Source organism: Ochotona curzoniae, unplaced genomic scaffold, assembly GCF_017591425.1.
Source record: "Ochotona curzoniae isolate NIBS_2020 unplaced genomic scaffold, NIBS_Ocur_1.0 contig_43, whole genome shotgun sequence".
In the NCBI taxonomy this organism is placed as follows: Eukaryota; Metazoa; Chordata; class Mammalia; order Lagomorpha; family Ochotonidae; genus Ochotona; species Ochotona curzoniae.
This window is the reverse complement of record NW_024466218.1, coordinates 17,212,705-17,284,793: the sequence shown is the minus strand read 5'-3', so window position 1 is coordinate 17,284,793 and position 72,089 is coordinate 17,212,705.

Here is a 72,089-nt window from a genome sequence, read left to right as displayed (position 1 = left end):
AAGGAAAGCAAAGCAAGGAACACAAACAAGGAAAAACACAGAACATAAAAAAAAAAAATAAGCTAAAACAGCCCCTAAGAAATTGCAAATATTTTAACTTATCTTTTCTTCTCAATTACAGTTTATTTTAAAGCCAAAGAAAACCTCAAAATACATAGCACTGCTCAAACATTATATGTCTTTGATATTGACAACAGAATAAGAAGGTTAAAATTTTCGTATACTTCTAATTGTTTTAAAAAAAAATCAAGTTTAATAAATGAGGTTGAAATTTCTGAGGGAACAAGGGTAAAAAAATAGAAAACTTACTTGACAATTTTTATTGACTTTTCCCCTAGAAGGACTAAAATCCAGACTATATCACAACATATTTATTACAATTCGTATTTTTTTTTTTTTTTTGCTACAAGAAGCTATAAGAAATTCTAGGAAACATTGGGATGTTCAGAAACCACTGATTAATACAATTATGTATACAGAGAGAGCTGTGGGGTTACAAACCTGCAGTTGCTTCAGATTACTGAAATGACAGGGTAAACTGATAGTGGAATTAATTTTTCCCAGTTGTGGTAAACTTTTGGTCTCTGGACAGGTAAACGTGTTAAATGTTCTTAAAATCAGAAGAAAAGCCTCAACAATAATTGGGAAACAATAGCCAAATGAGTTAAAACTACAAATCATAAATTGCCCTCCGATGGGCTATTTGTACAATGAATTTCCTTTGGTTCCAGCCACAGATACCCTGTCTCTACCCATAGAATTCACATTGAGAGAAAGCTTTAAAATTAGTTTCAAACTCATCTGAACAGGCTGCTTTTGAAAATGTTTTGGAATAGCCTCAGAGAAACGCCTGCTTAGTTGAATGAGTCACTTTTAGTGGGATGTCACAGGACATTGCCGACTGCTTTTTGTCAGTTCTGTGGAATACAGTCTGTGTGAAAGGCCGCAGAGGGCCGATCAAGCAGCTTGAGGAACTCACTAGGTTAGCAAAGCTTGGAACCTTGCCGGACCTCTGCTTGAGAAAACATCCGTGCATCATGAAAGAAGAAACGTCATTGTCTCTCTCCACTCAGGCCACTCGTGTCGAGCTTCTTCAGCTCCTCTTCTTTTCCACGTCTAAATTAACCTCAGCTCCGTCAGCAGCACTGGAGAAGTAAAGGCATGTACTTTTAAAAAGCCACCTTTGGAAAAATGAGAAAACTTCTAAAGTTGGTGATAAAGTGGAATTAAAAGCTAAGTTGATTTTTGTGCAATATAACTTTTTGAAGACCGTTCACAGAGATTCTCAATTGCAGAAAAGATACAGCTCTAAAGGAAAGGGCTGATTCCTCTCTCTCTCTCTCATTTTTACTCTCTATCCACTTAACATGGAGGAAGATAAGTCATTTATACAACTTATTTATTTAAATACTTAGCTATGTATTCATTTGTGGGATGTATCAATTCATTATCCAACACATGCCACACTGCTCCATGTTGGGCAGGCAGTGCGGGTGGTAGAGAAGACGGAAGAAGCTCCTGGGATACAAGATAAGGGACATTCTAAGGTCAGTGGAAACAGAGACGGTGTCACAGCTGAGGAAGTAACCAAGTAACATTAATCAGAATTTGAGCTAGGAAGCGTGTTTTTTTCTATCAGTATGTTGAATAAAGCAGAGTATTGAGTCGAAAGAAGAAATACTGATTCTAGAGGGCAAAATTGAACATGTTAGCTGGCACTTTTCCATTCCTCCTCCAGGGTGCCATGACTGTTAAAGTGGAATTGAAATGCATCACTCCCAGTCTGGGGCCCATTTTGATCTGACAAAGCAGAGCTACCCACTGTGTTCAATGTACTGCCATTATTTCTCTGCCTTCATTCTTGGTTACAACTGCTTTCCAATTAATATCTTGGGTGCATTATAAGTTTGCTCTGGATGCTCTTCCTTAAAGAAAAAAAAAAATAAGCTTAAGCTGAACTCAGCAGTGAACAATCATTTTCTGATAACTTTATAGATTTCTCCTTTTATAAGTTTGCCAAGATGTACTCTGTTTTATAGATGGCCCTATCTCTAAAGACCCCAAATCACATAGAGTAATTCTGTTTATTTATTTGCTCATTTTTTTAAGCCCATCCTTTGTGGCTGATTTTCTAGAACATTCTGTTTGCTTTTCTGGATCCTGGCTCCACCTCTTTTTGCCTCCTCTGCCCTCAAAGAGGCTGATCTATTGGAAATCTGTGAATAGAACCCCTGCTCTATAGCTTTCTCCTTGGTGTGACCAATGGGAAGCACCAGCAAGAGATTCAGTTTTACTACTTGAGTTTCCTTCCGTTGGGTCCTAACTTAGGTTGACCTTTTGCATGGCTGCTGGCCATTGCTCTGGACTGCATGGTTAGGCGAAGGAAGTGCCTCTGGTGAGGGGGTGGATATTCATATCTCCTCTTTCCTCCAGGCCTCAGAGGCCAGTTCCTGCTTTTAAGCCTCATCTCCATGAGAGGGTTAACTAACCTCAAGATACTGCTCTTATCCTTAGGGTTTCCCTTACCTGTGATTAAAGTATCATTTCAGATCCAAGGCATTGAGCTATGCAGTGATACAAACTGTATCAGGTCTACTGTTTGCTAACTGCAGTCTTCTGAGGTTAGGCCCGTTGAAATACCCTCCAGTATTATTGTGAAAGTGAAAGAATAGGAAACTGAATTGTACATTCCTGGCTTGAAATTTCCTGGAAATCGCATGCTGGAAGCAGAAGCCTTGTTATTTAAACAGAGGGACCTGACTGAAATCCTGTTTCCCGCATTGGCTTACCTTGTGACTTTGGTCTTGCTACCTAATCATTCTGAATAATTTTTGTAGCTAAAAATGAATAAGTTACTTTTCAGTTTTCCTATCAATTGAGTTGATAGGTGCAGTGTTATCAATTGATACGGCAGACAAAGCACTTTCCTCCGGAGTGAGTAATCCAGTCACTCAGGTGTTAATGAGGCCAAGGATACAGGTTGTATCACTGCGTAGCTCAATGGCTTGGATCTGAAATGCCTTTCTAAACTGTCAAAACTAAATAGGTGTGAATTTACTGATTCGATTAATGATGATTGTCTAATATAAAAATAGCACGTTCTTCGCTGTGGGGAGTTAGCGTCAAGTGTAGCGTTATTTCTCAAGAAGTGTGAGTGCTGTGAGGAAGGGACAAAATAGAAATCACCAACTGCAGTTGTAGTCACTGTTTTGGATATTCAAGTATTCTTATTCAAGAGGCTAAATGCCAGATAAAGACCACAAATACGAGCCGTCAGAGGGTGCGTATGCGCCAACAAATTAGAAAGCAAAGTAGTTGGAGGAACCAGTGATTCCTTTTAGTATGAACTGGTTGTCTTGTAAGTGCAACCACAGATGAATGTGAAACTTCTGGAAAACCCACACTGGGAAAGCAAAGATAGTATTTCACACAGAGCCGCCTGTCTTTCATAGAATCCTTCTTTCTCTCTATTCCCAGAGTTCAGTATTCCTTTCATACAAAGTTGGAATTTGTCATTCATTTTTTTTTCATTTTTAAAAATAATTAGACTTTTCACTAATTTGTTATTTAATTGAGCTAGAAAGTACACCCAATGTTCAGTTATACTCAGATACAAAGATTTCCCTAATCTCTTTAAGTGAATATTTGAAACACATACCTCAGTATCAATATATTTTTCTTCTATTTGTGCATGATAGGTTTGACCATAGCTAGTTAACACTTTCCAGCCTTTTGAATTGTATGTGTTATTGAGAATCAGTTTATATAAGGAAATGAAAGTGAAGACACTTTAGGTTAAGCCACTGATATTGAAGGATTTGGAGCATATGAACTGGAGTGAAAGCTGTCATCTTCTATGGGTTCCCACTCTTCTTAGGGATCGGAATAAGCTTGCCGGACCCAGTTTACTGTCGTTGGCAACTATTGTGCATATGCTTGGGTTTGAGAGTTTTAACATTAAAGGCACATCAAATCACTCACAAATAATTTAGCTCATCAGTCAGCTGTGTATTCCAATGTATTTGTAACAATACAGATGCTTTCCTGCATATTACATATCCACTGCACTGTTACCAAAGAAAAAATACAGGATTTCTGAATCTTCTAAAGACAGGCTAGTTGGGAACGCAAGCAGATACACACACAGATACACACAAACATGTACATAAACATAGACACAAACATACAAACAAAATTACATGAAGCAGAAGCACATGTTCATCATCGTATTTCTCAAATGTATCTAAAGTGTTATGTGAGTTGATGGAAAGTCATATGCAAGGATTATATGGGATATCAGAGATGCAAAAGGCAGTTGCCTCTAGGATTTAGCTATATATTCCATGAGGATATTTGATCATCAAGCAATGCAACAGAGGCAAGATATGTAAGTCAGCTTTCTGACCAGTTGAATTGAGAGAATTTACTGATACATTAGCCTTTTACTTATTTTACTTTCACCCTCCCTCAGCCCTCCCTCCAATAAAGCATCTGCATCTGTGCCTCTCTCAGGAATCAATGTTCAACTGTCAATAAAGAATGCCTTGAACCCTAATATGTCATGTTTGCAATGGTTGCTCTTGTTTCAATAACTGCTTTAGAAGACGGTCCTTATTAACGAAAGTTACAACTATGCTTGGGTGTTCTCGTATGTTTATGTGCCGCTCAAGGAGTACACTGCTAATCTGCAGAAAGGATGTCTTAGAACTTTATTTTAGTTATCTTCCAGTTGAATACCCTTTTTTTTTTAACATTTAAGCCCTGGCAGATGAAATGGCTACAGCATCGTCATTACAGCTGCTTTTCTTACAGAGTTGAAGGTTTCTGCCATTCCTTGAGTCAGAGTCACAGATGTTAATTACCGTGCCATTGATGTTTGTCACAGCAATCTCAGGATATGCTAACAGTTTTATCTTACAGTCTAGAATCTCAGGATAGGACAGATCCTTTCGGACAGCTCAGACGTTGCCTAGTTGTGAATAGGGGAGTCTGATTGGATCCTAGGTCTCTGTGATACCTGGAAGTGCCAGTGAGAGTTCTATGCCAAATCTGCCTTCTTGGGATCATTGATTAAAATGCAAATATACCTGAGAATTATAGACTTCGAAGCCAATATCCCAGTTACTAATCCTGCTTTAGGGAGGATTAGCTGAAAATTCAGCATAAGAATTTAACTTCAAAATAGTGCTCCAGGGCTGGTTTTGATGTTGCAGTGGCAGGGTATAAACTACTTATTCTTCACCTTAAGATATTCCTACCTGTTCTGGCCATTAACTTCATGGTGGTCTGATGGAGAACCAGACAGAAAATTCCTTGCCAGATGAGAGATAGCTCTGCCGTGACTAGACAAAGCGAGTCCATCTTTAATCCATCCTCTCCCATGAGAGCCTCATCCAGAAATGATTTTGTAATGATACACTTGAAAAAAAGCCCATTTTGTGATGAAAAGGACATTCTCCAGGCATTCTCATCAGTTTTTGGTCTCCATGATGATGATATATTTGTGCCTAATCCCTAATTACTAGGGAAGAACATAATATTAATTATTTTGCTCCAGTGTTAATCAGTGGGGTGTTTCCCTCCTGCATCCCTGTCTTTGCAAACTAACCTGTCAGGCTACAGTAATTGTTACATGAACAGGTTTGGGTAAAAATCTCCAAGGAGGACAAGTCTCTTGTTCCATTAGCAAGAACATATATAGATCATTTTCAGCACTAATCTAGGGCTAAAATCAATTATGTCTCTTGTATTTAAAAATTAAATTGACTCACCATGGGAGTAGGATGAAGGGAAAATACATTCCTTCTATTATGTGTAATTACAATTGTAAAACATTTTCCTTCGGAATGTAATTGCTGCCTGCAGAGGCTGAAGCGGGTGAACTCAAAGTGTTTAGTGGGAATGTTGGGCTTTCGTTCAGATTATTCTTTGGGCTTTTGTTTCCCACCCCTCTGCAGACCCCATTCTTCCACTTCATTGTAATATATTATAACACTGTGAGGTCCTCGATGGCTTCTCAACTTTCAAAGACTCTCCGGTGTAGTTTAGGGCCTAGGGGGGCAAAAATCAAAGTAGGAAAAAAGAGACCTAATCATGCCTGTAATTTATATGATGAAAATTTCAAACTTCCTACTATTTATGTAGTATTCATAGTTTGGCTGGATTTGAGTTAGGTACTGTGGAAGCTTAAACACAAATGCCATGTTCTCTACTGTCAAGTGCCTTAGTTTTGATGAACGACCCCAGCGTAAATTATATAAACAATAGCCAAAGTAGTTTTTGGTTTTATTTAAATTGCAGATATGATTACTTAGTCTTCATAGGCATTCCAATGTTTGGGGAGGTCAGTAAATTAGGATATCCTAGAATTCACGGTAGTTCTCTTCAAAGGATCATTTCTCAGATGTGTCTTACTTCCTGCCATGGAAAAACCATCATTTGTCATAACTGCAGTAATGCCATTTTAGAAGCATTAGGCTGCAGGCCCTAGTACAATGGCTCAGTGGAAAAAATCCTCACCTTGCAACTGCTGGGATCCAATATGGTCAGTAGTGTGTATCCCAGCTCTTTCACTTCCTTTCTGGCTCCCTGCTTGTGACCTGGGAAAGCAGGAAAAGATAGCCCAAAGCCTTGAGACCCTACAGATGTGTCAGAGACCTGAAAAAAACTCCTGGCTCCTGGCTTTGGATGTATTCAGCTCTAGCTGTTGAGGCCACTTGGGGGGTGCATCAGTGGATGCAAGATCTTTCTCTCTGTCTTTCCTTCTCTTTGTAAACTTGACTTTCCCATACAAATAAGTAAACTTAAAAAAAAAATTAGACTGCAAAAGACAGTAATCGGCTCTGCAGGGCATATGTATGATGTTGATACATAAAAGTCAGGTCAGATAGTAAAACGGGAGGCCTAAATAAATCAATGTTGAGCATAAGAACATCCTAAATATTACACAGCCCACATTTTTATTAAAAATGAATAAAAAATCATTCATTGTTTATCTGACTTCCAAATTTAACTGGAAGTTCTTTATTCATATTTGATAAGTCTTGAAAATCTATTTATGCAAGGAGAGCCAACAGTTATGAGAACATGATACAGCTGTATTACCTGAGAGCAGAGTTCTAACTTGATCACAGAAACAGAACGAGATATTGATTCAGAGCACAGATTTCTCTTCATTCACATAGGCACAGCATATGGACTTAAAGTACATTACTCATCTGTTTATTAACAATTGAATGTTCCAAGAAATGACACCGTCATTTTAATCTCCACCTCTAGAGAAATAAAACGTACCATACTGAAACTACTTAGTCTCAGTTTCAAAATCCAAGTAAATATAGTGATTGAGTCAATTTTTGTCAGTTTCCCACTTGTGGACTAATGAAGTATATAGGTCTGACATTAATGTCAGTTTAGACATGTGCCTGGATGCACCTGTGACATTATTATGCTGAAGAAACTTCTCATAGAAATGGTAACAGGTAGAAAACATATGGATACACAATAAATTCATGTGTAATAAAACTTTTTGTTCTGGTGAATTATTACGAGTTGCAATTTTAAAATCTCATTTTGCATTATCAGTTGCTGTAATCATTTATGTTAAAATCTTGAGTCATTTTGAAGCTGACTTCAGGACCCAGCGTGATGGCTTAGTGACAAAACTACTTAACTTTGAAGCACCACTAGACTCCTATATTGGTACTGGCTTGAGGCGCAGCTGCTCCACTTTCCATTTAGCTCATGGCTTATGTTCTGGAAAGGCAGCAGAGAATGGTTCAAAGCTTTGCGATCCTGTATCCCTGTGGGAGGCCTGGAAGAAGCTCCTGGCTCCTGGCATCATAGTCACTTCCTAAAAAAAAGACATAATCAGCATGGTAGAAATGAAACAGTGGTATAAATGGCAGTAGTATATTGATGACAATAATGACTATATAGTTAATATGAATGAAATAGATTAAACAAATCTCATGATGATAATTTATTTGTAAGTGGAATAACCATGTTATTCGCCCTCCTTGTAATTTGAGTGGTATTAGCCTTATCTCAAGAAGTTAGTTCTGGTTAATCTTGGAAAATTCATCACTCTTTGAGCGTTTTGGGGGAATGCCTAGGCCAGCCAGTTTATTACAGGATCCTAGCTACAGAGTCATTAATTTTTTTAAAGATTCATTTCATTTTATTGCAAAGTCAGATGTATAGCGATGAGGAGACACAGAGAGGAAGATCTTGTGTCCCTTGATTCACTCCCCAAGTGGCCACAGTGGCTGGAGCTGAGCTAATAGGAAGCCAGGAGACTCTTCCGGGTCTCCCACACTGGTGCAGATTTCCAAGGCTTTGGGCCATCCTCAACTGCTTTCCCAGACCACAAGCAGGGAGTTAGTTGGGAAGCAGGGCTGCTGGGATTAGAACCTGCAGCCATATGGGATCCTGGCCTGTGCAAGGTAAGGACTTTGGCTGCTTGGCCACCGTGCTGGACCCCAGAGTCAGTAATTTTAAGAGTAAACAACCAGCATGTCACCTAGAAACATGCATAATGGTTTTGATATTTGACTTCTTTACCTTTTATGTATCTGCTGAAAATGAATTAGAAAACAAATGGATGTGTTTACTTTCAGCAAGCACTTTGTGACAATGAGAATACTAACTAGAAGGCAGAGCTGGCATTCAGAAAACGGTAGAGACAGTGTTGGAATAAAAGAAAAATGGAAACAAACACCCAGTGCAATTGAATCTGCAACCATAATTCCTGGATTTCCTGGCAATATGAGTAAACAGTTGCCTTTCTTGTATAGACTAATTTGAGAGAGCCCTATAGCTGCGATAATAAAATAATTTTTAAAATGATGACTTTTACTTAATTAACTGCTATCACAGGTTTTCTTCAGTTTCATTCGGTTGATCCACTTGGGAGCTCAAAGTACAGATGTTACGATGTCAATTGTAGAGAATTCGGAAGCTCAGTGATACTTTAGTAAAACACCTGTGGTTAAGGTTTGAACTTAGGACTTCGGGAATTCTGTAAATATATTCTTTCCGCCGTAGTTTACAAAGTAGACTGAAGGAGTTATTAAATTCATGCAAGATACAAGACAACACTGCCTCTTCGGCACATTCGTCGGGCCAGTAAATGTGTGAGCTCCTTCTGAGCAGAAATGAGGGAGGGAGAGGTAAAATTAAAAGGTAAGAAAAGAATGGAAATTCAGGAATTCTATACAGCCCTCTGTGAGTGTCAAGTCTCTAGAGTAAACACTTCCTATGATTTTGTCCCTAATTTGTAGTTCCCCTCCCTATTTTTTTTAGTAACATGTGCAAGTCTTAGACTTCTGCAAAATGATCAAAAGGCCTTTCAGTTCGCCTTGTACCGTTCTGTCAGAAGAGTCTTAGATTAAACTCATTAACTCTAAAGTATTAAGGGCTTAATTAAAATGTAAATCCCACCCAAAATGATTTGCATTTCAATGCAGAAGAATGAAGAGGGTGCTACTTACCTTAAAGGAGTAGAGAATGACTTCCCTTAGAAGAAGCAGGAAGATTATTTGTAAAAAAAAAAAAAATGTACTGTCCTTTTGCAAATCACACAGTTCAACAACAACTGACTTCAAGACTCTTCCTAAAGTTTACCAAAAAATGAGGCCGCTAGATAACTGCCCTGGTTGGAAGGCCCAGGATGTAATTAGAGATTTAGGCATTGGACAGTTTCAAGGAATCCGGCACATTCAAGATTTTAGATTTCAGAAAAGCATAGGGATTTCAGAGGGCTGGGAACACTGGAAATGCCTTCTGATTTCAATGGTATTTTAAAAATCAATTCATATAAATAACTGTTACAATAAGATATGTATTCAATATGAAATATTTTGAACTTATTGAAGAATGTAGCAAATATCTAACTGAAAAAAATATTTATCCAAAACACTTCTTTTTTTTTTTTTTAATAAGGAGGGCTGAGAAGTGTGTTTCTGTGCTCTCGCCTCTCCTGACGTATAGCTGCCACATATCCTTTTATTTATTCTTGGTTTGAATTTTTAAAAATAATCCTTGCCACTTTTGTATAAGCAAAAATATACAGAAACATAATTTCAGATTTTTAAAAAAGATTTATTTTATTTTTATTGGAAAGTGAGGTATACAGAGAGGAGAAGAGACAGGGAGGATCTTCCATCCAATGATTCACGCCCCAAGTGCCACCAGAGGCAGAGCTGAGCCAATCTGAAGCCAAGAGCCAGGAGCCTCTTCTGGATCTCCAACACGGGTATACAGGGTCCCAAGGTTTTGAGCTGTCCTCAACTGCTTTCCCAGGCCACAAGCAGGGAGCTGGATGGGAAGTGGGGCCGCTGGGATTAGAACCAGCACCCATGTGGGATCCTGGTGAGTTCAAGCTGAGGACTTTAGCTGCTTGGCTTCCTAAAATTTGGGCTCCAAATTTTAAAATATTCAGATGTGAGGTAAAACATTATTTTCCATTTGGCTTTTTACCAAATGTATTACATGAACACAGATAATCCACATTTTATCTTCCTATTCTGTTATGAGAAATATTTTAATATTTGATAATAAGAATACAACATGATCTTAGGCTCAATGGTATTGAGCATACACTTTCTGTGTTACAAGTTTCTTCACATCCTTGTCAGTGCTCCCTGTACCTCTGATCATCCCATCTCATGATCACAGGAGATTGCCAACTTGCACTTCCCAATGAATAATGAGGCAGAGCATTGCATACGTTTATCGATACTTTATTTTCCTGTCATAATTGGCCTATTCATCAATTGTTTTACATTCATATCTTCCATGATGTACAAATTGTGATGCACACAAGAAAGAAATGAAGATATTACATTATCCTAAAAATGTCCTCTGTGATTAGAAAACTAGCATCTTTTTTTTAAAAAAATTTATTTTATTTTTATTGGAAGGTAGATATACAGAAAGGAGGAGAGACAGAGAGGAAGATCTTGCATCTGATGGTTTACTCGTGAAGCAGCTGCAACAGTCAGAGCTGCACTGCTCTGAATGCAGGAGCCGGGGCCTCTTCTGGGTCTCCCACTTGGGTGTAGGGTCCAAGGGCCGAGGGATGTCTTGGACTGCCTTCCCAGGCCACAAGCAGGGGACTGGATGGTAAGTGGGGCCGCTGGGATGAGAACCAGTGCCCATATGGAATCTCAATGCATGCAAGGCTAGGATTTTAGCCACTAGGCTACCACACCAGTCCAAGAAAACAAGCATCTTCATCACTAACAAATATTCATTCTTTTATAGAACTTTTTTTAATGATAGAGAATATTTAATGGATTGTCATTTCTTTCTTGTGTGGATCAAAATTTGTAAATCATGGCAGTCATGAATGACAGGTAATTCTATTTACAATACCTGATTGTCTTCAGGCTACAGGTAAGGGTCCACTTCTGTCCAATTGTTTAATTTTCTCTGATATTTCATTGCCTGATACTTACAGAGAATGTGTTGGGGCTAGAATGTGGATTATGTTAATATGGTATTATGTAATAAAAGATAACCAATTTTTCTCTTTTCACATTTTTATCAGAACATCTATTTTTCAAATATCTACTACCCACATAACTACATAGTATAGTATTATTAGAACAATATCTTGAGATTCTACCAGGAAGCATAGATTCACCTTATGTATTTATGTTTGTTTAATTTGAAAGGTAGACAGAGACTGAGAGAAAAATCTTTTATCCCTTGGTTTGTTCCCCAGACACCTGCTACAGTGAGGCTAGATTAGGCACAAGGTGGAGGCTGCACTTCATCCAGATCTTCCATATAGGTGTTAGGAATCAGGTTGTTGGACCATCATTTGCTGTATTCCAGGTACCCATTACAATGACATTAGATGGATAGCTGAAGCCTGACTTGACCCCAAGCACTGTAACATGGGATGTGTCACCAGGGGTGTTTTAACCCACTGTACCACAATACACATCCCAGTAGTACGGCCTTTATTTAATAAGATATAATGACTCCAGTTATATTTAACTGTAAATTGACTACTGCTATATGTGGATTTAAGGAAATTCAAAATGAAATGACTCTTCAAGACTATAGGATAGTTGTATGTACCTAACTAAAGGAAGAAAGTGATCTGTTCAAAGAAGAATGGGAGATGGTGATATCAGGGCAATGTGGATTAAGACCCCACCTTTGATGTGTGCTATATGAGTGCCTATTTGAGTTCCTGATGTTCCCTTCCTAGCTAATCCTCAGCCACTGTGTCTGGGCAGGCAGTGGAAGATGGTTCCCGTGCTGGTGCACCTGACATCCATGAGGGAGACCTGTACAGAGTTCCTGGCCCCTAAATCATAGTCGGCTGCTGTGGTCATTTGGGGAGTGAACAAGCAGACTGCAAACCACTCTTTTCCTTTTTCTGCATGTTTCTCTCTCTCCTTCTCTTTCTGCATGTCTGCTTTCCAAAATAATAATATTTTTAAAAGCAATTAATTGGAGAAAATGATAAACTATTTACTTCTCAATCTTATCTGGATACTAATTTAATACAATAGCTGATGTGTTGTGATTCTTTGGTTAATTAATTCTTCTGTTAATTAATCTTGTTAATCCAGGTGCGAAAACAGCTTAGGTCTTGGTACAGTAACGAAAGGCCTTGAAATTTCATACACATGGTGTCACAGAATTTTGGCAAGCCTGAAGTCCTCTGCCAGGCTTTGAGGTCAGTCCCTTAGGGGAAGCAGGGACAGATATAACCGCCCAGAAAGTATCACCCTTGTGCATTTCCCATGATGCTATTGGCGCTTGCCTCTTGGAGAGTGTGTCCTTCTGCTATTCTGTCATTCCTTGTGGCTCTATCTGCCTTAGGTCACAGGGTAATTCCTTGTTTGGATAGGTTTCTTAGTTCACTTCATCCTGTCTTCTAAATCTCAAACATTTTAGCTCCAGCTGCTGATTTATCTGTTTTGTGCTAAACTTTTAAAAAAATTAGTTGAATTTTTATCTGTCTGATTCACATTATCATGTTTGAACCTTATATGCCTAGCTAAATGTTAGTACTCTTGTCTTTTTATATACCTTTCCAAGGAAGTTTGCTCATGCATATAAGTCACTATTATATAAATGTGAAGAACAAAAGAGCCTAGATAAAACTTTATGATGAATCACTGACTTCAGTCTTTCCATAGAGTCATTATTACGGCCAGGCAGAAAGAACATTAAGGCACTGAGAACATTAGGAAGCGTGGCTCTCTGATCCAATCTAGGATTGATTATAATGAATTGTGACCTTCTTCCCTGTTTAATATGCTTGTCCACCTGGGATTTGGGAAGCCATGCTATTAGTCACTTTCCATTTGGCTGAAGATAATCTGAAGAGAGAGATGTGTGTGGGAAGGATGGGGGGAGATGGGATTGGGAGTGAATAGTTCATCTTGCCAGATCCTTCACAAAGGCACACACTGACTGCAACTAAACGATTGTCCACGGAAGAGCCAACTAAAGAGAGATCAGATTTTTCCCAATGACATAAATTATTAACATGGGAGTATTTATGCTTATGTGGGTGACACTCATTTAAAAGACAGTAGGAAAGCCCACATTTATGCCATCAAAGAATATTTAGAGCAATATTTACCCTGTTTACCTGTTAAAAGTATCTGTAGACTCTTAAAAACTACTACTACTAGCATCCTAACTGGAGACATTCTGATTTAATTAATCTGGTATATGGACTGAAAATCTCGACTTGTTAGTTGCTTCCCATGTATGCAGCCAAAGTTGTCAACTTTGATGTAGAAAGAGCCTAATTCTATTTCTAAACTTATCCCTACACATGATCACATCTATGCAGAAAAAGAATGACATCTACCTTTGATAGAGATATAAATTTTAGTGGTATAAATTTTAACAGGCTTCTTACATAGCCAAATGGCCTTCAAACTCTCAATCAGTTTCATCTAACATGTATATTTCAAGCAATATTATGTAGATTCATAGTCTAACCTGATTCAACTAACTGGATAATTATTCAGTTGCTCAGTTCACTAGGCTGAGTCTTAAACCATGTAGAAGAAAAGCTATATTTTTAAAGGATTGGTAATGTGTAATAATGAAAAAGAAATTGCTGGGGCTTATTATTTTAATTGATTAATATGACAAAATGATGACACCTGGATTTAAAAAAAAATACTTACAGCTTGTTCTCATATCCTGGAAATGATGTGACCTAGAAAAGTCCATGCGTTTGAATTGTGTAGTAATGAAAGACAATGGAGTGAAGACAACATTGTATAGCTCATTTACCTCCTCATGATGTCGTGAATGACAAAAATCATCAGAAATGAAGACTCCACATCATTTCCTGGTTAAAATATATGGATATCACCTCTATTGAATTCCTTTTCTCAGAAGCCAGTGATGATATTTAAGGCATTCTTCTCTTAATAAATGAGTCTTGTATAGATAATTTTCAGTTCACTAAAACTTCATTAATTTAGGAGACAACATGGCAGAACTGGACCCGAAAAATCTGGAGGTCTGAATTCCGGAAGCAGTTTGCATCGTTAAAATGACTTCAACTGGGCTACTGCATCAATTAAAGTCTAATTTTCCTATTTATGTAATTGAGATAAATAGAACTTGTCAGATTTGTCATGCTCTTGACCACAAAAGACAATTTACTAAAAATTCAATTCCTATCACCAAGTAAAAATCTAGTATTAATCTTAATGTCCATTAGCCTTTGACCAATTAAGTCCCATGTCTTTGTATCTTTCATCCATTTCATATCTATCACTCTTCTATTGTTTTGTCAAGTTTTGAAAATTAATTTCTCTTCTTCCTTATGTTATATTGTAGTTTTTTCACAGGTTGATACTGCTGTCCAAAATTCTAGTCCCATGATACATAATAAGGTATTTTTCCTCAGACAAGCATTTCTTAGGAGCTACTTAATTTGAAGTCGTCAGTAAAAAAACATGACACAAGCTACTGAAAAAATTATCAAGAAATTGAAGATAAAATTACATGGGCAACAGACTAAGCAATAAACCCTCCTGAGAAAAAGTCCTGTGCAACTATTATAACTTAGTGCTATCTTCATCATACAAGGATACTTCAAGATATTTGTGGGGAAATTAAACTAAAAGAGAAGTTTACTTTTTGCCAGTTTTTTAAATTACAAAATGTTCATAGAAGTGTGTATGATAGAAAAATGTCACTGGACATTTTAACACAATTGCTATTATTTATGTTCTTAAAAATCAAATCTATGTGAAGAACGAATTTCAAATATTTCAAGTTGACAACTTTAAGCACGTGATGAATCTTCCCTCCCTCCCTTCTCCTTCTTTTCTTCCCTTTTCTTCCTTCCTCACTTCCCTCTTTCCTTTTCTTCTTTGGATCTTTACAACAAACTTTCATTTTACCTGAGTCACAGACTTAATTTTCCACCAACTAAATCAGTTGATAAGTAGAGAAATGACATAATTTCACATGAGCACAGACAAGGATTATAAAGAACAATCAAATCTCTACATGTAAATTTTACTCATGTACATTATTTTTCTACACATATTCATCGCAAGTCCACGAAAGCATATGGTATTGGTCTTTTTGTGTCTAGTTTATTTCACTGAGTACAAACATCTCCAGCTGCATCCATTTTGGTGCAGGATACAGGGTTTCATTCATTTTATGGCTGTATAATACTCTATAGTTTGTATGGGCCATCTTATTTTTTTTAACCAGTAATCAATTGGTGGGCTGATGTGCTGATTACAAACCTTAGCCATTGTTAATTGAGCTTGTGTAAACATGGGAGTACAGATAACTTTTCATATATAGATTCCACTTCATGAACTCTGATTGATTAGCATTAAGTACTTGGATCACCATATTCATGAGAATTGTGTCTGGACTGAGCAAGTAAAAAATACGGCATTAATTGTTCACAATGGCTTCAGTATTCAAAATAGTAACACGTGTACATGTAAATAGGCAAATCAGCATTTTATTTATACTGTGTATGCCTCTGCATGTTATTCATTCCTTGATACTAGCTTCAACATAATGTTAAATATAATTTCCCTTTTTAAAAAAGAGTTGAGCACGGCGCGGTGGCGCAAGTGGTTAAGGTCCTCGCCTTGCACGCCTGGGATCCCATGTGGGCGCCGGTTCTATCCCGGCGGCCCCACTTCCCTTCCAGCTCCCTGCCTGTGGCCCGGGAAAGCAGTCGAGCAGTCCCAAAGCTTTGGGACCCTGCACCCGCGTGGGAGACCTGGAAGAGGCTCCTGGCTTCGGATCGGCATAGCATCGGCTGTTGCGCTCACTTGGGGAGTGAATCATCCGACAGAAGATCTTCGTCTCTGTCTCTCCTCTCTGTATATCCGCCTTTCCAATAAAAAAATAATAAAAATAAATCTTAAAAAAAAAAAGAGTTAGATTCTTAATGCAGTTTTATTTGCATTTGTGATGCTACTGGGCTTCCAAACAATCCTGCCAAATTAATTCCTGTGTTGGGGGAGTTTTTCACTTTTGCAACCAAAACTGCATCATGATACTATACTGTCCTCCAAGATAACTACAACATGGATGTATACCCTACGTCCAGTAATCATCATGTCTCTGTCCTAGAAATCAGTTGACTATTTTTGTACTAGAAATCAGTAGACTGGATCCAGTTTGTTGAAAATAAAATGAAGATACCGTTTATTACCTGAAAAAAAAGTTTTCTCCAGAATAACTCTGTGAATTATTTCATATGTAGTTGCGACAAGATAGATGCCAAACCAGGTTGTGACTCCCTATGTACATTTTAATATATTCCTTATCACATTATTTTATTAAATACATGTATTTTAATAATGATGAATTATTGTGATACCCTGAGCTTTGCTGATGCACTTTCCAAAAGAATTAATTATCATGAACTCTTCAAATATTGAATATGATCTTATTTCATGACACAGGAATATAAGGCACGTGTGTCATAGGCTACATATTGCTTATGCATGAAAGATATCCTCATTCTTTGTCATTAGCTTTCATTAATTGCCTACATATTTTTCGCATGGAAAATAGATGCTGTTCAGTTTATGATTAGATTATGTCCTAACAAACATGCTGTAGAATAAGAACTGTATACATTAAAACTGTATCAAAACACCTATCATCTTATACATCAGAGCCCGGTGACACGGCTGGGTGGCAATTGTGTACCTCACAGTTGCAGGTGCATTGCACTGGGAGGTGTGGTTGGCTGCTGCTTCCCAGCACCAACACAGAGGATCATATTGCATTACTGGTAACCTAGGGAAAATTGAAAATTCAAAATTTGAGATAAGTTGCTACTGAATGTGGATCACATCTTGGACACCACAGTGTCTATCTTTGTCTATCAGTTACGGTGGTTGATGCTTTAATACTGCAGCCCAAATGAGAAGTCTGTTAGTCATGTGGTCCAATCCCCTTATCTTTTAACAACAATTAGTTTAGTAGTAAGTTATAACCCAAAGCTGGAAAATGTGGAAGCCTACTAGGAAGTTAATGAACTATTTTCTTTTTCCTGATAAACAGAATAGGACAGAATCTCTCTCTTTCTCTAAATAACTTGTGCTCATGATTATGAAGCAGAACTGCTTCAACAACTCTGCTGTTGCTGTCATTTCCTGTGTTGCCTCATGATGCCAAGATGTGGTGCCTATTGCAAGTGGCATGATGGTGAAGACTCCTCCACTAGTGAGTGAGATTACGGCTTCGTGCAGAATTTGGTTTACTTGTCCTTCTATCTTCCACAACATGAGGCAGCAATAAGGAGCCCTTCACTAGAAAGCAGAGCTTTGCTCTTCACCTTACCTGCCTCCAGAGCTGAAAGAAAATAAATAAAACACCCAGGCTGGTGCCAGTGAATGGAGACACACGCAAAGGGATGCGGGTTCAGAGAAACAGCAAAGCAACAGTTATCGAATGACCTGGTTAGCCACAGAATATGGAGAACCTTATTGTACGTGAAATAAGCCACGTACAGAAATACGACTAGGCAAGTAGCTCCTGAATTCACTCATAAATAATAATCATCCTTCTTCTAATGTACACCATCCATGCCATGGCTGTACCTTACTTCTGGTAGTCGTTTCTCCTTCTCCTCCTCCTTCTTCCCGGGAGCTCCACAATGGGATGTGGAAGTCTTAAGTAGCAGCCCAACTTAGTGTGTCCCAACACCCTCCCCGGATGGAGTCCTCGTAAGAAGCATTTTTAAGTTTGTTCTCTTCTGTTCTTTGTGACATTGACACTGTTTCTTTCACTTATGTACCTTTTTAAAAAATGTGTTCTTATTTTATTGCTTTAAACAGATTTTGATAAGAACATTCTCCTCTTAATAGAAAATTTTTCATTTTCTTCTTACTCGGTAATCTTTCATCATTTCTTGAAAAAGGAAGATTTATTTATTGAATCAATTTCAAACTTCTTAAGATGAATGCTGAATCTAGAGTGACAATATAGTTTTTTTGATGCCATAAAAGAATCAAAATATATTTTAGCAAATTTGTAAAGTTTGTGACTTTCTTTCTTCTTTTTATTATTGTTGAAAATAAATTTAACTTACACTTTTAAAACTTATGTGGTAGCATGTAATGTCTCAATACACACACACATTATTAAGTTCAAAAGGAACACTGAAGGTATATACATATATATATTTGTTAGCATTATTAAGCACATTCTATATTCCCCGATAAACCAAGGTTTGTCATAAATAAATCTTGCTGTCATAGTTGGCTTTTCAGAACATGTTTTTTGCTGCCTTTCAGACTGTCTTGTGATACTGTTTTAAACTGAACTTGATACATTAGACTTTAGGAATGAGATGAATGTATTTACTGTGAGATTTCATTTTAACCTAGTGAGACACTAAACTGTACTCTACTGTGGGCATTGGTAAAGAGGCTCAACCTTTCCCTAGAGAATTTTATTGCTTCTCCTTCTGTCTTGGATCTTCCCTAAGAACTTTTTCTTAGACAAATTCTATGTCTTGTGGTCCAGTCAGTTTTAAGGAACAGTTTCTACAGTGGATAATTGTGAAGGTGTTGCTAAACATATGTGCTGGGAGAATTACTTAGTAATATCATGACTAAGTCTCACATAATTTCTTTTTGTTCTTGCATTACTCATCTGCTATGATATTAATCAGAGTTTCTACAGAGAGGGTCAATGGCATATGGGCTAATCCATGCCTGCGGTGCTGGCATTCCGTAGGGGTTCTGGCCGTGGTGGCCCTTTGGAGGTGTGAACCACGACAGAGTAGACTTCTCTGTTTTTCTCTGTATCTATCTCTATGTAGAACTGTGACTTTTAATTAAAAACATAAATATTAAAAAGACGTAATTTTCTGTCCATGTCCCTATTCTCTTCTTTGGATGTCAAATTCCAAAGCTACAGCCTTAAAGCCCCAGATCTTCTTGGCTATGCATTTCTGCTTTTATGTGAGACAGTATGCTAGATGGGGCTGTAGTGCGAGTGAATGAAATATTCTATGCCTGAGATAAGATGTTGGTAAATACTTTCCCCTAAGGAGTATATATTTGTTTTACATTGTTCTTTTCCACGATGGCAGCGTGAGTGATGCGGATTTTCACCGTGGGACTCTGGTGGGATTGACAGTGGGAAAGCCAGTGTACAGTTTCTGTAATATTCCCATCCCAGGCATCACTTATTCAGCCTTGCCCTCCATCAGTTTGCCTACACTGTCAGTAAGTTATCCTCCCAGCTTCTTGCTCCATCAGCTTCTGACTAGGTGAGCAAATCTCAGGCTTGATGCTTTGATTGCCCCACATCTCTCCAGTTTTCTTGGTGGCATTTTGCAAGTTCAGTTCTCTGAAGGTTTCAGATTAATCATTTCCTATATGTCCACCTGTGTCTTGTTAAAGGATGGCTGATCATCTCTACTCCGAATTAATGAAGCAGAAATCCCAAGTTACATGTATCATAGAAAGAGTTCTCGACATTTGGAAGATCTCCAAGGACCCAGACCTGCGTTTAGAGCTCAGCAGTGACCTGTAGTGTACCAGAGTAGGTCAGATGTTCTTTTAACTAGAAGACTTTGATGTTCACCAAATATCAAACCTAATGGCTCTTTCATTAGATCCATTGCATCTTCTGAATCAATGTTCAGTCCCAAAATCTTTTTGTTTGCTTCACTGATTTTATTAATATTATAACCCTCTTGGGATATGTGGCCTGGGGAACATTACCTAAGCAATAATATCCTATTCTAGATTGTTTTACATAAGTGAGGACCTGGGGATGTTGTTGCATGCTTAAGTCACAGAAGAATGAGTCCTCTGAAACTGTTTTGGCAGCTGTAAAGATGAGAAGGTGATCATCCAATGAAGAGCAAAGTTTCATACAGATAGCTTGACTTGAGCAATAGCACGACCAGAGCCCTATGACTGCTCCTCCTCCTCATTTTCCCACCCTCTTCAAAACTTTCCAGTGTCAATGTACTTGGTGCCAATAAAATATTTTCCAATATAAAATGAACCAAATGATGCATCTGTTTTGGCAAGTTAGGAAACGTAACATATCGTTAAATTTCTGAGAAGCTTGATATTTTTTGCAGATCTCAAACTTAGTTTTTGTCCAATCTACTTTGTTTAATTTTCTTGTCATAACACCATCAGCATCTTACAGATCGTTGTCTCCTGGAATATATTTTGAGGAGGAAGAAGCTCTTTATCTTCCTCTCTACTCCCCCCACCCCATCTCTGTTGTATGTCTATCTTTTGGTTTGCATACATCTCATTACTAGAGAAAAGTGATTCCATTCTCTCCCTCTTTCTACTCTCTCCACCCATATTCTCTGCCTTATTCTCAGTGACAAGAGAAGGCAGAACGTAAAGCACTCCGCAAAAATTTCAATATCATTGATTGACATTCAGATTCTGCTTAATGTTGTCTTTTCAACACCTTAGCATCTCTGCCCAGAGCCTGGCATCACTGAGCTTTTTTAAATCTTCTATATTTTTTTCATTATTTATTCTTCTCTCTCTCTTGCTTGCTCGCTTTCTCTCTTTAAAAGCAACCTTGTTGCATTCTTTAGCTTCAATGTCTTTGCTCACTTCTTGTCTGAAAGCTGGAGAGCATATGAGGTTTTGGTCTGGTTTCTGAAAATTGGGCCACTGATGAGGAAGCAGTTCCTGACAGTAGCTTGCAGCTCTGTCATTTTCTCTGACAACTTCGCCCACACTTGAGTGTCCTTTAGCAAAATGACTGGAATAAGTGGTGCATTTTTCTGGGACACTTTCTCCTATCTTGTGCATCAGCAGAAAATCACAGCAGTGGTCTCGATGGACAATGGTTAAAACCAAGACAGAAACTGCTATTATAAATGCGAAAAGTCAATTTGAATGTCAGCAGCTTTAGCAGAGGAGGCATTCTGAAAGGAGCTGTAGTCTGAGAAAAATGAAAATGCTGTGCTCTGTCTGGATTGTGAATAAAGCCTGACACTCAAGCCACATTAAAACATCTACAAGTAAGTGATTTTCATTGTGTGTGGCTCTGGGGATACCTGACTTCCCTAAGGGACCACATCCTTGTAGTGGGGAGCAGACACTGCCCTGAAATAAAGCTAATTGAGCACCAAGTTAATTACTAAAGCCAACATGGGAAGTGTCATTTGCTTTTAGTGATTGTTTGCTCTTGAAACTACTACACACATGAACCTGTTACTCATGGAAACCTTCAAATGGATTGATTTTAAACAATTTGATACTTGGGGAAAATTTTCTTTCTTTGTACCTATCCTCTCATGAATCAACATGTTTTTACTTTTTTACATAAGTGCACAATTATTGACATGCCAACAGAAGCTATTTAATAAAAGTGTGCATCTTGGAATAACTTGATAAAACTCAAAGTTTAATTATGCTAATAAGCTTTGTATATTTCCAAGGGGGAGATATAACATTATAGCAATAAAAAAAATGTTTGATCACAGATTGTCATAACTTAATTTCAATTTAATTTAGGCTTCACGTATTTTTATTGGAAAGGCGCATTTACAGAAAGAAGGCTCGATAGAAAGGTCTTCCATCTGCTGGTTCACTCCCCAAGTAGCAACAATAGCCAGAGCTGAGCTGATCCAAAGTCAGATGCCAGGAGCTTCTTCTGGGCCTCCCGCATGCATACAGAATCCTTAGACATTAAGCCATTCTCTACTGCTTTTGCAAGCTGAAAGTATGGAATTAAATGGGAAGTGAAACATCTAGGACCTGAACTGGTGCCCATATGGGATCCTGGCACATGCCAGGTGAAGATTTAGGCACTGAGCCATCATGCTGGACATAAGATACATAAACTTACTGTAAAAATGTGAACACTATGCCATTGTGTAAAGTAGCAAGCAAAATTCTTTTTAAATTACTCCATTTCCTATAAACCAATTTCTTTTCCCAGAAATAGCTTAAGAATTTGTTGTGTTGTCTTCCAAGTTTTATTTTTGCTTTAGATACTAAAAAGTTGCCAATTCGTTTCTCAGTATTAGTACACAATTGTACTTGTTTTCCTATGTCTTTGTCAAGCCCTATATCAGTTACTTACAATTTTTGAGAAAACTTACATGTAAAAATTTTTTTCACATGGCAAAGTCTAAATTATTTTATGATTATTTTACAATTAAACATTATGGAGAACACAAATATCCATAAAGAAATAGTTAATCAAATTATAGACATATCTGCGCTTTGCTGCGATTGGAAAACATACAACAATTTTATATGCAGCCAAAGAATGACTTCAAGGAAAAGATTTTTGTGACACAATGTAAAAGAAAAAGAGCCAAGTGTCGATTATTTTCCCTCAGGAAGAGCCAAGACATATATATACATATATGTATATATGTATATGTATGTATATATATATATATATAAATATGAAAAAGTCCAGGGAGTAAATATAGTATTTAAAGAAGCAATGCATTTAGATAATAAATACAGAATTTATTATTTTGGATAAACAATTCTGTAATTGAAAGTATATAAATTATTAAAATTCAATTTCAATTTTACTACTCTTCTATTTTATGTTTCAATGAACAAAAAGTTGTTTCTCACAATACTCGTGGTAGCATTTCTTCATGTGTAAATCAATTTTATTATAATGATGATTATTATTTTAGTAGTTTTAGAAACACTGCCCAACTGTAATAATTCATTTTATTGCAATATAACATGGCAAAATAATTTAGTTTATAGGTTTACTTCAATATTTGGTCTTCTGGTTGTTGGGTGCTCTGTATCAAATGATTTTACATTTACTTTTATACAAAAGTGTCTAAAATTTTGTGAAACACAAATCAAGAATCATGGTTCCAAAAAATATAGTCATTCGGTAAATACATTCACAATTCTGTCACCGCCTTGTCTCCACTTCAACTGCCCTTTGAGCCTGGATTTTGTTTCATTTGTACTCACTTAAACAAAGCTACTTAATCTTCACAGAAGTGCCTTAAAGTTCTACATTGAATGGCTGCATTTTGGAAAGCTGTCTAGGACCACAAGTGACCTACTGTTTGTATGAACATATTTCATTGCACATGTTGTCTATCTATTTGTTAAAATGCTGTAAATACATTTCCTTAACTTTTCCAGACATTCTTTTCAGGTTTAAAGTTAGAGATGATTACCTAGGGGTGTGCTGGTCAAAACCGCCTTGTAATACAGCAGCATGCTATTTACACACTGATTCCTGTCCTGGTAGATCCACTACTGAACATTTCCATGCTAATGGTCTAGGAGGAGCAGCAGAAGATAACCCACATGTTTGGGCACCTGCCACCCACATGGGATACCCGGAAGAAACCCCTGTCTTTTGGCTTCAGCTTTTCCCAGGTGTGGCCATTAAAGCCATCTAGGGACTCTCAGGTAAATAAAAAAAATACTTAAAAAAAGAATGATCACATAAAACAAAGAAATATATAAACATCCCATCTTATTCCATCTTTCTCTCTTTCTCTCTGTTTCTCTATCTAGATTTCCCCAAACAGTGACACAAAAAGATTTAATTTCAATCCTCAGGCCATATTTCCACAAAATTGAGTATGTAGACTTATTTCTTGTTTTCAATACTTATTTATTTTTATTGGAAAAGCAATTCATGGAGGGAAGCAGAGACAGAGAGAGTTTCTGTTCCCTGGTTCACTTCCCAAATGGGCACAATGGATGGAGCAGAGCCTATCTGACGTCAGAAGCCAGGAACTTCTGGGTCTACCACGTGGGTGATAGGGCCTAAGGCTTTGGGCCATCATCTACTGATTTTCAAAGCCACAAGCTGAAAGTTGGAGTATCCAGGACAGGAACTGTTGCCCATAGGGCGTCCTGGCACTTGGAGGTAGAGAATTAGAAAATTGAGCCAGGGCGCTGGGTCCATTATTTCTGAAAACACATTTGACAACTGTGTATTTTTTGGTTCCAATATGTACAAAATGTGATTTTTAAAAATCCAGTTAGAGCAAAAGCATACTGTTGGTTACTAATGGAAAAGCAAGGAAAACAGGCCAGGCATGATAGCTTCATGCTATCATCTCACCTTAGACGGCACTGGAATCCCATATGGATGCCAGCTCATGTCCTGGCTGCTGCACTTCCCATCCAGCTCCTTACTTGTGGCCTGGGAAAGCAGTCAAGGATGACCCAAAGTCTTGGAACCTGCACTCACATGGGAGACTCAGAACAATCTCCTCGCTCCTCGCCCCTGGTTTTGGACTGGCTCAGCTCAGCTCCGGCTCTTGTGGCCACCTGGGAATTGAACCAGTAGATGGAAGAGCTTTCTTCTCCCTTTAAGTCTGCCTTCCTAGTAAAAACAAATTTAAAATTTTTAAAAAGAGAGAGAGAACACAACATGCCTGTATTTCTGATTTCCCTTAAAAAATCCTGTTAGCACAAAAGTAAACTTCTGGTTGTAAATAGAAAAGAAAGAAAAATAAATGGCAGAAAAATGATCTATTTTTTTTTTTTATGCAAAGCCTTGGTGGAAGTAAAGGAGACACTAGAGATAAATTAGCTCTTAGAAGACTTTGCTGTGACTAGCTATTGTGACAGGGATGATAACTAAGGCAAAGCACAGTTAAAGTTACAGAGAAATCTGGGAATATTTAAACAAGAACCCAAATGGAATTTGCGGGACCAAATTTCTCTGTGACTTAATCTCCAGTGACAAAACCAAAACTATACCAAAAATATAGTGTTTTCATCACTAAGTGTTACTCTACAATAACTGCAAGTATTTGTGTGAATTCGTTGGAAAAATGTAGGACAATCATGAATGCCTCCAATGAGTGGAAGAAAATATGACACTTTATCTCCTGTTTCAGAAAGTTAAAAAGAAAAACCCTATTGACATTTTCTTACTCGTTTTAATATTTAAATTTATCTCTCTTTTTTACTGTGCTGTTTTATTGTTTTGTGTTTAGTAAGACACAAGTGTTTATAATGCTTTCCATAGGTTAAGCATACACATTACCTCTGTTAATCCTATTTTCCCCAGAAGATTTAAAATTCTTTAATGTCAAATTGTGTGGCCATGGTGGCTGTCAGAAATCTGACCCCTAGAGCTGGGGAGAGCCTCTTTCAAATCTAGTTCAAGTGGTGTTTTATGAGGGAGTAGAGAAAAATAAGACTGGAAAAATAGGCTGGAGCAAGTCTATGTGCCAATTGTATCTTCTTACCCTCTAACATGTAATTAGACCTGGCAGGCATATGGCAAATGCTTTTTCAATGCAGTCTCTGCACACAATGCTCAAAACCATTTCCAAATGGTGTTTGCTGGTCCCTCCTTGTTGGCCCACCAGCGGTCTGTGTTCGGTGAGTGTGCTGTGTAATTCTGACCCCTAGTGGCCGAAAAGGCTTCACCTCAGACTCGTTCCAATAAAGATGCCAACTTTATGCCAACAAAGATGCTAACTTTAATTTTTATTTCACACAAAAATACAACCTGAAGCCAAATCCCTCAAACTGCACCATGATACAGTGTAGCTTATACTCCATCTATCATGCAATTGACAGTCATGACATCAAAAGCTGCTTTTATCCCAAGTTGATAACATTGGGATGCAATCTTAAAAAAAAAAAAAATAGAATGGTGTGATTTTTATACTAACCAAGAGGCCATTCCAGACTATAGAAGACTAACAACAACAACAGAATAAAATAAAAACAGAAGCTACAGTATGATTTTAAAGTCTCATGTGTACCAAATATATTTCTCAAGATTTTCAAATTTGAATTCAAAGACTATTATTTCCTCCAGATTACATCTGACAGCTACATTTTACACCGTCAAGCCGTCTCCAAAATTCTAAATATTTTACATGGGCTTTGTTCATATCTATAATCCAGCACGTATTTATTAACATCTTTATGTAGTTAACAGGATAGATAAAAATTGTTGACCAAGAGATTTCAGAAGTGTGTCATTTTAAAAATGTTATGTTCACAAAAGCTTTATCTGGAGCATACACCATAATAGAAATTAGCATTTAGCATTATATAAGTCAAGTGCATTTTTACACACACACACACACACACACACACACACACACACACACACACACACACACAGAAATGTTTCCTTCATCCATCTTTTAAAATTTCCTGGGTGAGTTTATTGCAAAGTCAAATATACAGAGAGGAGGGGAGACAGAGAGAAAGATCTTCCATCCGATGACACACGGGTACAGGGTCCCAAGGCTTTGTGCCATCCTCGACTGCTTTTCCAGGCCACAAGCAGGGAGCTGGATGGGAAGCAGGGCTGCTGGGACTAGAACCGGCACCTATATGGGATCCCGGTGTGTTTAAGGCAAGGACTTCAGCCGCTAGACCACTGCACTGGGCCCAATCATTTCAGTTAACTCTTTCCTTTAGTCAGCAGCTGTACTTAATGTGGTTTCTTAAAAGTTGTGTATTATTATTTTTATTTGTCTCTTATGAGCAGGAAAGTTGCCTTGCAAATTTTTGCCTCTACAGTGTCAAACAAAAATGTGACATAGAAGACATTATGTAAATATTTTTCAGCTGCTTAAGTCTCTCAAAGTTTGAACTCCGGAATGGAAAGCCCCTGCCGTTACTGCCTGTTTACCTTGTCCAAAGTGACTGTGATTGTTCCGCCTGTGAGTAACTATTGTTCTTCCTACAATGTACGGCTATGTTTCTACTAACTCAGCAATAAAATTGTAAAGTGAGATAAAATGTTATGCGAAAGCTATTAATATTCAATATTGACCCCTTTCTTCATGTGTCTCTGAGATGCTCTAACATTACCTAAGAAAGCTTTCGCGCCAACCTCAGGTAAATGCAACTCCCCCGCCAAAGTGACACATTGATTCTGCAATCTGAGAAAAATTAATTCTTAGTAAATTGAAATAATCCCAGCTAACTCTACACCTGTAGTTTCCTTTTTGTGAGAAACAAAGGCAAATTCATGCTGGGTATCCTGGAGAAATCACAAATGGAGACAAACATAGACTGCCTCTTCCTTCAAAGAGGAGTCCCGCTAAACTTTATGAAAGATTTGGCCAAAAAGTGCTTGCGAAATGCTTTGGATTTTCTTTCACTATAATCTGAATATATGGATAAGCTATCATTGAAACTTCTGACATATTTGTTACATGGGTTAGAAGTTGATGGATGCAGCCCAGCGTGATAGCATAGCAGCTAAAGTGCTCACCTTGAACACACCAAGCTCCCATAAGGGTGCCGGTTCTAATCCCTGGAGCTGCGCTTCCCATGCAGTTGTGGTCTGGGAAAGCAGTCAAGGATGACCCAAAGCCTAGGGATCCTGTACCCACGTGGGAGACCTGGAAGGGGTTTTTGGTTCTTGGTTTCGAACTGGCTCAGCTCTGGCTGTTGCATCCACTTGGCGGTATACCATCAGATGAAAGATCTAATTCTCTGTCTCTTCTCATCTCTGGTACATCTGTCTTTCCAATAAAAAAAAAATAGGTATTAAGAAAAAAAGGGTTGATGGATGGCATATGTGAGGGAGCTTCAAAAGTTTCTTGGAAATTACAAGATGAACTTATTTTGTAGTGAAAAGCCCAACTCTGTTTTGTTGAGTAGTCACTTCATGGTAGTTTTTTACTTTCATTTTCTCCATTTTCCAATCAGCCTTCCCAGTGTTGAAAATTCACAGACGTGGCACTCTTTTAGCAACAATGCTCTCCACTGTACAAAACCTTGAGTACATATTTCCAATACTATGTGATCTTCAGGAGCATTCAATTATAGTCAACACATTCCTCTTCGAACACAGACTTCTTTATTATTTTCTGCCTCTTTGCTTAAGATTTATTTATTTTTGAAAAGTCAAGTTACAGAGAGAAGGACACGCACACACACACACACAAAGGAGAGAGGGAGAGAGAGAGAGAGAGAGAGAGAGAGAGAGAGAGAGAGAGAGAGCTCTTCCCTCTGCTGGTTCACTCTCCAAATGGCTGTGACAGTCAAAGTTGGGCTGATCTGAAGCTGATAGCCAGGAGCTTTTTCTGAGTTTCCCACGTGGGTGCAAAACCCCAAGGACTTGAGCCATCCTGCATTTTTTTCCCCAGTTATATTGGCAAAAGGTTGGATTGGAAGTGGAGCAGTCAGGATTCAAATAGATGCCCATATCAGATGGTGCTGCTGCAAAGGCAGTGTTAGCCCATGTTTTCTGGCTCTAAATTCTCAGTCTCTCTTTTCTGGGTATTCATCTACCATAGCAACATTTTTCTTACTTTGTTTCTTTTTCTATTTATGATCTCTTTTTCATCGCCTCATAAGTACATGATTCCAGTTGCCTTCAATACATGAATCACTCTGAATTCATTATCTGTAGTTCAGATAATTCAACAAGAATGAAGACATCTTTAAAAAGGAAAAACAAAAAAAAAATTTTGACTGTGTAATTCTGGAAGCACTACAACATTTAGTTGATGATTCCTGGCAGATAACGTATTTTAAGAAAATAAATTAGTCTTAAAAAATGTAATCTCAAGTCTTAGGACATTAAATTTATTTACACTATATTTAATTATAGATAGATAATAGATAATGGAATTAGGATGCAAATGAAAAAAATATTTATGAAGATTAATTCATAAGCCCCAAATTTACATGTTTTATTCTTTCAGTGGACATCTTTGTCCAGGACCTCTTTCTCATTGCCCTTTCAATACTGAGTATTGAAATATATTTGCGACATTTGGTAAATAAGTAATTAAAATTTCAAAGAAATAGAAAAAAAAATGAAAACAGATTGCAAAGTTGAAAGTTTTTCTCTTTAATTCTACAGTTAGAAGTGGCTATTCTCATGAGCTCATGTTAAAGATGGATCCAGCCTTGATAGCAAATCTGCTGGACATTACCCGTCCTTAACACTGGAAAAAGAAACATTTTGTTAATAGCTGCAAAATGCTGACTGTCTAGACCGGTTTATACTGTTATGATTCTTTGTTGAATGACTTCATTTGAGATAGAGCCCACTGGGGCAGAGCGAGTAGAGGGAACTACTAAACTGTGGTTTTACAGTTCTAGAATAGCAAACAAGTTTATATTCATTGCAGTGTGCATTGAAGTCCATTGAGAACAGGGAAATAAAATTGGAAAAGATAAGGTAAAAGGATGGCAGAAAAATCCTTCCCTTGCCTCAGGCAGTGAGCAGAGAAGGATACACATGCATTTCCCTTAAGTAAGTTGGTTGCTGGAGTGTTTCTGTTCCAGTGTTCTTTGACAGGATGTATTTCCTTGAAAACCAAGCCTACTTCATATGGTTGCCAAAAATGCCGTGTTAATTGATGATTTCTTTCTTCATTCTCTTCTGTGGGCATTTGGTTTTTGTTAACAGGGGAGAAATTAGCCCATTCTCTTCAACTTTGTACACTGATTGTATTTCTCAAGTGATGAATCTAAACATTTGCCTGGAACAAAATGTCCGCACTTCCTCCATGGGTGCATTTGTGACATTGCAACAAAGTCAAATTCTCATGAAAACCAAATTCAGAAACCTGGTGCAATAGCCTAATGGCTAAACTCTTTGCTTTGCATCTGCCGGGATCCCATGTGAGTGTCAGTTCCTGTCCTGGCTGCTCTCCTTCCATCGAGCTCCCTGCTTGTGACCTGGGAAAGGAAAAGAAAATGGCCCAAAGACTTGGTACCCTGCACTAGTGTGGGAGACTTAGAGGAAGTTCCTGGCTTCTGGTTTCTGATTGGCTCAGCTCTGGCTGTAGGGCCACTTGGGGAATGAATCAAAGGATGGAAGATTTTTCTCTATGCCTTTTCAACATAAATAAATAAATAAATAAATAAATAAATAAATAAATAAATAAATAAAATAATGTCTCTCTTTGTTTTTAAAGACAAGCCCAATTATGTGTAAAACTATAATAATACCTTAACATATGAGGTTATTTGTGCAGTCACTGCTGTCTCCCATGTTCTTCACTACCAGGAAATTGGATCAGAAGTGGAGTGGCTGCACCTGCTAGGTTAAGGGATGACCATCCTGCAAGTGACAGCAGTATTGAGTTACTGTAATCTTTTTTTTTATATATTTTTATTTTGAATTTTGAATTATGTGGTACCTTTTTGTATAAGCTGGAAACCCCCCCTAAACTTCCTACCCCTGTCATATTCTCTCTTATATAAGGAAGCCAACATGGAAAGTGTAACTCCAATAGTCCAATCCACACTGGTTTTTAATTGTTTGTTTGCTTTTTTGGCTGTATCCCATGTGTTTTGATGTTTTTATTTCAGTTTGGTTCCTTCCAAATAATCTCTTTTCTCTAGTCAAATTCATCACGTGCTCATGGATTATAGAATGGCATCATTTTTCCTAAGAGACTTCTGTGTTTCCTTTTTGTCACTCATGTGTTGGTGATTCAGTGGTGCGTTATTTTTTCAAGGTGCTATAATTTGTTGTTGACGTTGTTGTTATTGTTGTTATTGTTGATGTGGCTGTTCTAACTTATACCAGTTGTTGACCTTGTTTCATGGCTTTTCACTTATGGTAATGTATAGTAATGGAGTACTGGGGATCTATCATATACGGACATGGGGGTACAATGGATTCCATTGTACCCCCTGCATCCGGATGAAAGATGGATTCCCAATGAAACTGTTGGACATGTGTAGAAAATGGGGTGCTGGACTGTCTGACATTGACTGTACCTACAATGTCTGGTACACTTAAATAAGAGACTGATAGAATTATGATTTTATGAAGGACTACACTATTATAACAAAATGAGATGCTGTAATCTTAAATGGCTTCTTACAATTAGGCAGTCCTTCTACAGAGGTCCAGCAACTTTTTGCATTAAAAGTGCCAGGAGATTATTTTGTTCTGAAGATTTGTTTTATTTATATTTGAAAGGCAGAATTACAGAAAGAAGAAGAGGCAATGAGAGGAAGATCCTCTATCTGTTGGTTTATGCCTCAAATGACCAGAATGACCAGGCCTGAGCTGACATGAAGCTAGGAGCCAGAAGCTTCCTCCAGGTCTCCCATGTGGGTGCAACAGGCCAAGGACTTGAACAATTTTCCACTTTTCTAGGCCACAAGCAGAGAGCTGGATTAGAAGTGGAGCATGCAGGATACAAACGAATACCCATGTGGGATTTCGGCAGCATAGGTGGAAGCTGAGCATAGAATGCCATGGCGCTGGTCTAGATATTAATCCAGATGTTAATCCTCTTGCATAGATTCTTGATATTAATCCTTTATATGTGAAGTAGATGACTTGCAAATATTTGTTAATTATAAAAACCAGGCTCTTTATTTTTTGGTACTGAATTGTATATGTTGGCACATTCTAGATATTATTCATCTGTTTGTAAGAAATATGACAAATATTTTCTCATATTCTGGAGCCATCTTTGCCCATTTTTGATAGCACCTTTTGATGTAAGAAAAGATAAATTTATTAAACTCCTATTTAGTTTCTGCTGCCAGATTTGGTTGTCATTTGAGATTATATAAATAGGATTAATGTAACTTAATTTTGATATCATAATCCCTAAATTGGTAACAACAGAGGATAAGTTAAAAAGAGTAACTCAGAAAGATAAATTGGTGAGCTGTTGTTAACCAGTAAGAAAATGCAAACACTCCTATGAACCAATGTGTGGCACTGTCTTTTGAGAAGAGATGGGTCTACTTGCCTGAGCTAGAGAAGCAAGCAAGAGGACATGGTTCATATCCATCTCTCCTATCTTGGCTTAGAATTTTTGTGAGAAAGTTTGAGATAGAGAAGGGTAGGAGGATTCTAATGCTTAAAGGTTTTCCCACTGGTCACCAAGTAGCTTATTAAAGAGAAAACAGAATCAACTTCTCTCCCTAGTTCCTGTGACCTTTGGTCACACTGTGCTTGTCTTAGAACTATTTATAAACCATGGCCTTATCTACTTGGTAGAATATATTATATCAAATTAGGAGATCAGATTTTTTTGCGTAACTTCTTCACTTGCACATCTCAATGCATATCATGGTGAAAATTTCATGATCATTGAGGCAAAGAAAAGAGTGTAAATATTGGAAAAGTACAGTATAGGGTTAGAAAACAATTATTGTGGTCATTGAAAACCTGTGATTTTTCATTTTTATTATTCTTATTTTGACTTTGTATATAAAATTGAGTAGATCCCCCTTTTTCTTTAATGATGCAGCTTTAGAAGCATAGCGGTTCCACTTTCCTACTGCTTACTCTCTCTTCCTATAAGTTCCCTTGTTATTTTTCCCCACATTATTCCAATAGCATGTTCATTCACTCTACTGTAATAAACTCAGCTTTATGCTACTTAAAGGTATCATGACAGAGCAAGTAGAAGGAAAAAAACATGAACTCCATACAGTGAAAAAAAAAAAACAAATAAAAATAAAAATTCTATTAGTACTCATGAGGATAAACACTTTGTGTATATAGAAGTTAATTCCCAGTATCCCAGTTTCACTTTGTGTCTGATGTTTTCAGTTCTCTGACAGCCCTTCCAATGGATTACATTTTTGTGAAGACACAGACTACAGATGTGTTGATGACTTTCAACCACTCTCCTGGTCCAAAATACCAGTATTTTCTCTAAAAGGAACCTGCATATAAAGAAGTTCATCAGTCATTACAACTTTTAATTGCTACTTAATATTGGTTAGTGCTTGACATTATATAATGCCTCAAGAGCGAAGAGATGTCATTTGATAATTTTTGTTATATCACAAAGGAACTAGGATTAAGTTTCTAATATTTAAACAACCTTAGCTTTTTTTTTTTAATTTTAGAGTTGAGAAGGTAGCGTAAATTAACACATGATTTTTCTTACTGGACAATTATAGCTGTCAAATATGTTGCATTTTTTTGTGTTACTTGGGAAATTAACAACTTGTTACATTGTCACAATGTAGGTTTTCAGTAACTGTATGTAAAAGGGAAAGTTTTTTAAAGATACTAAACTGATGGTATTTTACTCAAGTAATTTCATCGTTTGTATTGTCCCAAATGTCTCCAGTCATAGCACACACCTAGTGGGATCAAATTATTGCTGTTAGTTAATTTCTGAGAGGATAGAGCTGTATGAGAGTCAGTCTTAAACTCTGGGAAAGAGAGACTGGTGTGAAAAGGGGCCACATTAGCAGAAATCCTTTGTGCTTTCCTGCCTTCTGCATTACGGTGGTAAGTTATGAGAGAAAAGCATGCGTAGTGTCCTTTGCTTTCCTGGCTTGTCATTTGGAATCTCGTGACAGAGTCACAGGAAAAAGGAATAAGGAATCCATCTCTATCAGAGATTTATGAGGTGAGAATAAGAGGGTTGCAAACCTCTAGGAAAGCTGTGATGGAATTAAAACATCCAGAAATTCCAAAAGTACAAAGTGGGACGTCTAGACTCTGATAAATAGTGACTAAGTGATTTTATGGGATTTTTGTACTCACTGTATCAAGGGTAACAGCTTTAAAGACAACTGGAATGATTGTCCTGTCATTCCATCAGGAATGAGACTGGTTCATGTATTCCAGATGGATCATTAAAATTCCCTGAGCAACATTACATCCATACCTGATTCATTCCCAGACAGAAGATGCTTACCCTTCGCCCTCATATTCCTACACAGTGTCCTACAAACGAACATGAAAGGAGAAGAATCTGAAACATTTAAAATGTATCTGGTTTAAAGGATACAGCCTTAAGTGAGGGAAGAAGAATACTAGGATTAAAATTTGTATTAGAAAATTAGGATTCACAAATAAATTAATACAGGAATGACCAATGTTTCATAATCAGCCACGAAATAGTTCCTTTTCTTCCCCTGAGCGGTAGAGTAGGAAAGCATGAGGTTAGTGAGTGAAATTACAGTCAACTAAGCAAAAGAAGAAATCAATCAGTCACTTATAATGTATATGCTTTAAATGTGTGTGCCATTGCTCTATGGCACATAGGAGTTTATGGCTGATATTGTTTGGATTTTTCCTATGTGTTTTGAGAAATAGACTATCTTTACATTCCAACTCTGTTCTCAAGTAGTTGTCTTCATTTATACCCATGTTGGGGCCTGGTGTGATAGCCTAGTGGTTAAAGTCCTCACCTTGCACGCCCGGGATCCCATATGGGTGCCGGTTTTAATCCTGGCAGCCCCGCTTCCCATCCAGCTCCCTGCTTGTGACCTGGGAAAGTAGTCAAGGACAGCCCAAAGCCTTGGGACCCTGCACCCACGTGGGAGGCTTGGAAGAGCTCCTGGCTCCGGGCTTCAGATTAGTTCAGCTCCAGCTGTTGCGGCCACTTGGGAAGCGAACCATTGGACGGATCTTCCTCTTTGTCTCCCCTCCTCTGTATATCAGCCTTCCCAATAAAAAAATAAATCTTAAAATAAATCTTAAAATAAATATACTCATGGTGAATTTTTGTTTGTGAAAAAAATTAGAGGTGTAGGCCTGGTGTGATAGCTTGGTGGCTAAACTCCTTGCCCTGCATGTAGCAGGATCACATGTCGGTGCTGGTTCGTATGCCAACTGCTCCACTGTCCTCCCAGCTCCCTGTCTGTGGCGTGAGAAAGCAGTGGAAGACGGCCCAAAGCCTTGGGACCTTGCACCTGCTTGGAAGCCCTGCAAGAAACTCTTGGCTCCAGATGCGTTGCAGCCACTTGGGGAGTGAACCAGTGGATGGGAGAGCTTTATCTCTGCCTCTCCTTCTCTCTATAAATCTGACATTGCAACGGAAATAAACAGACACGTTTTGCTTGTTTTTTTAAGTTATTTTAAGTTTTGAGCCGCATGAACAGACCATCTAGCCACAAATGTAGTTCGATTCTGTTTGAGAAAATAATCTGTGGGACTTGAGGTACAGGAGTGATTGCTTGGATTCATGAACTAAGCACAGGATTCTGGGGACAGGCCTCTGGCGGGTCTACCTTGGTGTCTACAACACAGTTTTAAGACAAAATTTGGGGTATTCAACATCTGTAACTGATGAAATCATGTCAGAATGTTGTTGATAGACATGGACGGTGTTAATATTCTCCAAACGAGCTCCTGGCATCATATAGGGACTTAGAATCTAGAACATGGTGCGTGATGCAAAGTGACCAGGATGGATTAAAGGTGTGTTGTTTAAAGTTTCTTTTAGAAATATCTTGTATCAGATATAAGCGAATGGAAAAACCTATGCTTACTACTCTGGAAATAATTTGGGATCTATATCAAATAAATAAAAATAAAGAAAAGCACTTTGAAATTCAGGGATCAACTAAAATTATCCTTGTTTTGTAATCATATTGCTAACATGATTATTTTCATCTCTATTATAACTGAGTTTATGTGTCAGCTTGACCAGGCCATAAAGCACTCAGCTATTTGATCAGGCGTTACTCCCACTGTGTCTGCGAAGGAGTTTCTGAATGACATTACCATTCCCAATGATACGGCTGCCTACCAATAGACTCCAATTATAACATCAGTATTCCTAATTTTTCAGTTCTTTGGACTTAAACTGATGCTAAATCATTGGTTCTCCCGAGTCTCTTGCTTACGATTCATCCTGCTTATCCTGGGACTGCAAGCCTTCAGAATAGCTTGCACCAATTTTTTATAATGGAATAATCTTGTATTGCTTCACTTTCTCTGAAAAATCCTGTCTCGCTGATTATTATGACTAAAACCTCCCGCTAAGAAGTGTTACACAATTTAAAAAAAAAAAATCACCTCTGCTCAATTTCCAGACAGGAAGAAATGGCTTCAAAGGGAAATATCCCTTTTTTCATAAATTTGTTCTTTTCCTGCATGATTTAAAATCACATCTTTCTTATCTCAGGATGCGTGCTTTTTTAGAGGTCCATCCTGTCCCGAGTATATATGTGACACAAGAAATTAACTGGAAATTCTCAAAACCACCTAATACATGGCTGTATTGTATACTGGAGTCTGAGGTTTTCACCCTTTGCTCTGGCTTTCCTGTGTTCTATTTTCAGCATCATCTTTCTCCTTCCCTCATCTGCCCACAGCCACCTGTGATCTGAATTTCTGCCCTGGGGTTCTAACACAGCTGGCACGGGATCTCTCACACAGGCGCTCTGTTTGTCTACGACTTCTCACACTCCTCTCTTCACCTACTATTTTCCTGCTTCTAGCAGTCACAGCCGGGAGCAACTGCATCTATCGACTTGATGAAATCTGAACATATGAAGTGATTTCTTTTCTACAACAGCAGACCATTATGAACAATTTAGAATTTGGGTTGGGGAGAAGAGAATACTGAGTTATGAGGAATTTAATCTCTTTTCAAATCTTCAGACCAGAACACAGTCTCAGAATTGGAAAAGATGATAGGAAAAAAAATGTTCCCAGTCGTATGATTTCAAGGTTATGGGGAAATCCTCTCTCTGGAAAAATACTCTTCATCACATCCACACCATCTTTTAACAGGCGAGGAGACCCTTCTTTTTACAAGAGAAAATATAAGCATTCTACATCTCCTTGGGGAAGGCAACACTGTGACCAAGGGTTGTGCTGGTGACAATGAAAGTGAAGACCTTTCTCTGACTTGTTTCATGCCAGAAACCCTTGCAAGTATTTTACACACATATAGGCACTCCTATTTTGCTAAACACAGCTCTGAAGCAGGTCATATTATTCTCCCTATCTTAAGGATGAGGAGACCAGCAGAGAGAAGTTAAATGACTTGCCTAGCATCATGTGGTTCACCAGTACTCCAGCTGGGATTCAAATCTAAGCCTTTCACTTCTTAGCCTTTACTTCAGCACTACATCGAACAGACTTTCTACAACAGCATTGGAGAAAAGGAAACACTTTTCTTGTCCACACACACACACATACACACACGCACACACACACACACGGCTATAGAGAAGAATAAGGCATTCACAACAGCATGTACTCAGGATATTAGGGACAAGGGCTAAGTAAGTCATGGGTTAGGTCACAGGCTTTCTAGAGACAGTTTAGATCAGAATCACCAGGGAAGTGGTAGGGGATCGGATACCTTGATGGGAGATGGGAGTTAGAGGCAAAGTGAATTTGTATTGTAATAACCAATAACTAGAGGAATATTTGCACAATTTTGCCAACCGTCAGATTCTGCTTTCATCTTTTGAATTGCCACTACCTTTCAGAGCCATTTATTTTAGGCTTGCACTTAAATCAAGCATATAGTACAGAGAGATGTTTCCACAGAATTCTCACCCAACATCCTCTATTAGATACAACCACACCAAAAAAAGAATGTTCATTAAAACTGATGAACTTACACTGACACATCATTGTAACCTGAAATCCATAGTTTACATTACAGTTGATGTTGTTCTGCCTGTGATAAATAAATGTTGACATGTACCCACTTTCCTGTAGCAAATAGAATAACTTCACTGGCCTAAAATTCTCTATATTTCACTCAGCTCTTCTTCCCCTAATCTACCATCTGGGAGATACTTATCACTTCATCCCTTTTACATTTGTGCTGTTTCCACAATGTCACATAGTTGGGTTAATGTAGCAAGGAGTCTTTTCAGATTGTTTTATCTTACTTGGTTTACATTTAAGGCTTTGCAATACATTTCATAGTTTGAGAGCTCATGCTATGTTAATGCTGAATAATGTTATATTGTCTGGATTGCCAGTTTATTTGTTCATTTGCCTTCAGATGGAAATCCAAGTTTGGGCAATTATGAATAAAGCTTCTACGAACAACTGTGTCAAAGCCTTTGTGTGAGGATAGGTTTCAGCAATTTGGGGTAAATACCAAGGATTTTGATTACTTGACTGAACGATAAGTATGCTTATATTTGTAAGAAATTGCTACAATATGTTCCATACGGAATATACCATTTTGCAGCCTCATCAACAAAAAATAAACATTCCCATGACTTCATACTGTTGCCAGTATTTGGATTTTGGACATTTTCAGTGTGTATTCCATTGCTTCTTCAATTTTCACTTTCCTAATGATTTATGAACTTGAACATTTTTCAGCTTATTTTGTATTATTTGATGAACTATCAGTTAAGGTCTTCTGGTCATGTTTTAATTGTGTTTTTATTTTCCCATTGTTGAGGTCTGGGATTCCATCATCCATTTGGATAGCAACCCTTTGCTAAGTGTCTTTTACAAATAGCCTCTCCCATTCATAAAGTTTCCTATTGCATTCCGCTTGACAGAGTCTTAATTACAGTCTCTTTATTCTAAGCCATCAGGTTGGACAGTGCCACTTCTCTTTTTATTCCTCTTCTGTAACGTACAGTCTATTCCAGGTGTTTTTCCTCTCAGATTTGTCGGTATTAAACCTCCAACAATTGGACAAGTACCATTTCAGCACCAATTTCTTCAGAGGCTTTTAGGTTGTGGGTCTCCGCCCTGGCAAATTTCTGGGTCTGCCTGCCTATCTCTTCAATTCTGAGAATAACATGACCTACATTCTCCAACAGATCTAAGATTCATTTGTTTTTCAGTTTTGCTATTTTTCTCAGGATGAAGTGATTGCTTCAAAACTTCTTACACACTGGAAAAATGACTTTCATAAACAGATGCTTATCGTGACTCAATTATCTCTTTACTTTTTTTCTCCCCTTGAAAGTGTTAAATCATATTGGTAATCTGTACAATATGTGGTATCATTAGATCCCTTTTGTTCTCACAGGATACAACTCACCTGGAACAGTAGGGCACTGTTGATCTTTGGGATTATCCCACTTCTCAACAGGAAGGCAAAAGAGCAGAGTGTTCTTAATGGGTCAATAAATCTCTCTGTATGGAACCATATAAATCATGAAGAAGGATGGACTGTGAGACCCCGTTTCATAAACCCTAGACCAGTTTCCAAAGGTAGCATCTTGCAATCTCAAAGTCAGTGCTCAGCATTTCAAATGCAACCTGCAGCCACTAGCTTGCAGGAGTTAATCTGTTAACATTTTAACAAATTGAACCACCTCAGTGGCCTATTTATCAGTTCGAGCTATTTGGAAATGTTGCTACCATATGTCGTCCATAGAAATGAACATTAAACATTGCATGTATAAATGGTAATTTATGACTCATAAACGTCTTTGCTATTAGAGTCATTCTGCCACTGTGAATGGAATTGATAGCTGGTTCTGAGCTCTAAGGTATGTGTGTACATTTTTCCCTTTGTAGGAATATTGTAGATGTTAAAGCTTTGGAATCCAATGTAAATGTTATTTTTAAAAAGCTGCTCATATGAAAAGATCATGTTTTTATGTTAAATTTTTCCTATTCATAAGTTTGACAGACAGGTTAAATATGAGTGCATGTGCTGATGGTGAAGATATTACATGTTTGTGAAGATGAAGATTATAGAATTATAACTTTGTGGAAGTTATAAGTTATTATCTGCCTAGGTCTTGGAATTGCTCCTTTAATTGACACTGCTAGACAGCTGTTCTAGTATTTCCACCCTTATCCTTAAAACTGAAAGCCTAACTTTGAACTAGACACAAGAACTACTGGAATAAAGACCGCATTATTCACTCCCCTTGGCTATATGATAGCAGAGTTGCTATTCAATGTAAGTAAAAAAAAAAAAAAGGATGCTTTTATCAACTCACCTTAAAATACAACTGCATTATTTTATATCTTTCATGGTTTTGTTATTCATCTTGCTAGCTGCAAATGAAAATATTAGAATAAAGTCGTAAAAGCCATTCGGACATTGAATTATGAACCTATTGTAGTGGACTTGAAAGAAACCTAGATAAAGAAATCTTTGTTATGAACACTCAAATACATAGACAAGACCTAAAATATATCATATATAACAAAATAAAACTGAGGAATTATGAAAGTTTGATTAATGTTTCAGCATAAAGACTTAGCTTTTTGTGATATTTTGCTTCTTTTAAATTTTGTCAATAAGGGAAAATGGAATTTTATTAAAACACCAGAAAAGTAAATTTTATTGTACTCATAACTTGGTATGTAGTCCAACCAGAGTTCCAATTATTTAAAATAGTACTAATTGAATAGCAAAACAATCATCAGAGATCATATGAAGACTTTCCAATATTATAGCTGGCAACTTATCTTGATGATTGTATATTATAAACAGCCAACCTGTGTCTATTTTTCTCTCTTGTTTAATGGTTGCCTACATCCTTATAATCAATGAACTTACAGGAAAATGGATTTATGAATCGAGACTGTTAAGCATGAGGGTGTACCTTAAAAGCAACATACCCATTTGACATTCTGCAATTAACATTTCCATCCAATTGAATAACATGGCATACGGTCAAGTTATAATGAAAAAAAAAAAAAAGCAAAATAGTCATTGTTGGGAAATGGTCAATATAAATGGAACAAACACGCCAGGTACAGAAAATTTCTGAGAAGAGTGGCTGTAAGGAAATGTAATTGCTAGAGATGTTCTTGAGGAAATATTAGGCCAATGTAGCTCATTTAACAAATGAGAAGTAAGAAAAGTAAGTTTCTGAGAAAACACATACCTGAATTAAAATTGCCCAACCTGTAATTTCCAGGTGTTTAATCCTTTTTTTATGTATTTTAAAATATTTTATTTTTATTTTAAAGTCAGAAAAACAGAGAGCAGGAGAAACAGAGAGGAAGATCATCCATCCTTTGATTCACTCCCCAAGTGGCTGCAAAGGCCAGAGCTGAGCCAATCCGAAGCCAAGAACCCGGAGCCTCTTTCAGGTCTCCCTTGTGGGTGCAGGATCCCAAGCTTTGGGCAATCCTTGTCTTCCTTCCCAGGCCACAAGCAGGGAGTTGGATGGGAAGTAGGGCTGCTGGGATTAGAACCAGTGCCCATATAAGATCCTGGCAAATGTAAGGCAAGGACTTCAGCCAGTGGTCACTGTGCCGGGTCCAGGTGTTTAATCTTAATTGTGAAAAGAACCTATCATCTTATTAGTGATTGTGCATTTTCCACATTGCAACATTTAGTATTTGGAAAAGATGCACCTGCCAAAACTTACTGTGGATGTTAACTAGATTAAAAACTATTCTAGTAGGTCAATTACTGAAGAAAAAAAATGATATTGTAGAAATGAGGAAAGTTTCATTTATTGATTTCTCTAGCTTAGAAATATAGTGGAACTATTGTTTTGGATTCCAGACAGATAAGTGAAATCTGGAAAAAGTCAAGCATATCTAGATTATAGAACTTATATTGAGGTGAAATTAGAGTCGGAGAAACGAGAGCGAGAGAAAGAGAGAGGGAGAGAAAGAGAGAGAGAAAGAGAGAGTACACAAGATTTTGTCCTCAGGGAAACAACCAAGCACCTGTAATTTGAAGTCACTCAGAGTTGTTGCTTTAACAAAACTCTCTGAAATACTCCATTGGTTTCAAGGATGTTAGATGTAAAGAAGAAAACAGATAAAAATCAAACAATTAAAAATACGATGAAAAGCAGAGCTGAGCTGTATCAATCCCTTCTATTACAGCTACAGTCAAACGCAGAGATTGTAGATAGAAAATTTTACATTTCAAAAATGATGTTCCCAGCAGTATTAGGATATGTTGGTTAACAATTTTTGGCACTGCCAAATGAAGGAAGATCACTCGTTTTTCAATGGAGAGATTATAGATGATACTCCTCCAAAGCCTTCTGTAGCACTCACATGACTATCACAACCCAGAAATCTTTGGTTTTCTTTGGGGAGCAAGGATCATCACTATTAATATATTTTGTATTGATGACATTGAAAAGCCAATTTCATCTTTATTAAATACAGGTAATAAATCATTTTTCAGTAAAATATTCATAATGATATCAAAGCAAAAGAACCATAAAATTCATAAATTGACTTGCTGTAACCATGGAGTAGAGATGACACATTTGCTGATTTCATTTTCTTTAGATAAATTCCCAGGAGTCAGGTGACTGAGTCACTTAGTGGATACATTTTCAGATTCCCGAGAGATCTCCACTCTGTCTTCCATCATGATTGTCTCATTTACATTCTCACAGCCATGTAGCACAGTACCTCTTCCTTTCCCTCCTCCCTAGCACTTCACAGTGTTCACTTCTAATGGGTAAGGTGGACATCACTGTGCACTGTTCACTCCTTTCTCCATTTCCTAACTGTTGGGTTTTCTGAGTTCTTCATAGATCCTGGGTATTACTCCTTCACCAGATGCATAGTTGGAAAATGTTTTATACCATTCTGTTGGTTGCCTCTTCACTTTGCTCAGTGTTGCGTTTGCTGTGTGGAAGCTTCTTAGCTCGACAACATCCCACTTGTCTATGTTTCGCTTTTTGTTGCCTGTGGTTATGAGGTCTTATCTACTAAGTAACTGTCTATGCCGATGTCTGGCAGTGTTTTCTCTGTTTTTCTCTAATAACCAGATAGGTTCAGGTTGAGATCCTGGATCCTCTCTGAGGTATTTTTGCATAAGGTGCATTACAGGGTTTTTTTGGGTGGGACCATCCTTTATCTTGTTTGTGAAAAGCTAGTTGGTTGTAGATGTATGGATTGATTTTTGCATTTTCTAATTTGTTCCAATGGTCCACATGTCTATTTTTGTTACTTCAATGTGATATGTCTTGAAATTTGATGTTATGCTTGCTGCTTTGTTTTATTATTTATTATCACTCTGGCTACATGGGGGTTTTGTTAGGTTTCCACATGAATTGTAGAATCATTTTTTTTCTAGATCAGAATATGACTTTGATATTTTGCTTGTGATTAAATTAAATCTACTTGATTATATGTTTTCTTTCTATTCATGAACATGCCGTGTTCTCCATTTTGTTCTTCTATCTTTTCATTTATGTTTTGTAATTTTTATTTTAGGGATCTTTTGCATCCTCAGTTAAATTTATCCCGATATATGTAAGTGTGTTTTTTTTTTTGCTGTTATTGTGAACTGAACTTTTATTTTAAAAGATTTATTCATTTATTAGAAAGTAAGCGTTACGAAGAGTTGTGAAAAACGAGAGAGCTTCCGTCTGTTGGTTTGTTCCTGAGACGGCTGCAATGCCCAAGGCGAAGGCAGGCTGACGCCAGGCTGAGCATCATCGGGTCTCCCAGGTTGGCTTCAGGAGCCTAAGTGCTTGGGCCATCCTCTCCAGCATTACAGGTGCCATCCTCCGGCAGGGTTTGCAGGCAGCTTTTTTATCTGCTATATCACAACGATGCCCACAATGGCACTGATATGAAAGCATTGTTTGTGTATACAACTGATATTGATTTTTATGGGTTGATTTTATATCCTGCATCATTGTCACACTGTCTTATAAATTCCACTATTTCCTTTACGAAGTGTTTTGGTTCCCCTGTGTATAGGATCATGTCATCTGTCACCAGGGATAATTTACATTGTCCTTTTCCATTTGTATTTCTGTGAATTCTTAATTCTTGTGTAGATATAGTTTGATATGCTTGAGGTAATTAAAATGAAAATTGTTTCTGATGAAAGACAATATAGCCAGTGCGAAAAGAGATATTACAAATGGAAAGTGCAGACGTACAGTATAATACAAAGGATGGAGAAAAAACTTTCATACAAATGCTATTAAGAAATCTTGTTAGCCAATGAGGGATGATTAATGAACAGGATAAATGACCACAGACAGTTGATACACTTTTCAGAGAACAGTCATGAACCTTTATTGTTGTTACTTAATAAAATGTATATTAAAATAGTGAATAAAATTATATTGTTTAATAGTTAACATAATTTTTAAATCAGATGGTATAATGTTTTCAAGTATCTGGAATAATGACCAATTGCATATATCTATTGTGGGAGTATAATTACAACTAGCCTATTTGGCACATAATTTGGAACCATTTTGTAATTTCACAATAACACCCCTTCATGTACAGAAGAGCTACATAAAATTCTGGTTCAGAAAAAAACATGACCTGAGCAGAGATCACAGGTATCCTCCCACTAATGAATTCTAATGGGATGTGTACAAGATCAGATGGGAAATATGCTTTGTGCTAAGTGAACATATAGGTCATCTATTTTAGATTTTGTGACCACCATAGATATGCTGTACAAAAGTGCACATTAATTTACAAATTGTTTATTCTAACCTTATTTGTAGGAAGAACAAAGGAAATCAGAATTTTAAAAGTTCTTGATGTACAGCTAATACAGCAAATCATAAATGTCATTGAACAGGTAAGTAGATTTGAGATCAATGACCCATTTTACCCTGTAAACCCATACATCAATCCAGTAAAAATTTGCTAACTGTAATGTTTAGTGAAAATGCCACTTACTAATCTCTCTTCTTCTCCCCGTCCCCCTACTCCTCCCCTCCTCTTTTTTTGCTTTCCCTTTTTTCCCCTCCCTTCCCCTTCCCTTCTTTTATTTTCTCTATCCCCTTCATCTTAAAAAAATTTAAGACTAAACGACATAACTGTAAGACTAAACATAACTTAAGACTAAACTTTACTGTGGATACTTACACTTAATATTTATTTTCCGAATAGACACATCAAGTTTAGCAAAATTAAAAGTGAAAATTGTGCTTATACTATAAATGAGTTAAGAATAAGAATGTGGGCTTAGAAGTTGACAGAAAGCGAGGCAGACTGTTCTGGTGTTGCATGGAAAAGGGTTTTTAGTTTATATCCTCAGTTATGCAGGCTGGTTACACAGAGAACTCAAAGCAAACACCTTGCATTCCCTGGCCACTTGTTTTCCCAGATTGGGAAGCTACTGGTCTAATCTGTTTTATTAATGCATAATTTTACTTGTAAATACCTTTCTGTGCCTTAGAACAACATGGTGCTGATTTTACTTTATACAATCCGCTCACACACACAATCATAGTTCTCGTCATTCTATCTCCAAGAAGGAATTTTTCCTAAAAGGAAAATAACAAATTTGTGTCACTTGATGTAAAAAGGACCCATATTTTCTAAGAACATAAAGAAGTTACTTTATAAAAGATAAAAATAGGAAATAAAGCATAGAAAATTCAAATTACTTCTTTGCCTAAATCCAAATTGTTACTCTTGCAGGAGGTGCAGGTGAAAATATTCCTTAAACCCAATTCTATCATAAAAATGAAAGGGCTGGTCATTCTTAGGGAGAACGGAATAAAGCTTTAACAGATGAAAGATAATAAGGAAATCGCACGTGAAAAAGGGGTATCTTCAGGGATGAATCTCCCTTGAAGTCAGTGCTGGGGGAAGAGTGAACACGAAAGTTAGCAGGACAAAGGACACACAGTAGCCGTGGTCCACTCCATGGCAACAAACCTTGACCATACCGCATTTTGGAGAACTATCAAGTCGCACGTGACACAGCCATAAAACTTCAGGAGGATTTTCCTGGGGAAAGCATAAAACATAGGATAACTGTACCAAAGAATAGTGTGTACACGGTCAGATTGAAGCTGTAATGATAACAAAGCAAATGGCAATGTTTTCATGACAGCACAAAGCAGATGTAAAGCAAAACAGTCACTGCTCAATCAAGCAGATGAAGGAGCTGGGTAATGCTGAACAGCTGGGCGTTGGGAAGCACGCGGACATTTGATAGCACAGCGTCTACCTTTTCCTAAACGGATTTGCTTTCAGAGCCAGAGCATGCTCCACACAAGAAAGCTGGTTTCTGTCAACCTGTTTTTTCCCCTTTTAATTATGGCTGCATGACCAGCGTTCGCATCCTCTTTATTTGGTTGATATTTTGAAGAATTCGCTAATGTTTCTGAAGAAAAAAGTTAAACAAATTTCAAAGACAGTAAATCTTTTATTCCTTAGCTATTCAGCAAAACTGTATGTCATAGGCTCTTAGGCTGACTATTAAACCTTTCTATAGGGATGCTATAATGGAATACAATACATTTCTAGCAATAGTGGATTAAGGTACCATTTTCTCCACATCCTCACCAGCATTTTTTTCTTAGTTTTGAATGATAGCCATTCTTTTTTTGTCTCCTCCCTGAATGGATATTTTCCTCTGCTGCTTATATTGGCTAGAGAGCCGTTTCTGCTGCTTCCTTATCCTGGTGTCTGCGTATAGCTTTCTCATAACAACCGATGCTCCAAAACTTGAGGTTTTATTTTTTTTTATTATTGTATTATAATACAAATATGCTTTATCTTTAAGAATTTCTGTTAAAATAATACCTTATCCTTATAATTCCTTTATTCCTGATTATACTGTCATTAACTTATGCTAAATTTGGGACTTTTTATTCTCATCATGCAAATTATTCATGGTTTTCAATATTTCAGAAATCTCACAAAAGTGAGATGCATGCGACCTGACTATAATTGCCTGTGTTCTTGTGACTTCTGCCAGGATACAGGCGTCCTGTTACTTCAGAAATTTCCTTTTATTTTCTTCCCAGTCATCCACACTGACAGTTGTTCTGAATTCTGTTACTGTAAATTAGCTTTGTCTGCTCTAAACTTCATATAAATGTGTTTTTAGTGTGTTCTTTGGTGTTCACCTGCTTCACTCAGCTCATTTATCTGTATGGTTCAGCACCTCAGTGAGGTTATAGAAGCATCTGTTACTTGGAGTTCTGGTTCTGAGTCGTGTTCTCTGGTTTGTACATATAGTAGTTTGCACATTGCACATTTTTCTCTCTACTGACGTTCATGTACATTTACATTGTTCTTAGGTTTTCACTGTTGAAAACAAAGCTGGTATGAACATCATGGCACATTGTTTTTTACACAATGCACATGTAATGCTTACTTTAATTACTTACTTTCTATTTCATTTAAATGAGAGAGAGAGAGAGAGACTGTAGTGGACCTCTCCCAGATATGCAGCAGAGGACTGATCAGTGAATTTGATGCAAGAAGTTGAGCACTTTGCACTAACCCAGTTGATGAAGGTGTGTGCTTCTTTAAGCAGCCCTGAAATCTTCATTCTTCATAGGACATTGGGTATAAAGTTCAGGAGAGGCTTGCCTTAGCAGTGGGAGATGATTAGCCCCAGATGAAATCATGATCTTCTCTAAGCAATTCCTACTGAATTATGATAGCAACTATTTCACAAAGCAACACGTGACAGAGGGTGTTTATTTCCTGCTACCACTCAGTGGAAACATTTTTGCAGATGTTTTGTTGTACAAATCAGGGTGCACTGCTGACTTAGAAGTACATCTTCCCTGGTGCTTGAGGATTTATCAGGTGTCAGTTGGACATGAATCCTACATTTCATTCTGTTGTGCCAAAGAACAATGCTGCATGATAGCATGTGCGTTCACTGGAACCACACTAATATCTGAATGCTGGTAATATTTGGCATCATGGTTTTCTTCCTAGAATGCTAAACTCCACACAATGCTGTCCTCCTCTCTGCACCCACCAGTCCCCTCTACTCCTGTCTCAGGCCACAAGCAGGGAGCTGGATGGGAAGTGGAGCTGCAGGGATCAGAACCAGCGCCCCATATGGGATCCCGGCACATTCAAGGCAAGGACCTTAACCACTACGCTATTGTGCCAGTTCCAGAATATCTATACTTATCAAGAGTCCAAAAATCTTTTCTTATGATCACATACACTCTTTTCCTGTGGGAAAAAGAAAATAAAAAATGAAAGGGGATTGAAATATAGAAATGGTTATCAGTGGTTACATCATTCTTATTTCGATTTTTCATAAAATTTATACTTGCAAAAAATTTCAATTCTAGTTACACTGTAAATGTGCACACCAGCTATTTCCAAAACCATGAATCAAGATCATAGTCCAAGTCTCCAGTGTGGATGGCAGAGACCAGCTTCTAGAGCTTGCCTTACTACCTCCCGGAGTGCAAGTTAGAAGTCCCATTCTGGAGTAAAATCAGCTTGTACCCAAGAGCTCTATCATGGGATGCAAGAGAGCCAAGTACTGCCTTTTACTGACTAACCCAAAAGCCACGCCCAAACTGTAGGCCTCAGCTATTTGTTTTTGTTTGTTTTGTCTGTCTCTTTTTCTCTTGCTCCTTTTTCTATTGGAGAATAAGTTTTATACTTCTCTTCAGGATTCATTTGCCTAGAAATGAAAGCAAAGTTGGATAGGATGTTATCTAATATTTCCGTTAGTTGGGATAATCTAAGACAATGATTTAAGAGTAAAGTAGTTACTCTTCTCACTACGTAGCTCGTGTGGTCAAGGGAGTTTTACTCTCCTCTGGATGAAAAGTGTCCTATCTGTTATTTACAGCGTCCAAATAATTCTGTATAATAACTTTTTGCTTTATTAAAATGCAGTCCTTTTCATCATTGTTAAAACCAATGACTTGCAAATAGTTTGGTAAAGCAGTCCAAATCTTTCAGAGGCCTCTCCTGGCCCATGCTTTGCAATCTCAATGAATTTCAACCAGTGACGCTGTCCCAACGAAGTGATGATAGTGCTTAAACAATAAGTACTCGCTCCTTAAGTACATGACAGGTGCTGTCTTGTCTAAATCATAGTCCGCTGCTTCATGTGTATAGGGATAACATTTTTCCCCATATGTTTCCTCTTTCTTTTTCCTTACCAAAGGTTCCATTCCAGCAAGCAACACTGGAGTGGAAAAGCAAATTAATAGTATCTGCTATATCCTGGAGTCTCAAATATGCTCCAATCCACAATTAAGAAAAGCATGGGTGGTGAAGCCTGGCTGGTTTGATCTAGTAGACCCTTATGGCAAAAATTCAAACTCTTGATGGGGTTTTCCCCAATGCCACTGATCAAAGAGAAACAGTAACTTGGGCTGGAACTAAAATGTGGAGTCTGAGATCTGTCTGGTCTCCAGCATCCACACGCCTCCATGATGGGTCATCAAAGCCTGTCTGCAAATGATGTCTTGGTCAGCCCAGAGGGTTGGCGTGCAGGTGATAGGAGAGGCGGTGTGCATGCACTAGGACACCTTTCCTTTATACTTGCAGCACGGTGAAGAGGCAAGGAGGGAATCTTAAAGTTCTTCTTTAACTTTTATTTTCCCTGAATCAGCCATCTTAAGCTTGAGCACTGACCTCCTGAGTTACACTTTATTCTTCTACCACAGTATTCCCTAATTCAAAACAGGGCAATAAACTACTTCCAAGGTTTTTGTAGTGATGACTGAATACGCAAAACCTCTCACCCTGTCTGAGAGACCCACACACATCCTAAATGCCCTCAACCTGCGTCATTTTGTTACTTCATTTTCCAATCATGAGCAGTAACAGCCACAGCCTGCTTCCTGAAAGAACACATATCTTGCTCAAGGAAGTGAAAATGTACTTACTAGCTCATGCAAAATGTACAACCCAATTCTTTTCAGCCATTGCATCTGTTATTTCTCCTCTAATTCAATCTGAACTTCATATTCAATTACTTTAAGTTATAGTAACAATCACAACACATTTCACATGAAAATACAGATTTTTACACACATACATGGAAATATATAAAGACTGTCAAGATATAACTATATCCATATATTTGCATTTATACATCTAGTCTGTTTTATTGACCTGTACGGTTATATACAATTTCTGATTCATGATTTTGTGATTTTGTTATGATGTACAAGCGATACCTCTTCAGTAGAAACTTAAAATTGAGTTTTTAAATCTTTTCATAGGCTAGTTACATGGGTCATGATATTCTCCTGTGGTTCTGGCCAGCAATGGCAAGTCACAATTCCCAGGGAGCCATACAATCATGATAGAAAATGACTAAGACACTGCAATGGTTTGAAGCTTCAACGGTCAGAAGGTTAGGTGTCTTCAGTAAATTTTCCGCTTGCAATAGGTTGAATCCATGATGAATATATGTAAGTTAAGGAATATCTTCATATTAATTGTGTTTATGTTGTATCTTCAGAGTTATAGTTACAGAGTTACATTGCTTCAAAGCAATGGTAAAAAACAAAAAACAAAAAAATCAAAAAAAGAAAAAACAACAAAACAGTTACATTAGTCCTTGTCCCCAGAAGGTTGGCAATGGTAGTCAGAAACTCTTGATCATAATGAGCATACTAAAAATCAAATACATCATTCAAAACATGTATTTGAAGAAGCAGTAAAGATTATTAATTTCATTACTTCTTAATGCTTCAGTATTTGACAATTTCAGTACAAGATGTGGAATGTGTGATTTAAACATGCTGCTCTTTCTCATGGAATACTGTTTTTATTTGAGTGAATGACTGACACCAATCTGTGTAATAGATACTTGATTGTTTGGAAGACATTTGCTTAAAAAAATGAATAAAAGAAACATCACTTCAAGGAAAGCAACTGACAGCTCCTGTACTCAATGATAAAATCCAGGCACTCAAATAAAAATTCCAAATTTACAATGTTTTTATCTATTTGACAACTCTTTATAATTTGAATTTTATTCTATTCTGATGCGGATGGTGGAGACATTAATAAATATAAATTTTAGATATATACCTGAGATGTGTCAGAATTTGGAAGGTTGCCTAATCTATAAACCATTGATTTCCAAATGAATATTGGATTTTGTTGAAATCATATATGAGTAAAGAATGCATTCAACATGCAAAATGAAATCTTCAATGATATGATTTTAATGAACTAAGTCAAAAAGTAATATTGTTTACTTTTTTCCATATTATCTAAGAAGAAAGGCCACAATAATATGAAAAGACTGTTAAATCCTCTCTTCTCTGAGTAGCTATGTAAGATCAGATTGACTCCACCAGTTCTCCTATAATGGCTTAAGTCACACCAATTAATACCAATGCCATCCCCCAATACTGGTATTAAATTCTAGTTCTTTTATTTCATTTTACCATGTCATTTTATTTTATTTTTATTGCAAAGTCAGATACACAGAGAAATGGAGAGACAGGAAGATCTTCTGTCCAAAGATTCACTCCTCAAGTGGTCACAGAGGCTGGAGCTGAGCTGGTCTGAAGCCAGGAGCCGGGAACTCCCTCCAGGTTTCCCATGCAGGTGCTAGGTCCTAAGGCTTTGGCCCGTCTTAGACTGCCCTCCTAGATCACAAGCAGGGAGCTGGATGGGAAGCCAGGTCACTGGGATCAGAACCAGCGCCCATAGGAGATCCTGGCACGTGCAAGATCCCAGCCACTAGGCTACCATGCCCAGCCCTAAATTTTAGTTCTTATACCAACTTATAGAGTAACAAATTAATGGAATTCATAAAAGTATCCAAATATCATTAAGAATAGTTGATAAATGAGAAGCATAAGCTAAATATATGTCTACAACTATTCAAGAGAGAAAATATAAACATGTTGTTTATTCTCAGGTTCAATTTCACTTCAGGAAACCTCTTTGCAAATCTCTTTGAAGTGCTGAGTTAAAGGAGGAAACAGAGCTTGTTAGGAGCCTGACTTTGGTTAAATTTAGATATGCAAATTAATCTGCATGCTTGCTTAAACTGCAGTCTTCACAATCTCTCTCTCTGTCTTTTTCTTTTTTCTTATGCTACCTTAATTAAAAAAAAAAAAAAAGAAAAGAAAAACCAGTTGAGTTACAGGGTCAAATTCCCCAGGCTGACCTAGCTTTGCAGCTGCTTTGAGAGAGCGTGAAGCCTATCACTCAGGGAAGTGGCAATTACTTCCCCATAATTAAACCCTGAATGGGTACCAGCCAATGGAGGAGGTGGGCAACTTTCAGGCTACTGAGTGGGAAAATAAAAGGAAGGGTTAGGGAGCATTTTCTGAGCAGTTTCTCTGAGGAATGGGTTCCCCATTTCTTCCAGAAATGGCATACTCCCGGGATGAAGCCCAAATAAAATTACTGCAATTCTGAAGATTGGGAAGTAGAGAAGCCCACATGCATCCACTCAAATAGAGAGGCCCTGGGAACAGATCTGTGTCATTTATAACAAAACGAAACCTGACTCGGCCACTCAGAACAAAACTGCAATGTGGGATAATATATATTTTAGAATCAAAGCTTTTGGGTATAGTCTATAGTCTGGTTTTTGAAACACTGAAGTTGGTTGTAGGTCTATTTCAAACTTTCAGGTTCTGGAATAATAGAAGGTTTTGCTTGCTTGCTTGGTTATCTGAGGCAACTGAGAACCAGTACATTTTCTTAAGCAGTGGGGATTTAGGTTGAAAACAAATTTCAAAAAGAGCCACAAATAAAGTCACAAAACTCAAGAATCCAAGAAGTGTTAGAGATTGTTCAGTAATCTAGTCTCTCTTCATTAAAAAAAAATGTGATATCCCAGGCTGGCATGGTGGTGCAACAGGCTAATTTTCTGCCTGCAAGTACTAGCTTCCCATATGGGTGACAGTTTGTGTCCCAGGTACTCCACTTCTGATCCAGCTCCTTGTTTATGATCAGGGAAAGCAGAAAAGAATAGCTCAAGTCCTTAGAACATTGCATCAATTGGGAGACCAGAGAAAGATCCTGGCTCCTAATTTTGTATTATCTCAGTTCAGGCAGTTGTCATTTGCAGACTGATCTAGTAGGTAGATCTTCCTCTGTCACTTCTCTCTATAAATCTACCTTCCCAATGAAAATAAATAACTTTTAAAAATGTGAGCCCATTGTTTTTGTATTCCAAGTCTTATTCCTGCTTGCTATGTATTTCTCCTTGGCTGAAGGAAACATTTAAATAAAAACCTTTCAAACGATACAATCAGAGATAGATTCATGATAGTGGTCTAATAGGAGCATTAATGTGGAAGACGAGCTGAGATCGCAGCTCACGATTTTGCCTAGCACATTTGAGATCTTCTTTGGAGCTTGAGCAGTGAACCAACAGAGTTCATCGCTACCTCTCTCTGTCTTTCAACTAACTAAATAAATAAATACAACATAAATATTGTTTCAAAAATATCATTGTTTTAGATAAGGGAAACACATGTAAAACTTCTTATTTGGGAGCATCCTAAGAGCTTTTGCAGTAGAAATATACTCATGATGGCAGTTGATTGCAGTCAGGGGTCCTGGAGTGAGATGGAAGGCACAGCTTTTAAAATAAAGCAAAACAAAACTGAACTAACTTTTAAACTCTCAATGCATTGCTTTCACCGCACAGACATTAAACTTGTCTTCAGGTATAAGTGATTCATTATGGCAACCTTTTTTTTTTTTTTCCTGGAAAACGGAAATCTATGACCAGACGTCCTAATTGTTTTTAATCCTATTTCGTGGAAAATTTTCTTAAATGTGTGGTTCCGTGTTCTTGCCTCCTTAATTCCTTCCTCTTGAATATCACCGAATCTTCCTTGAATAACTGAGAAGTCTGGGATCTCTCCAGGACATCCAGTAACAGTGTATAGGAAATTGGAGTTAGTGATTCCTGATGCTAGGCCACGGCCACCAAGTGACTGGTTGAGAGAAAATGCTAACATCAGCTCATTTTGCTGTGATTGGCAACTTTATTTTTAAAGGAGAATTCTGGTGGATGGGAAATTGAGTATTTTATTCAGCTCTCTTCCAGTCCATTGCGATTTCCTTACACTTGGTTGTGCCTGATAAGTGAAGTTGAATTGCAATGCTCATCATGGAGTAACTCTTTATATTGAATGACATCCCTTGGGGACAACAACACAGTGAGATGTTGAAAGTGTCTTGTGGACCTGTTTTCCTAAGAACAAAACACCAGGCCTGTCAACAGTCAGTCAAAGCTGTCAAGTGTCAAAGCTCCTGAATCAGCGTAGAAGAGAAGCTCTTGAGACCTGCCAGCAGAAAAACAACTGAACTTGGCCTTCCAGGACAGCCCTGGTCAATACAATATACTGTAACATATCCTAAATCATAGTCTCTCACTTATGATTTCTGATACATAGAAGCTATAACACAATAAATAGCTCTGCTTGCAAATTATAAAATCTTGAGATAATACAACCATGATAGTGAAAATCATCAATAAGGACAGTTAATCTTCCCAGTGCAAATGCAATGCCAGATTTGATCCTACTTCCTGCAGTCCTCATTTCGCACACACACATGCATACACACATCTAGAAATATGCACACCACATTCAGAGCATAAAGTTCAAACCTTCCTGCTCAGCCCCTCAGCCAGCCCAACTTCAGCCTCTGATTCCAGTGTTGGAAATGGTTAGAGGCAACAGTGATGGCGCAAGTACTTGGATTCTGCCTCCCATTTGGGAGATTAGGATTAACCTCACACTTCAATCATAGGCAGTTGGAGAGTGAATAAGCAGTTAGCAACCTACTTTTTCTTTTTCATTTCTTTGTCAAGAAAATGTATATTATGGATAATTGTGTAGGCATTTTAAAAATTGCATGCATCAAAATAAACTTTACCCCTTTCCACAAACATTTTGATGTTACCTAATATTATATTATATTGAAGCTATATCACAGCTATTTTCTTATACAAATAATCAGAGCTTTTATAATTTGCTTAATAAAAGTGAAAAATATGTGACTATTTATACTGAGTGTGAGTAAATATACTTGTTTTTTTATCATGCCAGTGCTAATATGCTAGTTTAAGTTATTATTATTAATGTTCACAAAAATATAAATGCTCGTGTGTACATGCATACATTTTTCCTGTTTGAAATGTAAAGAAATCCACATGATTAGGTTTTCATAAAATATTCTCACATTCAGGCAAATCACACATATTTCTTATGTATACATTTAATTGCGATCAATCTTAAGTATATGAACATATATAATGTGTCTTTCCCCTCTTGTTTTTGCTTCTGAAGTTATTCATTTTTGCTTTATTTTTACTTAGTAAAGATTAATAAGAAAGGGCATATTAAGTGTCATGACACATACAGTTCCTAATGAATTCTTTCTCTCTACTGAATATGCTAAGGGGCAGGAGAGAGATTTTAAACATAAACCATCCCAAGGCTTTAAATTTGTATGTAAAATTGGCAGTAGTTCATCACTGCATTAGCTGAGGGGGAAAAAAGAAATCAAAGTCCCCCACGAGGGTTTTCCCCCCTCTTCCTTTAATAATGGTTACTTTCAGAGACCTCCTAAGGTCCCATTCCCCCTGTCATGTTTAAAGGGTTGATTGTTTCCAGAAAAGCTTTTGCTGCTCCCTCCGGAGACTGAGCTGATCCAAGGTAATATTAATTCTGTGCCTCTCTCTTGTCGGAACTCAACTTCAAATGGAATATATGAGATGAAAGCTGAAAGAGAGGTTATGTGGGCTGTCATTCGCCATTGTGTCTGAGGCATCAACTGTGCTCAGAACAAATTAGGTGTCAGTCTGGTAAATCACAGTCAGGAAGGCAAATCAGTTTATAGAAGACTTATTTGGTCTCCTGGAAGCCTTCACTATTCAGGGAACAGTTAATCTCTCCTTTCTTTTCTGCAATATAAAAAAAAAATTCTGATATTGAGCTGGTCATTTTTATTGTCTTTTCAACCCCTCCTTGACTTTCTCCTTGCTTCCCCTACAGTAAAGAAGAGCTACTGCTCCACAGTGCAAGTTGCAGACCTACCGACATGGAGTGTGTCATAGTGTAATTTCTCAAATGATGAAGGACCCCAGAAAGATAAGGGAGAGACAGTGAGACTGGAAAGGAGCTTATGGGGAAGAAGGGAGGGATAGAACTTAACTGCTGGTTTTGTACATGGAGGATACTTGGGGAGCAGGAGGCAAACTTTACGTCCATGGGATTTGTGCTGTCCCACATCCTTCCTGATCCCATTAGCCCCATATTAAAAAGTTTGATGGCAGAACAAAGAGAACTGATTTTCACCTTAGGATGTGGAATTTGAAATCTGACACACAGTTAACTTGAGTAAAAAAGAGGAGACACAAGGAAAGAAAATGGAATAATTTGTCATATCAGACAATGAGGTTATTTTGCTTTCATATGAAACAGAACTCTTATCGGAACTTACAAAGCAGGATACACACACGCATATACTTTCACACACACATACTCATGCACTTTGTACAGCAACTCAATTGACTAACAATCCAGTTTTGACTGCCAATAATCATAAGACCTTGGGAGAATTACTATAATTTGCTAATTCGCCACCTTATCGTCTACAATAGCTATGATTTCTTTTGCACATATTGTTTCTTTGTGGCTCAAGTGAGAGGAAATCATGATTATATAAAATATATGCAAATCAAAGGTGATATTATTGCAAAGACCCTATCACTGGGCATAAATGTCTTAGCATTCTTCGTAAGTGCAGTTATTTTAGTCAATGTTCATTCGTCATGGTGTGGGTTGCTCTTCTGTGACCATCTGTCTCCATTACTTTCCCCTAACTAACATTAGAAGCATCTGATGTGCTTCTAGAAACGTGTTCAGACACTTTATGATTTTAACTTTAAATTATTTCCACAATTGAATAAAGATTGTATGCATGAAATTTTACACCACTTCCTAACAATCCAATTGCTCAATTCAAGATCAGTCTCCACCTACCTGCTCCAGTACTGTGTGTTGGTGTGCTTTTCCATTTTTGCCTGACCCCTTAGTTTCTGACCCTCTGTATGACTCCAGGATAGTCAGTCTATCTTAGATATTAACTTTTTGTGTGTGTCATTTTGCCATGACAACTCAGATACCACATGGAGCTGCCTCAAGAGTTGCGTGTTTTGCCCCCATCAATTCGGCTTCTTGTTCCCCTTTGTGAAAATTGTCAGAATCAAAATGCCATTGCTTCATTCAAACTCTAATAAGAATATAATAAGTAAAGTCAGAAGGTTTTGAACAAGGATAGCATACCTGTATGTGTTATAATAAGAACTATCTGCAAGGAGTCTGCGACATCCACAGCCTTACGCAAAAGCAGCAGCAATCTCATCTCAAAAAAAGAGAAAAGCTCCTAGAAGAATATCTGCCCTACAAATGTTTAATTTTGGACTGGTGTCATCTTTGTTATTAACCCTCAAAGCCAAGAGTCATTGTTTTAAAATACCTTATGTAATTGTCGTTATTCTGTCTTTAATAATTTGCCTTCGCTTCAACCTTTTTGATATACCCAGTTTCTTAAGTCATGATTATTTCCCTTATAGTTCTGTACTATCCTCAAATAACAATCTTTAAAGAGTCTTTTTCTGTCATTCGTATTGAATAATTCAGTCTTTAGAATGCTGCAGTTACCTATTTGGCTTATTGAGAGATTGTAGTACAAGTGCATGAAGGACCATATGGCTTGGATCCAGGTTACAGCATCATATTGAGCAGAAATGTTGTCAAGGTTTTCAAGGTAATTGTTAACAATACGTTCAGTTAAAGAAATGATAAGTGAGGAGTAAGCAACATAGTTGAGACCCTTTCATGTCTAAATTTCTCCTGGAATAAATTTTAGAATGAGTTGTAACTCAATGGTGATGTACTTTTCCTTTACCTCTTCTTTTCCCCTCACCTATACTTTCCTCCCAATTAACCTATGAAGAAATAATCTATTTCTGTTCTGCTTAATTTAAAACTCGTTTTAATGAATAATCACAATCTTTACTTCATTATCTCTCTATCACTCTCTCATTGAGTCTTCATTTGTGTATTTTATAAATCCATTTTGCTGGCAGAGTTTATCTTACAGGCTAATGTGGAGTTAATTTTGTTTCATTGACCTCTTTTTCTTTGTTTCCATTTGGCTCCAATGTCATTGGCTGGACGCAAACCATCCCTGTTGTACCCGTTGTCATCTGTTTCCTCAGAGAGCTGCAAAGCTCTTGGTTATGTTCAATCCTTCTATCATTTGTGGAAACACAAGTGTCATTAGTTTCACTGATCATTCTTATCCACCATCTTGAATTGCATTGCGCTCCTTCTATAAGAAAAAAAAACAGATTATTTAAAAGCAGGTGTGACACACGGAGAGGGACCCTTCATCTATTACTTCACCTCTAAATGACTTCAGTGTTCTGCCTGGATTCAGGAGCCTGGAACAATAGCTAGGTCTACCACTTGTATGGCTGGGGCCTAAACACTTGGTTCATTTTTGGCTGCTTTGCCAGTTATGTTAGCCAAGAGCTGGAACAGAGGTGAACTGGCCTTCCAAAATGGGATGTGGGCATACGAAAGAGCAGGTTAATTTGCTGCTCCAAAATGTTAGCTCCTGTGTAACACTTGGATTAAACAAATCTGTTATGCGTTTTCTTTGTTACCGGTTGCTGACCCATATGATGGGTGCTGAAGGAGATCACACCATTACATTCACCACTATGAATGCCTGCACAATACACTGTTCTCCTGACCTAGTTCCCTGATAAGATTATGATTCTCCTCCATTCTTATAGTGATTTATGGTCAATCTGTGCGATGAGTAGCTTTACTGGATTTTTTTTTTTCATTCGTCAGTCTGATTACCACATTCTAAAGAGTTTGTTTTCTTTTACCTATCCATGTCTACCTCCTGAGTCTTCAGTTACATGTACTTCTCAACACTCCAAAGGCAGGTCATGCTTTAATTGGCTTTGTCGTTCTGTAGATTCCACTGCTAACATGGTACTTTTCTCCAGGTCAATTGCCTCCTTTGTGAAGTTTTCTGATTGTCACTCCCTCCTGACTGTCCCACCAACTATCTCCAATTTTCTTCAAGAAATTTGACAACCTGCAAAGTCTTCACTCCTAGTTGCCATCTATGTTTTTGCCACTGACACCTGATCAAATGAAAATAAAGTGTATCTATTGCTTTGGCCCAGAGCTGTTAACAACCCATGGCACTAAAAGCTCCCTAGGAATTTTCTAATGACAAACCTTACTTCCTAGGGATTATTTTTTGGTGTGTGAGTGAGAGCATATATTTTTTATTTTTTCCCAACTCTAACATTTACCTCTTACTATTCAAAGTTTTTCATCATTATAACTTTATGGTATTGGAATTCAAGTATACTTGACATGTGATAATTGAAGCTACCAAGATCAAAGAGAAAAGGAGAGCCTGAATGAGCCAATGGAGCCATTTAAGTCTCCATGGGAGTAGGTTGACAATACTTGGATTTATCTATGTCCATTAGAAATTCTTCTTATATTATGATTAGCTGGCTTTTGGGAGATCATAAAAGACAGTGCAGATACATTGTTTTTTTCTGACTGTGCAGCACACAAATATCATTCAAATGTTCCCTCAATATGAGAGCATGTCTAAATCCCATTGGAGCATATGACGGCAGTGAGAAACTGCACAGTATCTATATTGTTAACCTTGCTCAGTTGTGATGGTGATAACAGTAAGACAGAGGCAGAAGGCAAAGTAGAAGTGGGCATGAGGAGACACAGTGCTAGATGGACAAGCAGTGGATACAATCCCAATCATTTGTTCATGCTTCCTTTTTCATTCTGAACAAAGTAACTAAATGTGAGAATGCTTGTTGATTCCTGTAGCTGTACATGATTTGTCATAAAGTCCTTTTTTTAAACTATCTTTAGAGACTGCACGCCTGTCACACTAGACATTGACAATAACATTAATTGCCTGTGTTTGAAAGGCCAAGTGGTGAAAATAGGCCATGAACATGTTTTGTACATCCGTAGTCAAGAAGTAAAATTTCTGTTCAATTTCTTCCCATGACGCTGATCACTTCAATATGTTTTGAATGAACTTCATGAGATGAGTTTTGTAACATTAGTTTGCTGAGTACATATTCATTTTCACAGTACTTACATATTTAATCATTCATTAGGAACTTATACCACTCCTGTAGTTTTATAATGAATTAATGTTGGAAAATTCCTTAGAGATCAGTTCGCCAGTGCTCAAATTTACCAAAGTCTAAAGAAAACTCGATTGGCCAAAAATATTAGCAACAGTTAAGTATTATCGCCTTATATCTGTTGGTGTTTCACTCAAATGGCTTTTTGATAACCAGATGCAGATACTTAGCCAGGACCATTCATCAGATTCTTTTTAAGCTTACCAAATTAAAACGACGACGGCTTCTAACGTGGAGGAAGCAAAAATAGTGCGTTGAACGTGCATTCTGGAATGTGGTATGTGCGACCAGTGCAAATGGACTGTTGTTGAAAGAAACATATGCTTATTTCACAACATGTGTTTTTTAGCAGTAAGTCCTGGGGCTAATTTTACATCATTAACACTTTTGTCTTTTTTGTTTCTGAAATAACCATGTACAGAGATAGACAAGCCTGAGAGAGGCAGACTCCTAGCATTCCTGTTTATAAACTTCCTTGGACTTTTTCCAGCAATAACTTCCAGCACAGGCAGGCACATTGCATTGAGTTATGCTCCCAGAGGTGGCCAGTTTAATCTCTTTTCGAATTACCTGTAGACCAAATCACAAAGATATTTCTCAAAAATTCTCACCAAGTTCCCTATGGCATATTTTAAAGGAAGCAACATTTGGATTTCTGGGATCTTTTGTGACAATGGGTACACTGCTTTCTCCGTCTATGTTTTTCTGTAACATTCTGACATTTAAGTGATTTCCCAAACCCAGGGGAGATTTACACTGAGCACAGAGCATGCATCAAGTTCTGCTAACTGACTCTACACAGCCGACTCCCTTGATTTGCTTTTTATGTAGCACTGTCTCAATTTGCCTATTCTTTAACAACTTGTCAATCTCATGTTCCTTATAAAAAATGTTAGAGTGCGCCATGGTCTAGAGGCTAAGTCCTCACTTTGAGAGTGCCAGGATTGCATATGGGTGCAGCTTCTAACTCTGGCAGCTCCACTTCCCATCCAGCTCCCTGTTTGTGGCCTGGAAATGCAGTCAAGGATGACCCAAAGCCTTGGGACCCTGAACCCGTTTGGGAGACCTGGAGGAGGTTCCTGGCTCCTGGCTTCAGATCAGTGCAGCACCTGCCGTTGCATCACTTAGGGAGTGATACATCACCTGGAAGATAATTCTCTCTGTTTCTCCTCCTCTCTATCCCTCTCTCTATCTGACTGTTCAATAAAAACAAATCTTTTTAAAAACCATATTAGATTAAAAACAATTGATTCTTCATGTTTTTTTAGCTCCATTGTAAAGACTACAAACATAATGTTTAAGAATGGACAATACGGACAATGTTTCTCTTTCTCTCCCCTCATCTCTCTCCCTTTCTAATACTTTTATTGTATATCATTGCTGTCTCCCTAGAATTCCAGGAAATTCAAATTTTTCTCCTATCTGAAGCTTAGGAAATTCACAGGAATACCTTTCCTATCTGGCCTATTCAGATATTAGGGTGAATAATGAGCTTTATCCCTTTGCTCTGCCTGAGTGAGGAGTTACCTCAATCAAGACAAAGGGAGATTCACTGCAGGTTCTTTCAATTTTCTTAGGTCTCACAATGCTTTTGGTGTAAGAATTGACCCATAGGAAAAGCATCCTATAAATATTTGCACATTTCCCCCCTCAATTTCAACATCAAAGTGAAATATTCTTAATCCCAGTCAGCAATAGTTCTGTGTTTGTGGCTGAAACATATTCAGAACCAAATAACTAACATTCTTGTCTGAAATTTTTCCTGTTGGTGTTATGTGAGTATGAAAATTTAATTATCTCAAAAATGTTTTTTTTTATTTCAAAACTAGTAATTTTAACTCTAAGACTTTCCAGCGAGGAAGAGTCTTTAATGAAGTGAGCTTGATATCCCTAGGTTTTTATTTTTGTGTGTTTCTACATCTTACTTTCATTTTCATTTTACAAATGTAAAGTACAAATTTATATTAAATTTTTCGCCTAATTCTTAATACATATTTTCACTTGTTTGGATTTTAATATTTCATCAGACAGGATTTGGGAAAGAGATTGGTTAGTCATGGGGAATTACAGATATAGAGGAAGCAAGTTTTTCAAGTTTCCAGTTGAGTATTATGCAATAGTAAAAAGAAGACTAATTTGTAAGTTAGTGGGAGACAACATCGTGGAGGGGGAGAAAGTCCTGTTACTGTTTTCTGAGAATTGTATCTGCAGTCGTCATCACTTTGTGAAGAAATCAGAAAGCGTGATTTTAGAGGCGGCAACTTTGCCATGACCATTCAGTCATTCGCTAGATTCCCAAAATGATCAGCAGAGCTGGAAGGCAGAGCGTTGAATGAGAGATCCATGCTGGCAGCTCTTGTCTTAAATGGGGCCGTTCCAGTAGGTCATTCAGTTTCCCTTCCCCTAGAAAGGATCAACACGCACGCAGGCTGGGCTGACCTTCCCAGCCTCATTTGACTGCCAGTTACCTGAGGTACACGTGTGGCTTAGTGACCAGGGGTGTCTTCCCCACTCTCTTTGTCATCTGCAGATTCAGCTGCCAGCTTAGGGAGCAGGAGGAGTGTAACTGTACTGGCACGTCTCCACCACCACAAAGCCATAGAATCCGTTCTCTCTGTGACCCCTTCTAACTAGAAAACAGAAAGGTTAATGGTTAATGATGTCAAATCGATTGCTTTGTTAAAGGCTGGGTTTGAGAGACACAGACATTGCAATCCAGGAAGCTGTTGCCTGTTGAATCATAAGTTAGTATGGAAGGGAGGCAGCAGCATGATCTTAAAGTTTTGGATTTGAAATCTAGATATCGTATTCGAAGTCTACTTTTAAAACTAGCTGAGACTGTTTGTAATGACTACTATTTATTGTATTCAAATTCCAGGCTTTTTTGTTTGTTTTGTATTAAAGATTTATTTATTTTTTTTAATGGAAGTGCAGATATACAGAGAGGAGAAGAGCGAGAGGAAGATCTTCCATCCGATGATTGACTCCCCAAGTGGCCGCAACCGGCCAGTGCTGCGCTGATCCGAAGCCAGGAGCCAGGAACTTCTTTCCGGGTCTCCCACAAGGGTGCAGGGTCTCAATACTCTGGGCCATCTTCGACTGCTTTCCCAGGTCACAAGCAGGGAGCTGGATGGGAAGCGAGGCTGCCAGGATTAGAATCGGTGCCCATATGCAATCCTAGCACGTTCAAGGCAAGGACTTTAGCCACTAGGCTATTGTGCCAGGCTCTCAACTGTTGGGGAGAGGGCTGGTGCAGGTACAATGCTTAGTCACCAGTAGGAATGCTTGTGTTTCTATAAGAGTGTTGGTTTCTGCTTCTTCTTAATGCCTACTGAGCAGGAGGAAATTCTGATTTAAGTTCTTGGGACCCTGTCATCCAGCTTACAGATTTAGATGGAGGTCCAAGCTCTTGGCTTCAGGCTGACCCAATCTGATTAGCAGGCCCCATGTTATACATACCTAGCTCCTTACAATCACCATTATACATTATTGCATCACATTCAACGTCTTTTAGAATGAAGCTGGGGATTAACATATAAGAAAATACAGAAAACATGCAATCACCTGGAGACAGAAAAACACATTCGTGAATAAACAGTGGATTGTAGAAGAAATCAACAGAAAAATCGAACATTCCAGCATTGTGGCATAGCCTTCGCCTGTGGTTCCAGCATTGTGACATAACCTTCACCCGTGTACTAGCATTTTGTATGGGCAGCAGTCGAAGTTATGATTGCTTTATTTCTGATCCATGTGCTTGCAAATATACCTGGGAGAATTCCTGGCCTCTAACACCTGCCTCTGGCCTTGCAGCCGCTCTTAGAAGGAAGCCCGTTCCTCGATTCATTCCCCAAATGGCCTCAGTGCCTGGAGAGGAACTGATCTGAAGCCAGGAGCCAGGCACTTCTTCCAGGTTTCCCATGGGGGTTCAAGGACCAAAGGTTTTTGGGCCATCCTCTGCTGCTTTCCTAGGCCGTATCCAGGGAGATGGATGGGAAGTGGAGAAGAAAGGACATGAACCATTGTCCATACAATATGCTGGCACTTCCAAGTGGGAGGAGTAGAGATAAGCCAATTGAGCCACCAGGCCAGCCCCTGTGATAATGTATCTAAAAATTGTCAAGATCAGGATTATGAGGTACATGGTGGGTGTTTATTCATAGAAGCTTATTTATTAATGTACATGTATTACCTTTTTTTAAAAAAATATTGAATGCTTTGTCCAGTATTTTATGTACCTACCTATATGTTTTGCCTTGATATACTAAGATAAATCAGAAGAAAAATATGAATTAAATACTATGTCTTTCATGAATTTGTACAGTGCCATGGTTCATATCCTATTTTCTTTCAGATGTTTTGTTGGGGCTGGCATTGTTGTGCCATGGTCTGGGCTGCAGCCTAAGAAGGTAGCATTCCATTCAGAGTGTCAGTCATGGCTGTTCCACTTCTAATCTAGTTGTCTGCCAATGCTCTTGGGAAAAGAGCAGCAGATGGCTGGAGTACTAGGCCCCAATACCCATATGCCATTGACGAATAAAACAGAGGGTTGAAAATCTTTTTTGTGTGTGTGGCCAGCTTCCTGTCACTCTTCCTTTCAAAAAATGAAGAATGAATCTTATAAAAAGAATGACTTTGTTTTAGACTGCCAAGTCTTTCTCACTTCACACATCAATTCATTTATGACATACTAATTGAATCTTCTCCTTTAGTTGAGTACTATTGTAGGTGTTGGGATAAAATATTATAGGAAAAATAATCAACATAGATAGCATTAATGAGCAATTACTATGAGTCAGGACTTGAACTACATGAATGTAATCATCCAATACAGGAAATTTATGAGGTAAGTTTTGCTATTGTCATTTGAAGTCATTAAGCGAGCTAACTAATCACATATTGTATTAGGTATCTTGTAAATGTTTGTTTTTATTTGAAGGACAGCATTTTACAGAGAGAGAGAAGGATAGATAGAGAAGGTTTTCAATCCACTGGTTCACTGTCCAGATGGCTGCAGTGGCCAGAGGAGAGTTGATTCGAAGCCAGAGATTGAGAGTTCATTCTAAGCCTCCCACATGGTGCAGTGGTCCAAAACCTCAGGCCATTCTCTGCTGCTTTTCTAGGCCATGAGCAGAGAGTTGGATCAGATGGGGGCAGAAACAAGAAGCAGCTCCTAGATGGGATGCTAGCGCCACAAAGTGAAGGATTAGCCAGCTGCACCACTTGTAGGAACCCCAGATGGTGTTATGTATTATGTTGGATCTTACCAACTGATAATAGGGCTGGGTGTCAAGTCGTAGAATGTATGAGCAGAAAGCGTATTTTTTTTTCCAGAGAAATGTTATCCTTGCTTCTGAAAAGGGCAAAATAAATTTGGCAGATCATTTGAGAATCTGGTGAACATTTTAGAACATTCAGATAAGGTGCCTAGGTCACTAGGAAAACATAACTAACTTTGTATGGGAATGCCAAAGGATAGTAGAGTATAAGAAATGAAATGAGTATGAGAATGCCTTCAATTCTACTTCGACTTCCTCCATTGAGACTTCCCAGACAACCATGAGAGATGCACAATCTTTTCCCATATGAATTTTTGCTGATTCATAGTACTATGAATGCATTTAATATATTTTCAAATGTACAGTTAATATTTTATATACATTTTTATATTTGACATAATTTTAAGTATATGTTTTACATTCTAATTGCACTTCTTCTATCCTCCTTTTTTGTATGTATGCTTATCAAGAAAATGTTTCCAGTAAATACATTGAAATGGCGAATCAATTTTCATGACTAATTATTTACTGAGTTACCTACTTTTGGTCTTCCAAAGAACACAAAAGATGCTGTTCTTGTAACCATGGTAGTTCCAGTTTCTCCTTTGGGAGCGAGTACTTATTCCTTGAACAGCAGGCACCCTCTACACTTTTGGTATTTCCTACATTTTTCTCTGCTTAGTCCTCATTCAAACTTACCATGGAGTTCAAGTGTCAAGAAGTAAGAGTGTTGAGTGGTCATTTGAGTAATCCTAGTGTGACTAGAATTGAAGGCTTTTCAGAGATCCCTGTTTAAAATCTGTTTTATTCATTCATTCAGCAGCAGCAATTTCTTTAACAGCTACAGTTATAATTGAGAGGTTTGGGGCTAAGAGAATTGATTTCAATAAATGTTTTATTCTTTTACTAGTAATTCTCTTAAGTGGACTTCAGCGAATTACCTTTGCTAGGCAGCTATTACCAGGGACAGCGTCAAAATAACTGTGGCTCAGCCAAGGAATTTCTTCACTGCAGTAAAAGAGATGCAGCTCTTTTGGGGAAGGGTGTCCCCTACTTCAGCGCTGGTGATAATTACAGCATAGCGATTGCCTTCGTGTAAAAGTAAGGATTTAAGCCTGACACCACATACGTGAAAGGTGTTAATAAAAACTGTGGGGACTTTTCTAAGAAAATTTGTGAGGGCGAGTGGTTTTGTTCTTTTTCTTGCTACAAGGGCAATTTTACTATCATCTAATATGTTTCAACCAAACCCATATAGGGTCAATCCTCTTCTCCATCAAATATATTCCTTTCGATATGAAAGGAAGCTTTAACAAGAGTGTTAGGAAAGAAAGCCATTTTTAAGGCTCTAAAAGCTAAGACAAGCTACAATCAGTCTGAGAATGTTTGTGATAAAAGAGTTGTGGTTTAGGGTCATGAAGAAATCAAAGACATTCTTGGTCGAGTACACTGCAGAAGTAGATTCTCTATGGAAACAACATGACAATGTTTAGAACTTCTACACTTATTCATATATTATGTGTAGCATAAAAAACTTTTAAGTCAGGCTAATAGCATCCACAATGCCCAATCCAAGGGAGGTAACAGTCGATATGCTCAAATTCTAAGGTTGATCCAGATATTGTAGTGTTGGACCATGAACTTTAAACTTACACCATATTCAAAGTTGCATTTTGGATTTTGAGAATATAGACATGTGTGTGTGTGTGTGTGTGTGTGTGTGTGTGTGTAGTGATAATGTTTTTGTACATAAACATCTGTATCTTCAAATCCTTTTCATCTTAATGTAGAAATTGTAGAAATAGTTTAAAACTCTTTCCTAGTTTCTTCAATTGTATAGTATTTGTTGTCTATATTCATCAAGAATATATTGCTCCTGTGAACCCATAAATTATCAATTCTGCATATTTTGTATTCCTCTTTGCTCCCTTGTTTGTGACCACCACTGTTCTACTTCCAACTTCTATGAGATCTACGTTTTTTAGAATCCACAGATGAGTGATATCCTGCAATACTTCCCTGTGTCTGAGTTATTTCACTTAACATAAAGACCTGCAGTTCTACCTGTGCTATTGCACCTGAAGCAATTGCATTGTTGGGGGTTCATAGAATGGCATTCTTTTGTATCTGTTCTATGCTCCATTCTCTTTGCCAGATGACGAATTCATAGATTGTTTCATATCCTGTGTTCGTGAATAGTGCTACAATAAATTTGACAGAGAAAATGTGTTTTGATTTTTTTCCTTTGTTCATACCATAGTGGAATAAGTGAATCATAAGATAATTTTATTTCTAATATTGTAAAGAGCATAAGGTAGTGTTTTTCTACAAGGGAAATGTGCTAATTTGCACTTTTCCAGTAGTGTAAAATGTTTATCTTTTCCCCTTCATATTCTCACTAGTAGTTGCTATCTGTTAAGTTTTTCTAAAAATCTAACTTGGGCGAGGTTTCACTTTCCCTGATAATTAGTGATGCTCAGTATCCTTTCATTTATCTATTGGCCTTTTGCATATCTTCCTTTGAAGATGTTTGTTTAGAGCTCTTACCTACTTTTAGATCAGATTATTTCTTCTTTTTTTTGTTTTTGCTATATGGAGTTGTTTATGTAGATTGAGTTGCTTTCATGTATATTTTTACTTTTATAAACTTCATATTAATCTTTGTTAACTGCACATTTAGTAAATATTATCCTCCATTCTATAGTAAATATTATCCCATTTACTCTGTTGAGCAGTCAACTGTGGACATATTAGCTTATGTGTATATTTTCTATTCTATTGCATCGGTCTATTTTTTACGTTTTTATTCAAAGACCAATGTCTTTTAATAGCTATGCTTTTGGAGCGTATTTTGAAATAAGTTAGTGTAGTGTTTATTGTTTTATTTATTTTATTTTTTTAGTTCTATACAAACATTGGTGTTGATGTTCCTGGTTCTTTGAAACATGTCATTGGTATTTATTTTTTCTTTCTTTTTTTTTAATTTCATTTTATGACACAATTTCATAGGCTCTGAGATTCCTCCAACCCTTCCCCATGCTCTTCACCCATGTTGGATTCCTCCACATTTTTGCAGTAGTACAGTTTATATCCAGTTATGATCCTTTCATGTACCACACATAGAGTCCAGCCTCTTATTGTCTGGATAAATTCAACAGTTTCCTTGGGAGATCATCCCTTGTTTGAAAGTAGAGCTGGCAGAATATCTTAATACGGATTGCGTTGAATTTATAAGTCATTTTGGATAGAATAAATCATTTAGCCATAATGATGACTTTTTTTAAAGGATTTATTTGATTTTTATTTGAAAGACAGATTTACAGAAAAAAGAAGAGACACTGAGAGAAAGATCTTTCATCCACTAGTCACTCCCCAGAAGGCTGTAATGGTCAGAGCTGAGTTGATCCAAAGCCAGGAGTGAGGAGCTTTATCTGTGTCTCCCATGTGTCTGCAGGCCATTCATAGGCCATGCTGTGCTCCTTTTGTAGGGATTTGGATTGGAACTGGAGCAGCCAAGACACCAACCAGCATCCATATGGGATGCTAGCACTTGGAAGTAGAGAATTAGCCTATAGAGCTGTGGTGCCAGCCCAAAAGTGAATCATTTTAATCCATGATCATAAGGTGGTTTTCCATAATTTATGTCTAATTTCATTCCTCATTGTTTCCTGATTTTTGTAAAAAAAAAAAAAAACAAGTTCTTTTATTTCTGGTTAAATATAGTACTTGATGTTTTGCTTGTTTGTTGTTTTATTTCTTGTAATGGGATAGCCTTCTTGATTTCTCTTTTTGATTTTTCACTATTGCTCTATACTAATGATACTGATTCAGCATTTTCCAACTATCCTGAATTTGTTTACTAGCCCTACCAATATTTTCATTAGAATATAAGAGCATGACATGTTCCAATGAAAATTTAGATTACTCCTTTCAATGTAAATGTCCTTAAATCCTTTCCCCTGGCTCATTACTTTGGTTGGAATGTCCAGAATGGTTTTGAAGAAAAGTGACAAAATTGGATATCCTAGTTTTGCTGCCATTAGAGCAGTCTCAACTTTTTTTCATTCAGTGTAGTATTAGCTATTGAATTACATATGGTCTAAGTCAGATCGAAGTACATGTCTCCTGAATTAGGCTTATCTACAGATTTTATCATCAAGAAATGATGGATTTATCAAATGTGTTTTCTATATCTACTATGATGATTATACATACATATATATATATATACGTATATGTATCCTTTATGCTGTTGGTGTCTTGTATCATATTTATATTCATATCTTCATCCGTGGGGTGAATCCTACCTGTTAATGATGAATAAATTTTTTTCTATTTAATTTTTATTTGTTTAACAGACTTATTTCCTGGAAAGACACAGAGAGAGTTATAGAGAATGAGAAATCTTTCATCCTCTGACTCATGCCCTAGAGGGTTGCAACCACAAATGTTGGGCCAGGCTAAAGCCAGGTGCCTAAAGCCTCATACAGGCCTCCCACATGGATGACATTGGTCCAAGCACTGAGACTATCTTCAACTCCTTTTCCCCGGGCAATTAACAGGGAGCTGGATCTGAAATGCCATGTCCAAAGCACAGGACAGTATTATAAGACATGATGACATTGCAAGTGGTGGCTTTACTTACTTTCTCACAACACCTCTTTTTTCCATTTAAAAATTCATTTAATGTTTTAGATTAATATGTGCTGCTTGCACATTTTTCCATTGGCACAATGTAACCTCCTAACACATAGTCATAACTTATACTGACCATGGTATGAAGCCGCTTTTCTACTTCTGTATTGTTTCTGAACTGGATTATCTATTACTGTGATCCACGTACCATGAACCAGGATGTGAAGAGGGACAATGAGAAAAGAAAGATACAAAAAGTTATTCAGAGAGCTGGTTTTGTAGGGCAAAAAAAAAAAAATAATAATAATAATACCACAATGCCCGACCCTGCAGCTTTTATTCATTTGGGAGCCCTATTTCATATCAGCTTCATTCACCTATGGGTTTTTTTGTTGACTAATCCCAGCCAGGAGGTCCTTGGGTGAATCATTGTGTGCCAAGAAAGGAGCGTAGAAAACGTAGCCAGTTACCTTTGGAATGTGTGGCTCTCACCTGGGGCTTGGACCTTGCCCATCTCTGACCTTGTGACTGCAATATTTTCTGCAGTTTTCCATTCACAGACCTCTGGTACTGGTCTGTCTCTATCTTTCTCTCACTGTTGGTGACTTTTCTTAATGACTCTGATTTATAAACCAGTTATCTCAAGAAAAACGTTTGTCTTGGATGGCTTCAGCTTTTGCTCACAGCTGCCCCTCACACAAAACACCTTGGCAAAATTTTATTCTCAAAACACATCATTCCTTAAAAAAAATTGATATTTGCCTACAGCATGTAGTATCTTGTCTTTCAGTATTTTGTGATTTTATATGCGCCATACATTAATTATTTGTATTAAATTATAGTTTGTAAGTAGCTGTAAGTAGTTGTAAGTAGAGCAATGATGGTTTTCCAGTATTTAAAGGTTTATTTTTTTATTTGTATTAATCAAGGATATTGGCCTGTGTATCAGACACCCCGATTCAGCTGCTTCTTGTGACTGTGAACAATATTCAGAGGATCACCCTGTGAAATCACCAAGAATCAGCAATTGATTGTCACTCAGGCAGCAATTGATTTACCTGGATGCTGGCATCAATGTGTTAGTAAAGAGGATGACCGTTACGACAAGCAAGGGGACACAGAGGACAGCAGAGGACAGCAGTAGAGTGCTTCAGACAAAGCCCAAGGCATCGTCAGAGGACCGCGTTAACATTTTTTAAATTTAGGTAATGAGAAATTAAATATGAATTTTCCAAAGGCAATTTTTTTCCGGCAGTTTCCAAAAAAAAAAAAACAACTGCATATCTCATATATTCTTGGGAGTGTGCAAACTGGACTGTTTCTAAAGGAACTTGATCTTTTGAAGCTAAACATTTTGAAAGGACATATTCTGTGAATCAGTCATTACATTTATAAATATGTCTCTAAAATCATTTACTATCTATTCAAATTGGTTACATTTTATTTCTCCCTCAATCTTATGCAAAGAGTTGGAGTTTCTGAACCTCGCTGAAAAGTTGGAAACTAAAGTTCCTCTGTTTTTTTTTAAGATTTATTTATTTTTATTGGGAAGTCAGACATACAGAGAGGAGAGACAGAGAGGAAGATGTTCTGATCTTTGATTCATTACCCAAGCATCCACAAGGGCTTGAGTTGAGCCAATCCTAAACCAGGAGCCAGGAGCTCCTTCTGGGTCTCTCACATGGGTGCAGGGTCCCAAGGCTTTGGGCTGTTTTCCACTGCTATCCTAGGCCACAAGCAGGGAGTTGGATAGAAATCAGGTCTTCAGGGATAAGAACTGGTGCCTGTATAAGATCCCATCATGTGCAAGGTGATCACTAGCTGCTAGGCTACTGTGCCAGGCTGGAAACTGAAGTTCCTAAAGCTGCCAGGCACACTCATAATTTTATTCTTTTTTGCCAGCTTATTTCAGGAGATTTAATGCCTAAAACTCTTAAAGAGTGAAGAAAAAATTTCCTTTGGTACCTACAATATTCATAGCTATGTTTTACTTAACAATGAATTGTCTTAACTACCGAGAAAAATGAACATTTCATCTCATTATCTAACATATTTTAGTTGTCAGTAAGATGATCATGTTTCCAGTGTTGGTTGAGATAAGAAGACAAAACAGTTTACAAAGTCATTGTTACGTGGATGAGTAACATTGTTTTTTATTGACAAATATGATTCCTTCTTCCATAAACCGATGCTTT